Here is a 72,089-nt window from a genome sequence, read left to right as displayed (position 1 = left end):
ACTTTGGCAAAGCCACCACCTTGACCATCCAGATACAATGGACACAAAAACTTTTCAATATTAGTCATTGGTTGCAATTGCAGAAACTTCTAATCGTCACGTGGCAACAGTGCTCTCGTGGCCTAATCAGATTGTGCCTTTTCCCTGTTTGCACTTTTTTTTTTCAACCACATATATATATATATATATATATATATACTGCAACCTTGTCCTACCTTACCATGCATGCAAAAACACAAAAATTAAAACCATACCAATTAGTACCTTACAAAGTGTGCCAACCATGGATGAAGAAGGGTCAAGGGGGAGGGCCAAGGAGGACGCCGGAGATGTCCGGTACCGGGGGGTCCGGCGGCGGCCCTGGGGGAAGTTCGCGGCGGAGATTCGAGACTCGACGAGGCAGGGTCAGAGGGTGTGGCTGGGGACTTTCAACACGGCGGAGGAAGCGGCCAGAGCCTATGATAGAGCTGCTTATACCATGAGAGGTCCATTTGCAATCCTTAACTTTCCTGATGAGTACCCTGTGACTGCTGCTGGTGCCACTAATGCTGCCACTTATTCTTCTGCTTCATCATCATCATCCTTGGCCTCTTCTTCTCGGCATGCCGATGTGGAAGCTAGAGGAAGAAGTGAGCAAGGAAGAGAAGTGTTTGAGTTTGAGTACTTGGATGATAAGTTGTTGGAGGAGCTTCTTGATTGTGAGAACAAAAAGAAAAGAGGACCCTGAAAAGGAGAAATTATTGTATGGTCAATATTTTAGGTTATATAGTTTTACTGCATCTCCACGTGACACATCATTAACTTTTTTTCATAAATTAAAAAGCACAATTACGTGTCAAAGAGAGATGAATCGAAACTACATGATCTCGGACCATACAATAGTTTCTACCTTACAAGCTACTACTCCTGCAAGACAGTGTTACTAGTCCTAATAAGTAGCTATTATGCATGTATGTCTTATATTTACTAAGTGGCATCATATGGTGATGAAGTATGTCGCCATCAAGTTTCTGAATGGGCAAAATGCTTAATTTCACAAATCTAACTGCACAAAAAGAGGTGAATCCTTGTTTATTATTATACATGTAAAAATTGGACACGAATCTTTTTTTTTTTTTGTGTATTTCGTGCAATACAAACGTTCATATGACAATGTTGTTCTAGATTTTGGTCTAAAATTTCATGTCGTTCCGTGACTGAGAAGCAGTTAAGGGTTTGTTGTACGTATATGCAGTGTCCCTGTCTTCGTAAGAAACTAAAATTTGTGTTTACTGGTCAAGAATTGTCTCTGTCCCCCCTGCATTAGCATTATGTTATCTTTTGTGTTGGCTCAATTTCAATATAGGATGTAAAAAGACTCTGTTTCCCCTGCACTTCCGATAATATATATCATTTGTTTCCGTAAGGTGTGTGTAGTTTACGGTTATATACGAGGCTACACTACTTTTTTCATGTTTTGATGCAACAAGATGCTCATGTTATTCTTATCCTTTGAACTTAACGTCCACTTTCACAAAGAAAACAAATATATTTGATAAGCCTATTTTGAATGGGTGTCAATAATAAGTATATTTCATTTATATTTGGAGAAGCATAAAGATAAGCAACAAAAAAAAAATCAAAACAAGATGAGTACAATTATCATCTTAGTTATGTAAGCTTTGCCGGATGAAAGTATTATAGTTCCTGGTAACTTTTTTGTAAAGTTGGTGAATGTGATTTGGGTGGAATAATATAATTTGGAATCAATTATAATAAAGATCAGTTTCCACGTAGAATTAGAATTGTAAATTCACTTCTAGTCATGACAATTAAAATTGATTTAATATTATAATTTCTATATTTAGATTGTGAAAAAAAGTACAAGATTATAATTGTAAGTTATATTTCAACTTTACTTTTGTAGTTTTTTTTTAAGGATAAATATGAATGATTATAACGAGACTCATGATCATAACAATAATGTGTTTGAATATTGATTTAATTTTATTAAAGGTGAATGACTATATAGACATGAATTTACATTGAAAGTGTAGTAAAGAATGAGACAAGAGACTCCAACATGTAAATAAACACATACTTAAAATTTAAACATGCTATATTTTTAAGTTTCAACTACAAAAGGCTAAAGGCAAAGACTTGAAGCAGAAAAAATAATTATTTGGAGTCATTCTTTTCTTTTATTTTTTTTTCCTTTACTAAATATAAGTTTTAAGGATAATGTTGAGAAACGTTACTTTCTAATCGAACGAAAAAAAAAATAAAAAAAAATTATTAACATTACATCAAATAGTAAATCTGATAAACTAAATTTTTAACATTCTCATCTTTTAAATTTAACTTCTATAATAATTGGTTTTTCTTTTCCTTTATGTTTTTAATTAATTAATTTAAATTCTTGTTTAATTTTTTCTTTTGTTTGATTTAATTTTCTGCCAATTTAAATAATTATTTTTTTCATAATCTTTTTCAAATAATTTTCTTTAACTTTTTTTATTAATAAAATATTTATCTAAGTACAAATAAAATATCTCTGGATTGAGATTTTCTTTTTAACTTTACTAATAAACACGAATTGATACACTTCTTAATCCTCATGAATAAATCATTCAACTTTGATGACAATGCTCTCTGTTTTAGACTCTTCCACATATTATCAATAACTGAACGCGTTACCTACTACTTGTGCGAAAAATAGATTGTGAGCCTCAAATTGTTCAAATTAGCAATGCATGGATGGATTGATTTTTTTATACACCCTTGGGATATACAATGTACAAACACGCATTTAAATTTATTATGAGATTGATGATTAATTATTTGAAAGAAATGAATACTTTTTAATATATTTTTATAAAAAATTTATACTTTGGTTTTATTAAACAACATGCACATTTTTTAGAGTGTAGATCCACTGGAATGAAATAGAGCAGTATTTGAAACAATAACTTATTTATTTGTCAATATGAGATTTAAATTGGGGATCTTACCACACCTGTATCTTTGCTGTAAAAGAACACATCCACTCTTTCCCTTGTGTCCCAAAGAGAAACCATTTTACGTCAATTTACTATACCCCGCAACCATTTCCAATTTACACACAATGAAAACATTATATAGCAGTAGGAACAGAAGGATCAGCGTGTATGATAGGTAATAAGAAATTTAAAAGTAAAAAAAAAAAACTGGAAATATGTCAAATAGGATATGCGTGTAGAATGGGTAACAAGAAATCAGAAATTAGCCAAACACAAAATAAAGATTTGACAGAGATAGACTCGGTGCAACACATATAAATTTGACCTCAAAATTTAACCTTGAAATATTACAGTACAAATTTACAGTGAAACAAATAAATATGACAATATAACATGATAATATAATAAAATTAAAACCATAATAAAAAGTGACGAAACAAATTGCATTTCACTCTTTCAAGTATATTATAGAGAATAAAATCTGTTGTGATAAGATCTTCAATTTAAATCTTATATTGATTAATAGATAAGATATTACTTTAAATATTGTTCTATTTTACTTCAATGGATCTGAACTCTATATGATTTTTAAGATAATTATTATAAAAATTAATAAATTTATCATGATAATTTGTGTGTAAAATTATTTTGTGTACTTGAGCTTTATCTATTTTTTTTATAAAAATCTATAAAACAAGTTGAGCTACATGTTTTGGAGAGACATACACTGGAACAAGATTTATTGCACAATGCACACAATATGAATGGGACCGAACAGACTAGCCATTGGCATTGGAAGGAGACACTCTTAATGCGTGTTTGTTTCAACGTACGTCTCCAAGGTACTTTATATGGAAGGAAATTTGAAAGAACTTAGAAGCTAAACCAAACATGATCCAGTGATGATTTCAAGTGAAGGAATTTGTATCCTGTATTTCCATTATTACATCCCATACCTTCCTTCTATGCATTCTAAAAAAAGTCTATTATTCTAGAATATAATAGCCTCAAGCCGATGGGCCTTGAAATCACTGTCTCGTGTATCCAATGGGCCGCTATTAAATAAAACCCAGCAGTTGGTCACTGGCTATAGGAGGTACACCTACTAATACTATGGGCTGATTGTCATATTTTGCTGGGTGTTGCTAGGTGCACCCAATATTGCATCTCTAGATGGAGCGGGCCTGAGATAATTCAGGCATTCGAGACACCTCACAAATTGTTTTTGGGAACTGCTATTGGTACTTTCTACTTTTGCTAATGGCACTATTCATGTGGATGCTTTTTACCCATATTTCAAAAACTGTCCTCTTAAAAATTGTACAACGGAAATATGTTTCTAGTTACAAAATGGAAACGTGTTTCCATTGTATTTTTTTTTTGCCACTCTCATTTTCTCAATGGAAATATATTTTTGTTGTGTAACTACTAATATACAATAAAAATTTGTTTTCGTTGTTATTTTTTTATGCACTTTACAAAACAGAAACATATTTATGTTGTATACCTGCACAATGGAAACACATATCCATTTTGTAAATTATTTTGCAAAATAAAATAATAATGAAAACATGTTTCTGTTGTGTAAAAAAAATAATTTACCATCTTGGGTGATCTGAAGGAGACCAGAGAGAAGAGGTGGAGAAGTGATAGAGAAATGAGAGAGGAAGGGAGAAGGGATGTAGGTGTAAGAAAAGGAAGAAAGGTAGAATGATCAAATTGTTATGACCGGTAGTGCAAATAGCAATTTAGGTAGTGAAAATAAATATTTTCATAGTTGTTGTTAAGTGTTAACAAAGAACTTGAATCCAGGTGTATCCCTCCCTTTCTCCTAATTTACATGCTTTGTAATTCTTTTTGTTTTGATCTGACAATATACTTTGAGGAGTAGGAAGTGGCTTCATGTTTTTGCTGTGGCTTTTCGGAAAGTATTTGGCACTGCCGAAAAACATGGATTTTTGAAAACGCCAAGTGGGTGCTATTTCTTATAAGCATAAAGCAATAAGCACCACGAGTTGTTAACGGAAAGGCAATCTCCTGTCATGGGGTCTCCAAGTGGCAAATTTATACTCAATTAATTATGATGGGTCAGTTCAAACCCTCAAGAAAAGAGCAGCTTCTGGTGGGGCCTCTAAAGACCATTGCGGCAATGTGATTTTCTCATTTGCTATTAATCTTGGGTTTTGCTCTCTTGTCTTTGCTGAACTTTGGCCAATTTTCTTTGCTATTGAGCTATCTTAATTGGAATCAATCGCACTCTCAGATTGCTACAAATCTTATCTCAACAATGGATGTTCTGCCTATAATCTATGTTTTAGTCTTATTCAGAATATTTATTATGGTATTTATTTGGAGGGACACTATACAGTGGTCACATATTTTTGTGGGAAGCTAACCAAGTAATAGACATGCATGCTTGCTAGTTATGGCTAAAAATCAGAAGAATAACAAGTGTATCTTTTTTACCCAATATATCAGAATTAAAACTTAATTATATAATTAACTATCAAATGTGTAAGATTGTTCTAGTTTAACCGGTAGTTTTGAGTTTAAATCTTAGATATAAATATTTATAGAAAAAGAATTTTGATATTTATATATGCATGGTTTGAAAAAAAATGATTATATATAGTTGACGATTCAAACTAAAACTCTTCCAATAAAATAATATATGCATGTGTAACGTACATGCCTACATCACATAAAAGCAATATAGCCTGTAAAGGGATTGTTTTGGTGTAAAAGTGCTTAACCCTTTGGTAAAATGTCTCCTGCGAAATAATATTTCATATGATGTGGTCAATTGTTAATGTAGCCAGCCAATTGCAGCACCTTTCAAAGTTTGAATTGGGTATCCATCCGTTTGTCTTCTTAATTTAAATGACCACAAAAAATTAGTTTCTATTTTATCCATTACTTCCTAACCCATTTTGGGGTAGGTTGAGTTAATATATGTTTATTAATCATATATAATATCAATTGCTAATGGAATAAAATGGTATTTATATATACATAAAGAATATCTCTATATCTCTACTTATCATTTATATATTTAATTTTTTTCTATATTTTTCTTCTCTAATCATTTCTCACCACTCGCAATTTTTTTTTTACTTCTCTCATTTTTTTTATATATATCTTTTTTTCCTCTACAACATCAATTTAAAATGGAGTATTCACTTATTTTCCTAATTAATTAAGGATATCATTGTTCCGTACCATAAATCCATTTAACTGATGGCTAACTAATTACCAAAATTTGCCCCTTTCGGTCTCTGATAAAATATACGTTACCAAGTCCCGACAAAAATTAATTAGTTTTTTTTACAGAGACAAAATTAAAGTTGAATTTGGGATCTGCTTGAAATAAAATATTCATTTGCTAAATTATTAGAATATGTTCAGAATTCTTTGTTGAGCTGAGTAGCTAAGCTTGTGAGCGAAGGTCATGGAAAATTCGGATTTTTTTTTTTTTTTTGCAAATAATGTTTATGAATACCATGGAAAGTACACATATAATACAAAGAATTCAAAAGTAATTAAGGGATGCATGTCAAAACTATTATTAGATTGTAATTTAAGTCAAATTTTTTTATAGCTTGGCTTTCTCATCACTTCAAGACATTTCTTATGTAAAACAACGGAAATTATTTTAGTAGTACGTAGTATTATAGCTCTGAGAAGAATGGTGTGGCACAAGAAACGATGGTAAAGATAGCGTCTATAATTATATTAAAAAAATGAGTAGATCGAAAAATTATGTAATGCAAGGGTGAGAGTGAATGGGATTTTTTTTTAATCTAATTCTTCCTCTTCATAACTTAGCTTCCCTCTATTAAGATAATTAAGTTTTTAACTAATGAATAAGTTAACAAAATAAGTTTATCCTACCTTAATAGTTGACCATGTTATGAATTTAAAAAGGATAAAACAACTTATCCTATCTTCTCTTTCTCATCTTAACGACCACCACATATATATAGGTGATTAACGATTCTAGGCATATAAAATATGTTAGAAGTACCTTCATCAAAGAATATGAATACCAAACAGGGCCTTGTTTAAAGAGTATGAGGCCCAAGATAAAAAAAAATTGAGCTGAAATAATTCACCAATTAATTTAAGTATTTCACTCTTAATAGGTAAGTTGCTACTTTATTTAATCTATTTTATAATGTTGTTGACTTTAGATAGATTTTTAGCAATTCTAATTTTAAAGATTTTTTTCAGCAGCAGTTGTAAGTGTTATATGTAATGTTCAATAAGATCACTAAATCTTTAAAAAATTAAGATTAATACAATATTGTTTCATTTATCTTCACCTAAAATTTTAGATTTTTTGGATGCAAAATAATAAAAAAGAACAGTTTCATATTGTAAAAATTTTCAAATTAAATCCCAATAATAAAAATATTATTAGATTTAATTAAATTATCTTAAAAATGGTAAACTTATCTTTAAAAGACTATATTTAAATATTAGTTTTAGTTACTATATGTAGTCAAATAATCAATAGACATTTTCATAAAAAAAAAATCAATAGATCAATACAAATTACACAATTTTTTTAGTTATATATTAATTAATGAGTGATATTTGTGATATTCTCAACATGTTATTAATGTAGTAAAAAAGTTTGAAACACAGGTCTTTATATGTTTAAATGAAATTATTAAAAAAAATATACAACTACAGTTTATTCATTAAAGAAAAACAAAATTAGAAGTCTAAGACACTTTGTCTTAACTGCCCTTGTGGGTTACACGGCCCTGATACCAAAATAGGCAAGAGTTTGACACATGACGATATACTTGACTGAGCCTTTGACTTGTTTCTATAAATAAGGATAATATGGATATGAATTTGAATGCAAGTTGGGGATCACAGAATTTAAGATATAATATTGATGTCAATTTTTAATTTAATTTTATTTATTTAAATCATAGAAGCCACTATTTAATCGTATATATACTACTTTTAGTATAGTTTGTGGAGTCTCGTCAATCTGTGGAAGCATAAAGTTGTCTCCACCCCAATCAGATACACCTTCACAAAAAAGTGTTGTGAATAAAAACATATATAATTCTGGAGTTGCTAATGGATCGAACTATACATGCACAGTGTCCGAAAATCTATGATTCTCGGTGACAGTGGGAAAATGTATGAAATAAGACATTGCCTAGTTGCACCATTGACGAGAAAGATTTGTACCCTCTCCACAAATAGTATGGTCGTGGCAAAACATAGACATAGTCGAAGAATCGAATTTATACACACTTTCTATTTGAATAGAGAGAACCTTCTTGGAAACAAATCTTGGTCAATGTAACGTTCCTAGATTGAGATAAAGAACAAATCATTATTTTCCTTAGAGATGTGACACATTTCCCCTCACACGGACTACTTAGTATTTATATATAAGCATCATCAAGGCCATCACAAACCTCACGGTGGTAATTAACACTAACAAAAATCAAGCTAGGTCAAAAGCTTCAAAGAAAGAAACAATTAGGTCCAAGCAGAAGAAGGGCATGGAGGAGCACCAGAAGGGGAAGCTGCAGGGCAAGGAGGAGGTGCGGTTCCGCGGCGTGAGGCGGCGGCCGTGGGGGAAGTACGCGGCGGAGATAAGGGATCCATCGAAGCAAGGGTCGAGGCTGTGGTTGGGGACATTTGACACTGCTGAAGAAGCTGCTAGAGCTTATGATCGTGCAGCTTTTAACCTAAGAGGTCATCTTGCGATTCTGAATTTTCCTAGTGAGTACTATTCTCAGATAAGGGGTTCACCACCATATCCACCACATTTAGCAACACCCTCTTCCTCTTCTCATGCCAGTGAAAGCACTTCTTCTGCTGCACAACAAAGGCATGTTTTTGAGATTCCGTGTTTGGATGATAAGGTGTTGGAGGATCTTCTTGGTCTATCAGAGGAACACAAGAAGAAAAAGAAGGGAGATTGAATAGTACTATACTCGATCATAATTTCTCTGCTCTTTCTTCTTCCCTTGCTTTCTTCTTAACTACTATATATATACTATACTAATAACTGAACTGAATCTCTGTCTCTTCAGATCTAGAAACAAGAAAATATAATTAATTAACCTTCATTATCTGTGTTGGTACAAGTTACTGTCTGTGGATGAAAAGAATTGTTATAATAAATTACTCTAGTCTAACTAATTACGTAGTGACTTTTTGTTCAGCTTAATTGATCTTGGGGCCATATGTATGTGCCAGTATTGTACGGGATAATTATATGGTTTTTATCTATAAAAGAACATATTGCACTACGGTAATTGATTGCTTCAGTGATGGATTCAGATGATGATGAAAAGGGAGTGATGGAAAATTAAAAAATGTTAATCAACAAATAGAAAAGCTATGGGAATTGTTATGCTTTATAGAAAGAAAAAGAAAAAAAAAATTGTTATACAAGGAAAACGGAAAATGCTTCCTTTCAGAAACATTAACTATTAAACTGAAAATATATACACATTGATTAAAAAAAAAGGTTGATCTAAAAGAGTATAACGAATTGTTCATCAACAATTTGTTCTTTTTTTGCACGCAGGTTTCCAATTAAATTCTAAAACCAAATTGTATCCCGTGTTAATTTTTGAAGCTATTGTGTTGTACAATCAAGGAGCGCAAACATATGTAAGGAATCTTTCTGTCGGGAGGAAGTCATTTTGAATCAACAGGTATTCAATAATTATTCTTAGAGCCGTCATAACACTTATAGGATCTGTTATCAAGAAGACTTTTTATATAAAAAAAATCTTTATGTTCATGGATTTACACCATACTTCAACTCAATGTCTTAAAATTTAAGTTTATAGATCTTATCTTCATTTATTTGATTATTAAGTTTTTCATTCTGATATTTTAACTTATTGTTGATTTTGTGGTTTTGTAAGATTACATGATCCTGTGTGTGTTTTAATGTCATTTCGTCTATTAAGTATTTGTTACAAATATTTATGGCCTAATTATCGTACCCTAATTTTTTTTTTGTGAATATTATCGTACCCTAATGATGCAACCATGTACTCGATTAAAACAAATATTGAATTAACAATGAGTTCATTTTGGAGGTCAGGTGATGTGTTATATTGCTATTTGTTGTTTTCCTCGATCTTATGAGATTTTCACTTGACTTGATGAAGATTTTCCAATGTTTTCAGCTCCCCTCGCAACCCAACAATTCAAGTACATAAAAACTTAATTTGTCTTTGTCTTTAACTATATCTCTCTCTTTTTTTTTTCTCTCTAAGTGACCTCACATTTTTTATCCAAATACACATTATAATTGACTCAGCTGCTAATTAATTTATTTACATTAATAATTAACATATCCTTACCAGTTTAACACTTAACCTTTCTTTTCGCGAGGTCAAACAAGGTTTTATAATTGTAATGAATTACTATATATTTGGATGTAGACGATTAATTTGGGTGCAAATTTTAATTATTTTTTAAAGGAGTCAAGAATTTAAATCCCTACGGATGTAAGGTAGGATCAAGTTAGAAAAAAATTCGCTCCAATGCACAGCCTATGAACATTTCTTATAAGATTTTTTACTTCAAGAGTTGAGATATGATGCTCTATAATATGGGACTTTAAATCTTCTTTCATTTTACTTTTAGTTTTCTTTCGTAATTTTATTCAAATTTTACAAAAATTATGACAAATATTGGATTTTATTCCCAGCTGTCGGAGTCAACTTAAGGATTTTAGCAATGATACTTATATAAACATCTCATTATTTTAAATATTCCTCCAATATTTTTTATTTTTCTCTATCTTTCTTTTTTATATCATATTATAAAGAAAAATGTTTGATACCCAATATTCTATCCAACCCCTAGAAAAATTATATATATATATATATATATATATATATATATATATATATATATATATATATATATATATTAAGTATGATAGAATTTATAATGTAATAAGAAAAAAGATTAAAAAATAAGAAATATTAATAAGATATTTAATTTAAAATAAAAGGTGATTTATGTATCATTATTTTATCATAAATTTTATCTTATTTATATTTTTTCTCTTTAAGTGTTAAATAGTATAATGGGTGTTCGTATCATCGTTAAATATAAAATATGTGTGGTGATTCACACAATAAAGTTATTTTTGTTTCCAGTTAAAAAATATATATTTTCTTTTAACAATTGAACCAACATTCGGCCAGATACTAGATTAATATTTAATATTGTTTAACTCAATCAAACCCAAACAGCCAAACTAATCCAATTGTTATAAGTTTACTTTAAAATGTTTAGAATAAAATATTATTTATTTTTTAGATAAAGAAATTAATATTGGGTTTAATATTTCTTACATAACACCTTAAATAACTATTTACAAAATGTATTTTTTTTATCAAAGCAATCATTAGATTTAAAGTTTTGGAAAATAAATTTAATAAGCTTACAAAATTTCATGTAATCTAAAAATTAACTGTTATTTCGTCGTATTCCTTTATCTTAGTGAGCAACATTATACTTGAATATATATATATATATCATAATTATGAATGTCTAAATTAAAATAAATTATTGTTGATGTTAATGTGTAGATTCTGTTTTGGTGTTGGTGGAGCTTCGGTGCCAACATAGTTAGAATATAAGCTTTATTTTACCTCTCTTTTCTGTGCTAAAAAAAGTGTAGGAAGGTGGAGTGTGGTAGCAGGAAAAGGAAATGTAGTGATATGGACCGAGAGTTGTAAGGTCAGAATATTAGTGGGGTGTTTAGTTGATAGAGTAGAGAGTTCCTAATTTATGGAACATAAATGCTAGTAATACTTTTTCTATATTTTCTCTTTTAAAATTGATTGTAAATTATTAATTTTAATGGGTCTCACATTTAATTTAATATAATTTTTTAAAATTTAAAAATAAGACTCATCAAAATTAATAATTTTTAATAAATTTTAGCCAATCACATAAAAAATATTAAAAATAATTAATGTTTAAGAAAGGGTCACTATTAACATTTTTTTTTCAATTCATTTATCTTTGTTCCGAGCGCTTTACTAATTTGTATTATGGGGATAGATATGGTTTATCTGCTTAATTGATTGTATATAGGCACATCTTGTGCTTTAATGTACAATTCTTGATAAAATTCTTTTTTGCTGTAAAAAAAATGAATGTCTAAATTATTTAAAGTTTAATATGTATAATCATCAAGATAATATCATATAATTCAATTGCTTTTTTTAATATATGATTCAAAGTTGAATCATATATATATATATATATATATTAAAATATTGACACTTGAGTGAGATATTATTAAAAATCAATCAATTTAATTCGTTTTTTTTGTTCAAAACTGACCTAACTGGTAACTACTACTTGTGCAAAGAATACAGAATATTTCATGATCTTAGTTTTTTTATAGATGAATTTTTTATGTTTTTATATAGTCAGTTTTTATTCCAACTTTAGTCATGGCCTGGGAAGTGTTGGACTCTCTTTATTCTTGTTGTCAACATTTTTCCATTAAATGGGTTATTTAATAAAACTTTCCATTTTCACTAAAAAAGAGCAAAGATAAAGAGATTGCCTGATTCCTTACTCAAATCCATTGAAAGAAACGAAGGCAAAAATAGCTGATATGTTTTTTCATAAAGAAAATCTTAATGCGGCTATTTTCTTAGACTAGAATTAAAACTTGCAAATTCGTTTTTGTAAGACGATATGGTACGTAAATCTAACCCTTAACTTTTTCTTAGTGAAAACAATATTTAAAACTTAAAGAGGCTTTAAAGTCAAAGTACTTGGTTAATTGTTTGGAAAAGCAAGTTAAAGAATACTCATGTTTGTGAGCCTGATGGAAAAACATTTTGGTAAAGAAACTAGATGTAATCTTGGGTTAGAGCAAATCAGTATAAAATATATATAATATTTCAAAATTTTAATATCATTATTATTATTATTCTAACAAATATAAATGCAACAAAAAGTATACAAGTTCTAAAAATATTTAAATAGTATTTATCTAATGAAATTTTTAAAAAATAACAATAATATTTAATTTTTTTTATAAATATACGTACGATAATATATTGAATGATCTTATATATAATATATTATTGAATATACATATATTATCATTACATATATAATATTCAATTTATCTAATTTTTTTACATAAATGATCATCAAGATGAACTTATGTGATTCAACAAGTGGATTCACAAATTTTACATTTTGTAAAAAAGTTATTATTTAAGGATTGTTTTGATTATCTTTTTTAGTTATTCATTTTTACAAAATATAAATGTGTCTTTTAAAAATGTCATTTTCAAAAGTATTTTTATATCATTTAATTAGATATATGTAACATTTTTATAATTTTGTATATCATTTATAAGTTGAGATTGATATTTGTATTTTTACATAATTAAGTTAGATGTATCGTTTGTATTCAATAAAAACAAATATTATTTTTTTTATTTCTTCTGTATTGGATGATAAGATATCATTGAATCAACATTTCTGTAAATGTGTTTTTTTATCCTTCTAAATAATTTTATTTGGTTTTGGTGTACTTTTTATAAAAAACTAATAACAAGTTTTTCCTGTAATACATGATTATTATTAAATTTGATTAAAATTTATAAATATTAATAAACTAAGTGAATAATATATATATATATATATATATATATATATATATATATATATATATATAATTGATGACAAAAAAATTTAATAGAGAGATTGCATAGCTTAATGAGAAAGAAAATAGTATCTAAAATTTAAACTGATAAAAAACAGTATCTAAAAATACGTACTCTTGTTACAATGAAAACACAAATTTATAATATAAAACTAAATGTTACATTTTTAATCTTTATCATAAATGATTCTATTGAGTAATTGAGTAATGATGTGAGATCAACCTCAAGAATGAGAATAACCATATATCGCCTAAAAAAAACCATAACCCATATAAAAAATTAGAAAATATAAGTGAAAAGTGAAGCCGTTAGTGGAAATGGTCATAATAATTAGTTGCTTCCTTAACAGGAAAGGGTATCAGATTTTCTTTTTATAGAAAAGAAAATGGTATCAGTTAATAAAAAACGAAACCCTTCTTCTTCTTCATGTGATTATGTACATTAAATTAATCCAAAACTGATATTTTAATCTTTGTTAAATCTGTTCTTTAAAAAAAAAACTTTGTTAAATCTGGTATCAATTAATAAGCCGCAGTTAAGATCATATATATAGTTACTGCGAATGTATTAGCAATAAGATAATTTATATGTAAAGTGGGTGATTTTGATTCATAAACTATTTAAGATCATGTGTTCACGAGGACTTGCTTTTCTGTTTGTTCTTTTGATTGGAGATTATAAACGTCAAAGAAACTCACTGTTTGAGAAAGCTGAAAAGCAGAGAACAGAGAATATCAGTTGCTGGGATTTGAATCTTTTAGAGTGAACTTTAAATATGATACCCAGTAAATAATAACTGTTCATTTAAAAAAACAATTAATTAAAATTGATAAAAAAAAAGATTTTCTAAATTTATTTAGGAAAAACATATGAAATATATATAGCAATTCTTCAAATATACTCTCACGCAGTTGTACCAATCATATATATTTGATTAAGATCCGAACGAAAAAGGAACATTTTCATATCTGCAGATATTCTGGATCTTCTCTATCGTTATAAATTTCGACCACAAAAGATAGAAAGAAAATTCGTACGTAACATACATCTATATATACTCATTTCAAATACAAGATATATGAGATTTTGTATTTTCTGTGGGTAGTGGGTTCAGAACAATATGTTCGATCAAGTCATGAATTGGAAAGACAAATTTTCAAAACATGTTGAAATATTCTTACAGGATCTATCAACTTTTAGTCATTGAAGAAGATGAGATGCCAATAATACTTATAGTATCTCGCACTTTAAAAATTATTAATTCCTAATCCAGATCAAAAAAGAAATTAAAACTATTAAATGTTAAAAATTACGCGTGTTTAGACGGTTACCACACATTATCATAAATGATGACAGAGATCATTTAAAAAAACTATGAAATTCCAAAACAACTAAATATTTACATGAACTAAAACAATATATACAATTAACTGTCATATATATTTTAAAGAAACTAAATATTTACAAAACCGTCATATATATTTTAAAGAAACTAAAACCTATTTAAACCAATTTAAATGTACGAATAACTTATTTTATAAAAAAATGTTATATTAATTAACTGAAATTTAGGAACAAGTTGTCTTATTTTAAACTACTTTATATTTAATCAATAATTTCATATTAAAAACCAAATTAAGTTTAAATCTAAAAATGAGATTTGTTAGCAGTATTTCATGATAACATAGCCTTCACAATACACCTGCTTTGTTCCTTCGAACAGTGCTGCTTGGTTGGAGAAACAAAGTGATGTTTGATTCAGACACATCATTAGTTCAATATAGGATGTCGAGTAATTGGTTCTGAAAATTTTTGTTCATCTTCTTGTGATCAACACGGACTAAACGACTAAAATGATGTAATTTTTTTTTTCAGAATAAAATTTAAATTAATATTCAAAGAAAAATAAGTTATAAAATATTTTACCATTTTTAAGTATCAAATTGTAAACTTTTTACTACATTTATTTTTTTTCTTTTCTAGTCGTAAAAATGTTATCGAGTTCTATTTTTTTAATACGATTTTAAAGTTATAATTATTTTAATTTTTATTTTATTTTAGAAGTAATAAATATTTTTTTAAATTAATTATTAACAAATTTAGTTTTTTTCATTGCTAAATTTATTTAATATTTTTTATATTTTTATTTAATATATTTTCTATATTTTTTATATTATTTTATTTAATATTTTTTTCCTAATTTTAAGGATTATTATTTATTTTTTAAATTAAAAAAATAATAAAGAAAATTTAAATTTAAATAAAAATATTAAAATGTTTTTTACTAATATTAAAATATATTAAATAAAAACAATATAAAAAATATTAAATAAAAATAATATACAAAATATGGAAAATATTAAATAAAATAATATAAAAAATATTAAATAAAATTAAAAATAAAAACAAACTATATTCGTTAATAATTAATTTAAAAGAATTATTTACAACTTTGAAGTAAAAAATAATTTATGACTTCTAAAACAAAAGTAAAAAAAATTAAAATACTTACAACTTTAAAGTCATATTAAAAAATAGAAGTTGTAATTTTTTTAAAAGATTTTAATAGAAAAAAAAAATTATGTACAATTTATTCATTTTTTGATATTGGTTTAAACTTTATCCCCATTTGATAATTTAGGAAAAACGATTACACTCTTTTGGTCGTTTAACCATAGAACACATTCTTCAAAACTTTTCGGGTGTAGCCGTGTAAGAGTCGATGGAAAATAAAATGTATAAAATACGTTTTGAGTAACCTTTTTTTACGTTTTAAGTTGTGTTATTTGGATTTCTAAAAATAATATATCAAATAAAAAATCAATTTTCTTTACAAAGTTTTAAACACATTTTCAATAGAATTTTATCCGTTAAAATATGTTTTTGATTATTGTGAAATTGACAATGTTTAATTTTTGCCCATGTAATTATTTTTTGTCCATTTTTTGTTATGATGAAATAATACTATGTTACTTTTTTACTTAAACAATGCTTGGCTGTATACGAAACTCTGATGACGAATTTTTATATTGATTATGCATAAAAGTGATGTAAATATAATATTTTTTATATTAATTTTACATATAACTAAGGTAAAAAAAGTAATTTTTGATATCCGAATTTTATTTTAAATTAAAAAATAACACATTATAATTTATAAAAATAAAAATTAAAAAAATTACAAAAAATAAATCCAAAATTTACAAATTTTATAAAAATGAAAAATATATTTTAGTTAATTTTATTTACCCATGTTATTAGACGTAAATGTTTGGAAGACATATAGGCATATGGGATGGTCCAATTCAAACTCAAAGTTAGGAGGGACGTGTTTACAAAAAAGAACAAACTGGGCCATAAATAAACTCATATTCATAGAGACTACAATTTAATACAAAAATGAAAATAGAAAGAAAGCAAAAACTATAGCCCATTTATGATTGGGCCATGATAAACTCTAATGGGGCTTAATTGAAATGGTTGTGCTATTTATTTACACCTCCCAATTTACAAAGTACATCCCTTCTCAATTTTTATTACCAAAATTTCCTGTTGTATAAAAATAATAAAAATCCTATTTTTGTATTCAGCTTCATCATTCTTTAGATCTTATTTTTTTCACCCTCCATCTCCATTATTCTTTGAACCCTAATTTTGTATTCCATCTTCATTATTATTTAAATCCTAATTTTGCACATGATGTTTTTTATTCCTTAATCCATTTGCATGTATTTTTTCCTCTCTTTTCTTTTCTATAAAAATTAATAAAATCATTAATATACGTAAGTTCATAAGTTATATTTTAAAAAATACAGGGTGTTACAAACATCATAGATATAATGTGTAAATTTTTATCCATAAAGGATAGCGGTATAAAAACAAACTTAATAAAATCCTCAAAAAAGGGTAAAGGCACTAAGGCAATAGTTTCAAAAATTTCATCCATTATTTTATAGTAATCTCTCAATTTTTTCAATTAGTTATTCAATTTTTTAGTGAAAGACATGTTTTCTTATTTACAATGATCAATTTTGTAGCACTTCATCAAAGCTAAAACATCAATCTTGTTTGGCTTTCCTGAACCAGCTGAAGCGGAAGCATGAAGCCTCTTACATGTGTTATCATGGCTAAAGGAGCAGAATTTGCAAGATCTGGACATTGAAATGGATGCCAAAGTGGTCTTGGATGCAATAAACAGCAACTACAATGTAGTTTCAGACCTACAAGTTCTCATTAATATTAAATTGTAGGAATTTACACTTTTCTTTTTTTTCCAACTCAGTTGTGAATTTTGTACGACAACAAACAAATGATGTCAAGTATTCAATCAAGTTCCACCTTATATTTCCTCTATCATTATAAATGAAATACCTTCCTTAAAAAAATGATCATTTTCAGTCTTATATGTTCAAGTTATGATGTCCATCTACCTAACAAATTGTCATTTCTTTGCCAAGATAGACTATTGCGGATGAGAACAAATTTTAAAAAAATACATATAAATGAGCCCCAATCAATGCCTAAACGTAGGTTCATTGAGCCAAGACATGGTAATCAAATACTGCGCACGGGATATATGATTGATGAAGTAACATTTTTACCCATTATAAAAATCTGGTTCTAGGCACAATTTTAATATGGATGCAAATTAAAGCCTAGTAGCATCACACACAAAATTCATGGAGTATTTATATCATGAGTTTAATATCCTGATGGTGTAAAATAATTTTTCATTATCATTTAATTATAAATTATTATTAATATTATTTTTAAGTAATTATTATATATATGATGAGTTATAATTTGATATAAAACTGTTTACATGTATAATATTTTCTTCTCTTATAAAGTAATTATTGTTTGACTTCACTAAATTAATAATTTTAGCTTTTGTCCCTTTGCATTTTATTACAATCTATATTTAATATATACTGAACAGTCTTAATTTGACAGATAGATAGCACGGATTCATGCACCAATTACATCTTCAATAGAAACAGGGTTAATTGAATTTTTTAATGGCAGTGGTGCGAAGATTATCTTATCATCCACTTTAGAAAGAAAAAAAAAATATTATCTTACCATTCCCTGCAATTAAAACATTTCATTTTCTGTTAATCCGTTTGAGATTTGCTTTAATGTGTGTGGCGCTGCAAATGCGACAGATTTAATTCTTTGCTTATTGTGCCGAACGAATTTAATAGCATTTTCCCAAAAAAAAAAAAAAAATCTACATCGCATTTTAGCTCCGATAAGTCACCCGATTTTATTTGCTGTCAAAACGTATTTTATCAAACATGTAAATTTATTTTTGGCTAAATTGTAATTTTAGTATCATGTTATTTTAAATTGAAAATTTTGATTTTCTTATTTTTAAATCAAGATATTTAGTCTCTTTATTTTAAAAAATAAATAATTTTAAAATTACATCACAACTTAATTATTCATTAAAAAAATTATTAATCTACAATAGAATTCATGTGGTCAAAGATATTTATTTATTGTGAATTTTAACTACAATATAATTAATATGTTAAAAATATTTATTTATTATAAATTTTAATTATATAAAACCATTTATCTTGAGTTTTTTTCATATTGTAGAAATGTCTACTTTCATACGTATCATACGTACGTGCTGAATGCTTTCATTTTAAAAATTACTTTTCTGATACTTCAGGTGTTTTTCGAAAACAATTTTTTTCTCTCTAGATATTGGCGTCTACATTATTTTTTTTTTCATTTCTCTTGACTATCGTATAAATCGATGTTTTTAACTAATTTTGTTTTTAAGCCAATGTGAGTTGATGTAAGTGGTTAAGGATCTACAATTAATTATCATTCTTCCTATGAATGTAAGTTCAATTCCCCTTGATATCACTGAAGTGTTGTTTAGTGGGCAATTCTTTTTAGAGAGATTCGTAAACATCTAGAAATAAATTGAGTATTTATGAAGAGATAGCATTGGTTATGGTTAAGGAGGTGTTTGGTATCCATTTGGTGTTGAACGTTTATTTGAAAGTTTTAACGGTTTGTCAAGTGTACTAAATGTTCAAGTAGTAAAGATTTGAAAGTTCAAATTTTTCTAGAGACTTTGTTTTGTATTTGTGTTGAATAATTTCTAATTTATAAGAAGAAAAAATAAGATGAATTAAAAGAACACTAACTAAATAATAGATATTAATAGAAAACAAAAAAAATAATAGAAAATTTATTGAGATGGAAATGTTAGGACCTAATATGTCTTATTTGTATAAAATATATTATTTTATATTTTTCTCTATCAATTAGGTGAATTTTTCCTACCCACATCTATTAGAATACTTGTCCTTGATGTAACAAGTTTATCTTACCTATTTATCTCTCAAATGTCTTTACAAATAGTCAATAGATAAAATGCATGAAGTTCTAATTCTAAATGTTTGCTTTGATGCATAAGCATATTGTAATCACTCTATGTCTATCAATGATTTTATTAAGATACCCTTTTATTTTAGTTCTATTAGAAATTATCCTCTGTCGAACGACTAATTCCTAAAACAGATGCATGCAAAATCTTTTTAGTATTTCTATTAAGAATTACCCTCTCTCGAATATCTAACCCTCAAAGATAATGCAATGATGAATATTGCATGAAATTAAAAGTAAGAAAGGATAATACAAAAGAAAATACCTGTTTGCATTGATAAATATAAAATGTACAATACATCTTTTGACTTTTTAGGTCTGCTAGACCCTAACTAAGAATTTAGCCTCTCATATATATAAGGGACCTTACACTTGAAAATGAGTTTAGAAACTGATAGAAGAGAAGGAATGAAAAAAGAGAATGGAAAATGATGAAAGAGAAGAAAAAAAATCCTTAAGAATTTCGAGGCTTTAGGTATGTATTAGAGTGCTCTAAGATTCGATATCGTATTTCTCCTTGACTTGAGTCTTTTTTATAGTTAATGGGGTGAACTTAGGTCTGATATCAAACAATTTTTCTTATTTATATTTTTGATATCTTTTGAATATTTTTTTTCTTTTAATTCCTTCTTTTCATATCTGTAAGTCATAAATAAGAAAAGTATCAATACTTAACATTTAAACTAGAAATAACTACTAAATAAATAATTTTAAAGTTATTTTTAATATATTTTTATTATAAAAATAACTCATATATTTGACCGTTATGAGAAAGTTTTTTAACATAAAATAAACACGAACTTAATTATTTGAGTAGATATTTACTTGCAGCCTCCGTCAACATGCCATTGGCGCCTAGTTTATAGTATTGGGAGTATTTTTCTGGTACATACTTCGTAGTATTGAGGAGTTTAAACAGACTTATAAATACTTTTGACTTCAATATCAAAAGTACATATATTCATTTCTATTTTTACCTCTTAATTATGTTTTTTTTCTCTAACTTCGATACTGGTATTGGTATACGAGATATGGGTTTTTTTTTTCTTTCAAAAAATTCAAAGTACGAGTATGTTAATATAAACTTAAAAGATACACACATAACTCACATATATAGAAAAATAGAATCACATATAAATATAACTACATTGTATAAAAGATAAAAAAAAAGCATAATTTATAACATAAAAGAAAATTAAATTCTATGCGAGGAAAAAGTTATAATAAAAAATCATATAAAGGCTCAAACAATAAAATTAAAATAAATAAATAAATATATATATATATATATATATATATATATATATATATATATATATATATATATATATATATATAAACTTAAGTATAACTATGATATCACATTTTCAACCTCATCATTTCCTTGTCCATTTAAGGAAAAAATTTCACATTATGTTATGTAAAACTATATATTTTCCTTTGATTTTATTTTCACCAATCAAAATTCGATTTTCCAAAATAAAAAAGTAATGCTTTCATTCTTAATTGATTTAAATTAAATTATATATAAATTTGATTCAGTTAAAATTGAAAGTAAGTATATATTCAACTAATTAAAAAAATACAAAATTTTACTGAATTAATGTCATAAATATACTTATCGATAGTTTCAATCATATCAAACTTTAAAAAATTTAATTAGAGGCACCAAAAATATATTTTATTTTAATAATAAGTAGTTTTTTGTTATGCTCCAAAACTTCTTAATTTAAGGGATTCAAATCCATGCACTCCGCTTTTGTCCATAAAGTATTTCATGCTCTACTCGCACTAATCTCGTATGGAATGCAGGACAAGGAAACAAATTAGTATTGTAAAATATTACATAAAAATCGTTGTTTTCAATATTATTTTTTCGGCGCGGCGTTTATGATGTACTTTATGATGACAAAAGAAAACATCCTCCCCATAAAACATTAGGTTAGAAAACAGAAAATTTTGGTTGAAAAAAATAAAACATTATTCTTTCATTCAGTTATCTCCTGGGCATATTGTGAAACACATTTAGAATAGAGGAACAGTGCTGGAAACACTTATAGATAAGCGACACGTGATGAAGGAGGGAAATTAGGTTGGTGGGAAGGGCACGGGAGAGAGACTTGAAAAGTTGGGTGGCTGAAGGGACTCCTGGGGAAGAGGGGATCGACTATGTTCCATGAATCTGTAACATCCTCCTTGCCTAATGACCTATTCAAATGGTAATTATTATTATTATTCTGTAGGTTATGACCCACTGTGATTTTGGACTTTTCTCTCACAGTTTGGTTGCTGTCCCATTGATGGAGAGAACCAGAGTGAGACTCTGAGGGAGCGTGACCAACAAGTAGTGTCTTTATATTGTTTAATAGGATTCATCCATGTTTCACTAATTTGATTTTCTATTAATTGTATAATTACAATAAGGATATAACTTAAATTTTTGTGTATAGTTTGCTAAAAAAAATTAGTCTTTGGTTAAAGATTATGCCTGTTTTTTTATTCACTGACACTAATCTTATTTGTCATATATGATTACTACTAGCATGCAAAAATTTTATGTATAGAGAAAAATTAATACAATTTTTTTATTAAATAAATCATTCTTCTATATGTAAATACAATAAAATATTATATCATTGTATTAATCTGTGTGGGTTAATAGGTTTTAGAGATGATAAAATAAATTTAGTTAAATCGACTAACAATTTAATCTATCATTAATTTGATAGGATAAGGTGGAGACTTCAATTATCATCTCGTCATGACCTATCTCGCCTTACTCGATAATCCATCGGATAAGAGATAAAGTGGGTTGACCAGCTTGTTATATTTATTTTATTTTTAAATAATAGTCATATTGTTATAATATCTCCACTAAAAATTTAAAAAGTTAGGGGCCGTACATGTCGTTGATATTCACAAAGTATTAGTATTTTTATCATTGAGAAAGTATTAGTATTTAGTAACACATTGATTAATGCATGTAACCAAATTGATAAAGAGAATGAAAGAATTCAAATTAATCAAATCGCATGCTTTTCATACACGTATTTATCTTGCACCTATTGTTATCCATTAAAAACATAGGAATCCCAAAAATAAGATAAAGGGTCCAATTCACTTTTCCCTATTTCTCCGTTTTTAGCTTATCACATGTTTTTCAAGTGATTTTATTTTATTTTTGTAATATATGACAGGCCAGTCAGTCCACCTTTTAGCAAAACAGGTAAGGATGTTCACCCCATCCAATAAGTATAAAACTACGGAGACTAAACATAAAATTTGATAAAAATATAAGAACTAAACATATATTTTTTCTTTTAATCATCTGTCATATCTTTTTCATCTATTTGCATAATTTCCCCCTTAATTGTTTTTTTATCATCACCTTTTCTTTCCATTTGCATTGTTTTCTTTTACCCATTTTCTCACTCGTTCACGTAATCTTTTTTTTTTTATATCATTATTAGAGTTTTTTTTTTTTTTTTTTTACCAAAATTGTAAACATCGTGCCTAGAATTTCATATGTTGCCTGTTTCTAACACCTTAAATTAGGGTATTACCACGATTACACCAAGATTTATAGAAATGAGAGAACTCATTATCAAAGATCATCCAACAGAGACTAATCATAATTATATAAAAAAAAATCTTTATACAAGAATAAAATGTAAAATATTAAACTTATGCAATACATAAGATTTGGCACTCGAGGAGTCGTACAAGACTTAAAAAGTTAAGAAACATAAAACATCATTAAAACTCCCATACATTGGGAGATACACAAATTAAAAACATCTCCTAGAACAACTACTGCACCCTTCGCTCCTTTGAGCTTTCACCTCCTCAACTTGAAAACATAAACAATGAGACAACTGAACATCTTATAACCAATCTCTTCCTAGTTCTTTAGGTTTTAACCGTCACTGAACCTCTAGGAATTCTTGTTACTTATATGTGAATATATATTCGTATAATGTATAAGTCACTTATTATTATTATTATTATTATTATTATTATTATTATTATTATTATTATTATTATTATTATTATTATATATACTCACACTAATAAATTAATAAACTGACGCTAAAAAAAATATTATACACGTATCGATGTTAAGCATTGGGTTTGTTTGTGCTGGTATTATGTTTATCTAATAAAATTTAAATTATTAGTATAAATATTATAAGTCTATTCTAACAATGTGTTAAATCTTACTAAAGCACAATCGTTAATATAAAAATTAATAGTACTACACTACTAGCTAATGGTATATAATGAATTGTTAATATAATGCATATATATTTTTTTTTAGATATGAACATATATAATGCCTATATTAATAGTTTAATTTTTTATAGATAAAATTTATATTAGCAAAAATAATTCTATATATGCTTAATAATTTTTTAATTAGTATATTACATTTTTTAACGAGATTTTTTTTGTTGAAGGAGAAATAAAGAACAAGATCCATGGTGCCTACCATAATAAGGAACCAAAAATGGTAAAACTTCAACAGCTATTATCCATACAGGCATGTCACTCGGGAAGAGAGAAAAGTCAAAACCTTAATATTTGTCATTTTGAATTGCATGTATTCGCAAGGGGATCTGCATCCATGTCCCCATGCAAAAGGGAAGCCGTCCTCCTTCAACTTTCCTTCACATAAATAAAAAAGTGTGTTCTAATGACCGATAGAACCTTTACCTGTGCATGATATTGCTACCATATTATTCATTAATTAAAGTTGAAAATGGTCATTAAGAAGACAAAATTGAATAAATTAAAAAATATTAGTAGATGATATTTGAGGCTTGGAAATAATTATATCCGGAAGCAAATTAATTAAAAGGCTAAGTACGTACTCTATTATCAACTTTGAAAGAAATTATCTAGCTACCCAAAAAAATGTAAGAAATTGGTTTGTCCTATTTGGTGAAAACGACATTAAATAATAATTAACCCAAATATGGTCTTTCGTAGAAGCTGTATGTAATGGAAGTCTTTAAAAGATGCGTATTGGTTTGCTAATGCCGAAGGGAAAAGTCTCAATCTAAATAATAGTATCCATTCTTTTTGGAGGATTTTCAACACCTTTAGCCAAAAATCTTAGTTTTGGTGACTTGGAAGTTGGAAAAAAGTTCAAAGGGGCATGCATCTAGTCTATAGACCATTCAATGCACCAATTTCTAACCGTGATTGAAAGCTTTCGTATGCAAAAGGATGGTGACTTCTCATGACAACACTAAAACGATTCTGTCGAAGAAAATTCATTCGCGAGTAGGAGGTTCACATCCATTTGCAGCAATATACGATCTTAATTTACACTACACCTTTCACATGAACGACGAACCTCTTGTATATAACCAAAATATAATGGCCTGAAAATTCCCATAGGAAAAATAACAGCTGCTTGTTTAGGTAGCACATTATTTGGCATTTCGCTATTGGGTTGAATTAAGCATGAATGTTTAACAAATTTTATATTATCAGACTATAATATCGTCAAATTAAATTAAATAAATGGAATTCAGTCAAATTTACGGATTTGTAGATGAAACATTATTCCATTCTTCTTCGAAAAGTCAATCAATTTTTCATCAAAGGTATAAACCATAAATTGTACTTGATTATCAAAGTAGATAGGAAAACCCCGTGTTTTTTTTTCCTTCTTCCGATTTTCGTTTCAAGCTCAAATATATTTTTAATTTCTCTAAAATTGATTTTCATCATCCATTTTTTTCCTTGATCCCGATCTTTATAAAAATTAAACCTTTTTAAATTGTTCACCATACCACTTAGTAGTAATATATCATGTATCTTTTTTAAGGAAATATAACATATATCTAATCATACATAAAATATTTTCACTATTATTTAATAATTTATTATTAAATAATATAAATTTATTAACTTTGATAATAATTAGACAAGATGTTCAGTGAATGCACAACAACCTAAGTCTAAACGGAATATGATGCCAACAACAAGGAATAAAAGATGACCAGCTGCTTATTCAGTATGCAGAACACATTGGGGAGGAATTAAGCAGCAATCATATTGTATGATAGGAAATAATTTTTTTATCGATAAAAATTAATTATTAATTGTTTAATTTTTTTAGTAAAGAGATTCAAATTTATTTATTTTTCCTTATATTCGTTCTATTTTCACTATTATACTAATCTTATAACCTCGTGTATGTTAGGAAACAGTTTGTACGTACATATTTTGTGATTCCTGGTTTGGCTCTCTATATTTTATGTTTTAGGAATATCATGTGGCATTATGTTGGATGTGGTTAGGAACGTTATATATATGACTTAGGCTTTATGTGTATGAATAACCGACAGCTGATGCAGAGGTCTAGAGAAGGGAATTGTAAACAAGCCTTGGCTGGGAAACCACGACTATTACACTTGTACTGTTTTAGCATGGTTTGGTCATATCTTGTGGCCTAACCATTGTTTCTTTGTTATTATGTTTTTTTTAGGTCAGAGATTATGAATATTTTTTAATTTACTTCATCAAAGACTAATTTTATTAATTGTATGTGATTATTGTTGATTTAAAGAAATTTTACACATTCAAATACGAATTTTATGTTAAATAAATTATTTTCACCCTCTTAATACAATGACACCTATATTATTGTGTTAATCTTTCGATTCTTTTCTTATTATGATTTGTTTGTCTTTCAATAAACTATCCACCTATTATAAACATTAAGGTGAGTTTCAGCTCAAATCAATATGGGTTGCTTTTTGAAAGTTTAATTTTTAGTTGAGAAAAATTAATAAAAAATATTACTAATTAATATCACAAAAATAATGCACGGTCATGCATCCTTACGAATATAAAGTCTTGTTTTTCAAAATAATGATTTCGTTAAACTCAAATAGTAACAAATATGCATAAGAAATATTATAAATATCCGGAGTGAGAATTTTTTTCATCTACAATAATTATACCTTCACTTAAAAAAAATCATATCTAACTTATGTTATTCTTTTTATTGTTCTGAAATACTTGAGTAAAGTTACTATTGGTAAAAAAAATACTTGCAATCCTTACAAACATTAGGGTAAATGTATTCTTAAAATTAATTACTAAAATTGTGTAAGTTCTTAAAAGACATAAGCTAGAAATACTAACAAATACATCTTTTGCTGTGAAGGCAATTACTGCGCAGACATACTAAGAAGGACTCTTCTTCTTCAACTCCGTCTGTGAAGTGGAATGCTTGCCCGACAGATCTGGTTATCCTCTTGTTAGACTCATGCTTTAGGTGTCATTTATTCTAGATTGTAGTTTGTCTTTACTTTCTTTTAAAAAAAAAAGAAGTAAAAGGTTAAAGAATCACATTATAATTTATACAAAGACTGAAAAAGACAATTTTCAAAGAAACAAAAATTAAAATGTTCAATAAAACTTATGACAACAGATAATTAATATACATTATAATAAGTTCTAGAAATTATTTACTCCCTTCCAACTTAATTATAAAAATATAATGAACTTAAATACGAGTAAATTTTAACTTTTTTTAAATCATATTTAATGATATTATATTAAAAATATTTTTAATTAATTAATTAAGATTTTTTTAACTTTTTTGTAACATAATTATTAACATAAATTTATGTTTTCGAAAATAATCTAGTATGAATAGACGTAAAAAGTAAATAAGTAGGTTCTACATATATGTGTATTTAATTATTTTTTTCTTAACCATTTGTACGATTTTATTGTCTACTTGTTTTTTTTTTGCAATTATTTATTCCACCTACCTTTTTCTCTATTTAATTAATTTTTTTTATTCATTTTCATCTCATTCTCATAGTTTTCTTTGGCTCATTTAAATAATTTGTATCTTCTAATTTTCATATATTTAATGATTTTTCTCACACTCGGTTAAATAATTTTTCTTTTTTACATTAAATTTTAATTCATTATATATTTTCCCTGAATGCGAGCCCTGGTGCAGCGGTAAAGTTATGCCTTGATGACTTGTTGGTCATGGGTTCGAATCTGGAAACAGCCTCTTCTTTGTATATGCAACAGCCTCTTCTTTGTATATGCAAGGGTAAGGTTGCGTACAACATCCCTCTAAGGCTACGTGGTTTTATATATTTTCCCTGATTTATTTGAATATTTTTTCTTATCCATTTACATTATTTTTTATTATTCATTTTAACGATTCTTTGTTATATTTTCTATTTATTTTATTGTTTTTTGTTATTTATTTGTCACTTATTTATGTTGTTTTTTTTAAACTTTTTTGTAACATAATTATTAACATAAATTTATGTTTTCTAAAATAATCTGGTATGAATAGACGTAAAAAGTAAATAAGTAGGTTCTACATATATGTGTATTTAATTATTTATAATATTTTTACCAATATTATCTATATTAAATATTAAAAATTATTTGTGGGAAATTATTATACATCATTATTGATTAGCATAAAAATAGTAAATGAATCAGAAATAACTCTTAAAAAGATTTCCAGCATATTTATTGTAAGTTTCTTAAAAAAATATATAATAAGATAATAATATAAAATCTTTATATCATTTCAATATTTTAATAAATATTAATAATAATATAATATTATGCTTAAAATGTTTTATTAATTTTTTATATTTAAATTGGCGTCATAAAATGAGGTCAGCCACGACCCGGGGATGCATTTCTGACCTGGCCGCCATCCACATCCACTGGATTGACCCACGTGTGCTTATCATTCCCCTAATGTGGGCCCCACTTCTCACACTATGATCTCCACTACGTCATTTTTTTTATTTCCATAAAGACAAATATTGCGTAAAAGTTGATGTCGCACCGTTAAATATTAATAAAATAATTTTAAACTTAATATACTTTCGTTCGCTAAGAAATAAGAAATTAAATAGTATAAAAATATTTATTTAAGGTTTGATTCTAAAAATAACTGAGAGATAATAAAAATAAAAAATGATGGATTAGATAAATATCAACAGATTTATAATTCTTATTAAATTATATAAGTCTTATTTTTATGTAACAAAATGTATGCAATTTTGAATGACAATAAGTTATTTACAAAAATATAAAAATATGGTGTTAACATTTTTATTTTCATGCTATTTGAGAATGAATTGCGACATTTTTTTAATTGATGGAATAATTAAATAAGATTTCCGTTTATATAAAAATACTACCCCTAATAAAAATTAAATAGTTTTACAGGAATTTTTATTTTTTAATTCAAAAGCTTCATATTTTTATTCCAAATAAAGTAATAAAAAATTTTGACATGTTAATGCCACTTTTGATAATGAATTGAAAGATATATATTAAACCAGTTCCTAAACCAAAACTTAAAATGCACACGAACTACTCTACACAGCACATACAAACCAAAACCGGTGACCTTTATTATTATTATTATTACGTCATTTGTAAGTGGCATACGTATGAATGCTGATGAACCCATTATGCAGATTAACCAGGTGTCCAGGTCCCGTGATGAGTTTGGTTGAATTAAAAAATTTGGATAAGAAAACAATATTATATAAAAATATATTTTATTTTGAATAGAACGAAGCTTAGCTATAATATTTAAATTCTACAAACTTATAACCCGACAAATATAACATGTATAGATTAGCATAACTGCAAAAGGAATTTCTTAACGAATTATATTAAACAATGGAATTCAAATAGTTTATGAACCAAAATAAAATAAACAATTAAAATCTTGTGGTAAATTGTGATTTCCTTAGTAGAAACGTATCAACACATCCAATTTATACAAATGTGCAATTAAATTAAAAAATAATGACAGTTTAACATTTTTTTTATCAGATAACATTGCTGCCAAATTTTTACCTATTTTATTTATGACTAATGTTAGTTGAGGAACTGAAAGGTCATGTTTAATGAAATTTTTACTTCTAATTATATTTTTTTTCATACACAAGACTTACAATTTCAACTTAAGATGGACTTGCGTTGAGCACGAAATGTCAGCGTTTATGCTGAATAAGAATTATCGCTTTAAGCGCAAATCCCAGTCCCACCAGAAACATTTGGAGCTGCTTTTTTACATGCCTCTCTTTTTACTTGACCAACTTGAGCTTGTGATTTTTCTTTCTCATTCAGAGCTGCAGCTGGCTTTCTCAATCAATGATTTTCTTGCGTCAACTGGATCATAATATTTGAGTGAAGCGTCCTGATCTTGTTAGTAATTTGCCACACGTCCCAATTATTTTCCTGAGAGATATCAATAACATATTAGTGCAGTTTCATAATTTGATTATAACTTTCTATTACATAAAAATCTATAAAATTATTATGTTGCTTCGTCAATCTTATTTATTAATATGATAGGACAATATAACGAAGTTATTAAATATTTGTGTAAGACCCTAAGAAAAACAAATTTGTCTTGTTGAAGGGACTATTATATAAGATTGTCGTAGCATGGCATGACATGCTGATGCTTTCCCGTCTTTTCCCCTTTTGGCTTTCTTTCAACTTTCAAGTTTCACCCAATGGTTACTTTATATTATCCCATTCGCTTTAGCGGCGTCTTTTACCATTTCACCGAGGCCAGAACCGGGTATATAAGGGGCTGGTGGGTGCAAAAGTGCCGAGAAAAAACAGAGCATCTCAATTCTCCACTCTTAAAAAACAGAGCAACTACTCAATTCTTCACTCTGTTTCCCCTTACCTTACACACTCTAACACATGGATTCACCTTCCTCCTTCTTCAACTCACCCTCTTCCGGTTTCTGCTCCGAATCTTCCTCTCCGGAAGCCTTCTCGTGGGAAGGGTACCTACCCTTCAACGAGAACGACCCGGAGGAGATGCTTCTATACGGCATGATCGCCGGCGCGACAACCGAGGAGCACTCCGGCGAGAGGGCGAGCTCGGAGGAGAGTGCTGCAGCACGGAAGGAGAAGTCGTACCGCGGCGTACGGCGGCGGCCGTGGGGGAAGTTCGCGGCGGAGATAAGGGACTCCACGCGCCACGGGATGAGGGTGTGGCTGGGGACATTCGACAGCGCCGAAGCCGCGGCTCTGGCTTACGACCAAGCCGCGTTCTCCATGCGCGGCTCGGCGGCGATTCTCAACTTCCCCGCGGAGATCGTTAGAGAGTCGCTTAAAGAGATGAACTACGCTCATGATGATTCCAACAACGAAGAAGGGTGCTCCCCTGTTGTCGCTCTCAAGAGGAAACACTCTTTGAGAAGGAAAATTAACGTCAGGAAGAAGAAGAACAACAATAACAATAGCAAACTACAAAGTAGTACCGTAGACAATGCTGTCGTGTTTGAAGACCTTGGTCCTGATTACTTGGAACAGCTGTTGATGTCCTCTGATCATCATATTCCCACCACCTTCTGATTCATTTATTCCTCAATTGCAATTCAGATCTCAAAAACCTTATAAATATCCATTGCATAGTTTCTACCTAGGGTTTTTGTGTTAGTAGTGTTAATTCCTTCTTCTTCTTTGTTCTTTTGTTTTTGTAAGGCTAAAATGCTTAGGTCATGTTTGGATGACAGATTTGAACTTCTTTTCAGTTCTTATCTTTTTTTCTTTGTTTTTGTTTTTGTTTTCCTACTCTGGGAGAATTTTCTTCTTTTTTTTTTTTTTTTTTTTGTAAAGATTAGAAGATAAGGAATGCAGTAATCTTTGTGGGGCTGAATATATGTCAAATTGTCGATATTAATTGAGGTGACTGGGACTGTTGTTTTAGCTTTATATATCAGACTATATAAGTCAACATGCATGGTCGAGTTTTGAGCGGGGAGGCCGGCATGTGTGGGCGCACACAAACAAATTACAAAATGGTTTCTTACCCATTTTGCCAACCTCTTTCACTTTTTTGTCTTCCAGATTGTCACATAACTGCATGTTCATAAAAAGAGGTTTAATTTAATTTTATGAAGATTGCAATTAAGTTTTAAGAAATCGTTTTTATTGTGGGTGAGAATTATTGACCAGGGCAGGACCCCCTTTAATGGTTTGATTGATGAAGCGAGATATGGTCCCATTACGGTGACATTTCCGGTTATTAACGTGATGCATGACATGAGACAAACATCTTTTTTGTAAATGAGAAAATGATACTTTAGTTTTCAAACTGATGGTGTTCAAAACAAGTGGCATGGCTACTTTGACATCAGATTAGGGTAAGTTTGTCTTGTAACCACAACCGTATCTACGAAACATAGACTTTGACGTGCTTTACAGCACATTTGATAAGCAGAGGATGAAATACCAAATTTTACTTGTTCTATAGGGAATTATAAATAACAAGATAAAATGTGACAAAGGAAAACGCAAGGAAATAGCTAGCCTGTGTGAGTTGGTGGGATTTCTAGAATTTTATCAAATCTGTTGGCCGCAAAACCGTTTTCTCTTCATCTGTAGATTGAGTCCAACTTTGAAGCAAAAGAAGCTTCTTCCAATTTTGGTCTAACAGAATTAGTTGGACACAGACCAACATCTTCAATCTTATGACTTATCGGAATATTATTATCATCACGTGGCCCTTCCTTGCTTTATTTATTCATCTTTTTGTTTGTACTACGTACTAGATAGTTCTTCATATATAAACTAATATCTTGCATGCTTAAAAGTCACTCTTATTTATTTACATCGAGATGAATGTGCGAGTTGAATACTTTAGATGCTAAAAAAGTTACTCTTATTTCCCATATTCAAAAGGAAAATGTTTGGTCAGTATTAAAGTTGAACAACAAAAATTGTTGTGTACGCATATACAACAAATAAGTTGAAAAATGAAAATAATTATATACTATGTTATATATAATACATCAATGGATGAAGTTAAGATTGAATCATTTGAATGTTATTTAAGTTTAATTTTTAATGAAAATAATTATTAATCAAATTATACTTATCTCTCAATTGAATTTTGGATTAGTTAAAATCTCTTCTTCTTAATAAAATCAAGAATTAAGACAAAAAAATATACAATACTATTTTTTTGTTCAAATAATAAAACTTATATTCAAATTAATTAATTACACTTTTTGAATGAATTAATTAATTAATTGCACTTAAAAAAATAAATATTTCTTCTTTACAATATTAAAATTATTAATTTTTATTTTGATTCCTAATTTAAATTTAAAAATATTAATACAAATGGAGGTGAAAAATTTGTCAGAAATTAATTAATGTAAGTTTAATCATTAAAATTTTATCTATCTTATCTGGAGTAGTATTAATTATATGGTCAATAGGAATGACTTTTAATGAGAAAGCCAATCCAGCGTGACATATTTTTCCTCTAATTCGTAGTAAGCCAAACATAATGTAGGAAAGTTGCTGGATTGTGATTAATCTAAAACCATATAAAGGGCCTTCGTGCTATTTTTACTCAAAGGCACTGTATTTGTCGTCTCATCCCTTGTAATAAAACGACAATGTCAATGGTTAATTAACTTATAGCCGTCAGCTTTCACGGATTAACAAGTAACAACCCTAGCCTCAATGCTCTGCACCCACCCCCAACCTCAGAAAAATCCACCCAACATGCATAAACATGAAAGAACACTGAGAGACTGGGTGGTCCCATAATCAGATTTCCTTACTGTTAACTATTATTGGATTATTTTCTCAAAAAAATGGGGATGGGGATAAGTTATTATGTTAGGTTGACTTTTAAATGCAATTTTTCACTTTTATGCCAATATACTACGATAAAATCAGGACTTCTACTCAATAACTTGTATGCCTCTAAATCCATTGGAAAATGACATAGTTATTCTAATGTCATCAAATCCATTGGTTTACAATAGTTTTTCTAATTTCCAAATCTTGCAAAAAAAAAAGCGTGGATGAGCTAGATAATTCATAAGGTTGTATGTGAATTAATTATGAGATACTTAAACTACTTTTAGGATTGGAAATAGTAATCAATTTTCAAAACTATATCGTTTAACACGTTTGATGGATAATTCTTTTGTTTTTATTTTATTTAACCCATTATCTCGCAACTACTAAATGGGGCAAGTTGAGAATTTTAACCCGCCTTCCTGGTGTGAATCATTTCATCTTTCGTCACTTTAGGTGGGTCAATAACAAGACAAAACTATATATATTCTAGGGATATAATATAAGTAGTCGATTGTGTTAGATTTAACTAATTTCATTATCTAATCCGATTAAATATATCTCAATTTGAGTTTGATCAGGTTTTTGTATTTTTTTTTAGAATCTAAATCAAATCCACCAGATTAATAACAGTCCACATCAATCAAATTTTAAAAAATAACGTAAATATCATTTTAAATTTCACATCAATGACTTGGGCCAATGGATTTAGGTTTGTGAATATATATAAAAAAATTAATTATTATTTTTTATTTTTTTATGTAAGTTATTTTATTCATTTAGTTCTATAAGTTTTTGCTTATTTTTATTTCTTGTAAGTTTATATTTTTTTCAATTTTAATCATTTTAAGATTATATTTTTTTTCATTTTTAGTTTCGATTAGTTTATGTTGACTGGAATTAAAATTTAAAAAATAAAAAAGAACTAAAAATAAGTTATATATCTTATCGGGACTAAAAAATTTAAAATATAAATTTATAAAAACTAAAAGTAAATAATTTTTTTTATGGAAATCAAAATTAAAAAAAACACATAAACTTACGTATACCAAGATATATCTAAAATTATAAAAAATATATAATAGGTCAAATCAGATTTAACTCGATGTTATATATTTCCTTCTCTCTTCCTAATTTCTGTAGTTCTCGTTTACACGAAAGGGGCTTGTATCACCCGAACACCATCAAAATTCAATCTTGTGTTTGGACTGAATCGGGTCGGTTTATTGACTCAATTTGAAATTCTTATTATTAAACTAATATTTTTTATTATCAAGACGTAAGTAAAAACAACTTTATATGGAATAAATTATACTAATAAGTCGAAAGAAATTATCAAAAGTTTTCATATGTAATAGCTGTATTTTTTTTTTCTTTTTCATTTGGATAATTCTTGAGGTTACAGTAGTTGCGTTAACAGAACAATCAGTGATATATAATTGTCACGTGATGAATAACAAAGCCCAATAAATTTCAAGGTCAAGACTTATACGTCAAGTTCCAGAAAGATATATAAGTCCAAATAAGAACGGAATGTGCTCAGGAAAGCAATTTTGGTAATAATTTAGAGGAAAATCAATTATTTTACTTTGATATGGGTTCCACTCGTATATATGGTTAAGTGAACTTGGCCACCAATTTAAAGGAGAAAGGCAAAGAGACTTATTATTCTCATTAAAAAAATAAGTGTTAAACGACTAATCAAACTTTTTAAGAAGAGAGAAACAGGCATTAGGTGAAGTTTTAGAATCTATTGGACAATAATTAAATAATTAATTCAAATACACCAAAAAAGGAAAGACTTTTTACGCTAACATCTAATTATAATAATCCACGATTTTAAAAAAATAATAATAATTCTGTTCACATTTATGGTAACTATTTTAAAAACTATGTTTAATATAATTTTTAATTAACTTTTTATATTAACCGTGTATAGATAAACTCATAATCAAATGTTAATTGTTTAAAAAGTAAGATACCATTCGCATTTGACTTGTTTCATAAATCATAATTGCATGGCCTACTTAGTCCTAAATCTCAACCAAACTTTTTGAGTTGATATCTAAAGACCAATTAAATTGCGTCAAACGACGAATTTTGTCATTAGAATATTTTCAAGAAAATAAAACACGATGATATCACGTATTAGTTGAGCAAAATGGGCTCACGCATTTTGTTGTCATTTTTATAGAAAATTATTTTCAAACTTTTTTGAGGTACAAATTACAAAAAGTTGTACAAAGAAAAAATTTAACAGCGTTGTCTTTATGTAGATTTATCTGTTCTTGGTCAACACTCAACATATATAACGATTGAGCTTGTCCACCATTGCATGCCGTGACCCTTGACCATGGACCCAAGTTAAAACCCGACTTCGCACTGGACTGGAATAAAAAGGTTGAAACTTATTTTTGTGTGTCATTTATCTCATTTTTTTATATTTCAGTTTGATTATTTAAATCTAAGAAATTTTAATTTAGTCTCTTAAAGTACTTCCATTAAACCAACTTACTCGTTTTATAATTTTTTTGACATAATAAATGTCCATTTATCATGACATCTACCACAATTTGCCATGTGTTACTAAATTCATTAAGTTTATGTGATAAATTAACATAAAGATCAACTTGATCAAAGACACTTCAATGAATCAATATAAAATATTTTAAACTTCACATCAAACTAAAAAGAAGAAAAAATAAGACGAAAGACCAAATTATATTTTAGCAAAAAATTATATCAAATGACCCGTACTTTGTTCGGCAAAAAAAGCAACACAACATTATATTTTACAATGCAAATAAAAGAAAAAAAAATGAGAATGCAGAACACAACACATAGAGTTTTGATTTGGAGGTTAGGCAGATTTATGATATCTATTGACTAGGCTTTGCACAGGAACCGCACACAGAAAATTAAATTATTTTAATTAGGTTGGCTGGACCAATCAAAGTTGTATGATTATGTAAGGAAAAAAAAAACACTTAGTTTCATTCCTACTCATCATCACTTGGGCAAAACTAAATATTTTCATAAAAAATATGTAAAGTAAAATGTTAATAGAAAAAGAGAAAGAAAAAGGAAGCACATTTTCTCATTTATTTTTGACAAATTAACTTTACATGCATTTGAAATGGGCCTTCGTTCGCACCCTAATTGATAATTGTTGAGCCACAAAATTTCAAAGCTTTTCACTGTCATTAAGGTTATGATTGCAACAATCAGGATTACACCTATAATAATAAGAAAATACTCTTGCACTTTCCATCAATGTAACCAAAATAACGAAGCAACCACCAAACTAACTTCATGATCATCTTCAACAAAATTCTAGTTGTGCCTCAACTTTGTTTGCCAGGAAAAATCTCAAGGTTTACTTTATTTTTTTAATCTCAACTTTGTTATCACTCATCAAAATACATAGTACTGAAACTTCTTGCACATCTATATTTTGCTTCCTGTGCCTCTATGGGTAATTTACATTACGATTGGACTTTTCATAATGCAAGGAAGTGCAAGAAGCAAAATATAGAGACACATGAAGCAACAATCCAAAATACAAAGGCTTATTCCTTCCTGAGAGGTCCAACTGAAACCATGGTTTTCATTCACGGATCTAGGCCCAACTGAAGCATTCTACACCTCTTTTTTTTTTTTTCCATTCATGTGCTTATAGTTCGAATCTACTAAATCAGACGAAGCCTAATTCCTTAGGCTAAAACTACTTTACTCAAATTGATATTCTAAATTCGTTAAGTAACATTTAACTTAACTAAGTAATGAAAAAAAAAAAGATTTCAAGAAATTCATAGACCCGATGCTCTATCCCTAGACGCACTCCCAAATTATATATGGCAAACTACTCTAATTCTAACCGACATCTAATTTTATAATTTTCGTGCAAATCGGAGATCAAATTTTGAGGGCTATAGAAATTAAGGAATTACAATGCGTATAAAGATAAACACACAAATAATTAAAAAAAAAACTTGAACACTCACAGTAATTGAAAAATAAAAAAAATTACAAAATACAAAGAGAAAGAAAATACAAAATGAAAAAATTGACATAGTGACAAGTACCCAAATTCTTGGACAGTTTTTATGAAGAAGGTTTGAAAGTTATTATTCAGTGTAAGTATAAAAGTTTGACGCCAAACACCAATTGATCCTAACCCATATATGGGACATAGTTAATTAATGTTGACATCTTTTATCCTTATACCAATGAATAATTTTTGTAGACGAAAAATTAAACAATCTAACCATTGAAGCTTATGAAATTTGATACAAGTAAAAAACTAATCAATGCTTTTATCGTAATACCTTATTTTGGACCCATCGAATAATAATTATTTAAAATATAAATAAATATCCAGTACTACATATATAACAAACCAACAAATTAATGTCATTATATCAGGAACAACAAGAAGACACCTCTTTCCACTTGGCTTGTAATTAAAGGTTCAAACCACATAAACTGGGCATGCATTTATAGTAGTACCTTTGTCGGTGGAATCATGAAAAGTTATTAGACAAATTAATATCATATATCAAATACAAATAAATATACTAGAAAAATCTGGAAGAAGCCCGAGCAGAGCAGGTAGTAGGTGTGATTTGGCCAATCTGTTAATAAGGCCAACGAAAATGGTGCCTAGTTTGTTTTTTCAGGCTACAGGAAGGAAGGCACATAGTTTTCGTACAGCTTGAAGAGTCGCTATTTTATTTTTTATTTTTTTTAACTTTGGTAACGCACATAGTACTTGATATGTGTTTAATAAAGGGTTTGGTAAGAACATGCAAGTTGTAAAATAGATGAACATGGTCGTAGTTAATATGTATTTTATCTTTTGTTTCTCAATCATATTTATACTCTTTTTTTTCAATGTCAAGAAACAGGGTTGGAGCTGTAAAAAAAAAAAAACAAAGAAAAGAAGAAACAGGGTTGGAAATACCACAATTAGATCAAATTATCAAATATTGTGCAAGTTCTTTGAAAAAAAATGATATTTGAATATTTTTTTTATTACGATTTGATATGCTCGTAAAAAATGTAACTCTCGCATGCACAAGGTAATGGATACCAAAACAACTCCCTTAAATTAGATCAAATTAATGACATTCTTGAGCATGATCTGCTTCTACCATTAACAGTACGGTACTTTTTTATTTGCATGAATTCTCTTAATTACAGCAAGATGCTTCCAAAGGCCATGCACGTTTGAAAATTCAGTTTCTCATCATAATTAAACAAGGTATTCATGGATGAAAACTTTTATGCTTGCAAACCAATCTTGATTTCATTGTGTAAAGTTGCACGTGTCAGGTCAAGAATAGACATATCTATGTTAGTATCCTACACTGATGTCAAATATAGATAATTATATAAAAATAGTTTGTCTGTTGCCCAATTTGAGTAAACAAGATACACAAAAGAACATTATATCGTGGTTGGTTTGAGTAAATTATAAATGAAAAAAAAACATAATTTTAGAAGAGACATGCATTTCATTAAAAGTGACAAGTGAGATTTCCAAATAAAAAATAATTATCCGTAATACTTAATACAAATAATACAAGAAGAAAAAAAAAGTTACACAAGAGTAGTATTTCTCATTAACAAGTATAGAGATATATATGTATACTTGAAGACGTAGGGCCGGGAACTTTACACATTGCATTGTTATATTGACCGCAATGATTAAGAATTCACATAGAAATAACAAGCACGAACAGATTATATGTTTAATTTCTATTTTTTTTAACGAGTAAAGACTGGAGATTTAAGCACAAAGAAAATTAAACTGATTGTAGTCATAGATTTTGCCACTAATAATTGACACTACAATATCATTGCTGAAAAGGGAAATTGAAGTTATTAAGTACACAGAGGAATATAGCCTTTATTTTGAAGAACTACTACACGCAGAAGTGGCGGATTGTACTTCAATTGGCATCTTAAAAGTGCTTCCTAATAAACGCAAACAAAAAACTTTATATGACAAACGACTGCTCTAACGTTGAGTAGACGAAAACATGCATGTCACACTCGCCACTGGTTATTATTAGTTTTTCTTGGATGGTGGATAGTGGCCATAAGGTGGGGGATTGTAGATCGGTGGCTTCACCAAAGGAGGTGGCTCGTAAAGCGGTGGTTTCTCGAAAGGAGGTTTGTAAAAGGGTGGCTTTTCAAATGGTGGTGGCTTCACCAAAGGAGGTGGCTCGTATACTGGTGGTTTCTCGAAAGGAGGTTTGTAAATGGGTGGTTTCTCGAATGGAGGTTTGTAAATGGGTGGTTTCTCGAATGGAGGTTTGTAAATGGGTGGTTTCTCGAATGGAGGTTTGTAAATGGGTGGTTTCTCGAATGGGGGTTTGTGAATGGGTGGTTTTTCATAAGGAGGCTTGTAGATGGGTGGCTTCTCATGAGGAGGCTGGTACACTGGTGGTGGCTTCTCATAAGGGGGTTCATATACTGGTGGCGGCTTTCCATGTGGTGGTTTCTCATGTGGAGGTTCATATACTGGTGGTGGCTTTCCATGAGGTGGTTTCTCATGTGGAGGTTCATACACTGGTGGTGGTTTCTCATGTGGAGGTTCATATACTGGTGGCGGCTTTCCATGTGGTGGTTTCTCATGTGGAGGTTCATATACTGGTGGTGGCTTTCCATGAGGTGGTTTCTCATGTGGAGGTTCATACACTGGTGGTGGTTTCTCATGTGGTGGCTTCTCATGAGGTGGTTCATACACTGGTGGTGGCTTCTCATGAGGTGGTTCATACACTGGTGGTGGCTTCTCATGAGGTGGTTCGTACACTGGTGGTGGCTTCTCATGAGGTGGCTCATATACTGGTGGTGGCTTCTCGTGAGGAGGTTCATACACTGGTGGTGGCTTCTCGTGAGGAGGTTCATACACTGGTGGCTTTTCATGAGGTGGTTGGTACTCTGGTGGAGGCTTCTCATGAGGCGGTTTGTACTCTGGCGGTGGCTTCTCATGTGGCGGTTTTTGATGAGGTGGTTGGTATTCTGGTGGTGGCTTCTCATGAGGTGGCTGATACTCTGGTGGTGGTTTTTCATGAGGAGGTTGATACTCTGGTGGTGGCTTCTCATATGGAGGCTGGTACAGTGGTGGAGGGTAGAATGGAGGCTTATATAATGGTGGTGGCTTTTCAGTTGGGGGAGGCTCATAGGTGGGTGGAGGTTCAAATATGGGTGGTTTCTCAATTGGGGGAGGCTCATAAATGGGTGGAAAGAAATTAGCTAACACTGGAGTAGTAGTGAGAACCACTACTCCAAGCAGGAGCAACATGAGTGAGTGTACATAAGTCATGTCTCAGTTTGAGGTGAAGAAAACTGGTAACAACGGGAAAGTATTTATAGGGAGAGACACGTGAAATTTTTCTATTAAGATAATCAATCTGTTTGTTATTTTATTATTATATACGTAATACTAAAATCCCCAAGTCAAAGTGTGGCAGGTATATATAACTTGTGTTCCGATACCGATTAATTAAGTACCCCGGGAATGGATTTCCCACTTATTCAGGTTCAATTGACTCTGCTAGCTAGTAGGAATTATGTTCAGTAATGGGATTAATTATTGTGCAAAACTCACACTTCTGAGTTTTCTGTGCAGAAATTCAAACAATGACTGTGTAAATATAAATAGCTTATCTAAAATTATATGCATCGTATAGATAATGGAAATTAAGGTGAATGCTGCCCAATGTTTATATATCTTCATTACTGACAGCAAATTAAAGAAGTTGTTTTAATGAAGTGAGTGTTTTCTTTCTTTCCTTTTATTCTCATTTTTGTGTGTGTGTGACAGATTGAATTGTAAAAACTAGAATGATGATGATGATGATGAATTAATGTAGCTAAACAGAAACGTTTACATAAATGGATCTTGTAAAATAGGTTGCACAAGTTGTCCTTGTATCTATATAACCACTAGACATGAATCAAATTAAAGCAATCGAGATATGCGGGAGAAATCGAGCACTTGCACCTGAGAACAAGTTTCTGGTTTCAAATGCATGAAAAGAATTAATGCTACAGCCAAGAGATAGTGTTTAATTAGTGATTTTGAAGTGGGATTCTTTTCTACCGAGACTTTATATAGATTGTGTAAATTTTAGATGTGAGGATTAGTTGATCATCATTAAGATGTCATATCTTTTGACCGTTAAGTGTTAGTTGGAAAAGCCTTGTTCAGTTAAGTTTGTTATTTCTGTTATAACTAACTATAGACTTTTATGTTTCTTCTATATAAAATCTTAGCTAAGTGGTTCATGAGAGAGTGAATCACAAACAATTTGGTGGGATACCTTTGCGAGTGTGAGAGATCAAAGTGTATGTCAATAACTCTTGTAAAGTTTTTGTAATCTCCCAATAAAAGTCCATGAAATATCTTGAAAAGTGAATGTAGGATTCAATTCCGAACCACTGTAATTCTTGCATGTGTTCTTCTTTCTATTTTTTTTTTCTTTTCTTTCTGCATTCTTCTGTTAACACTGAGCATAACTCTTTTTAGTTTTGTTAATGCAAATCTTATTTTAGCAATTTATTCTTATATTATAAAATTTAATCAACATCATTGAACAAAAGCGTTTTTAAGAATTATTTTTGAATAAAAGTGTTTTTATGAAATATATATTTTCGTTATAATTAGATTACATGAGTTATTTCAATCCTATACATTGAATATTTAAATATATTTCTTAATTTTAATTTGATTTAACATTTAGCATAAAAAGCTTTTTTTCTTAACTTATTTCATACCACTCTTTATTTTTTGTCTTTATTCATGTACTTTATTTGAACCGCTTATTTCTTTCAATACCATGTGTGGATGCAAGAATTTTAGCCAACTTTATGTTTAAAGTTTCAACCTATTCCATCTGCTAAATTCAAGAATGCAGAGCTTCACTCACGTATATCATCAACGGATATAAAGTAAAAGCTATCACGAGAAGCTGATGAAATCGGGCAGAACTTGGATCTTCCTCAGCTGTATTCAGTCCAATAAGCGGTTGATCCTCTTTTAATAGAGAGGTGATCTTAAGGTGTGTTTGGATTACTCTTTTTCTTCCTCTTGATCTGCTTCTTCATTTTTTTTTTGACAAGATGTTTGTATTACCATAAGAAGAAGAATACCCAAAATATTTATACCCAAAAAAGTGAGATGTACAAAAAAATCAATAAAAAATAAATTTGTGGCATTAAAAATCAAATAAATAAAATAATTATTTTTTATAAATATTTATTAATAATAAAACTAAATAAATATAATTTCATTGTAGTATCTTTCCCTTTTTTGAAATAGAAAATATATTATTTTATTATTCTTATATTTAAAATTAAATTTTACTTTAATAAAATGAGAATCAATTATATATATATATATATATATATATATATATATATATATATATATATATATATATATTTAATCAATGTAATTCAGCCCAAAGTTATAAGACTAATTTTTTTATATGAAAATTAATCACATAGGAGTGTAAATGACAAAAGGATTAATTCGAGATAATAATATAATATTTACATAAAAATAGTAACAATTATTGACTTTAAAAAAATGTAGAAAAAATAAAATCAATCTGTTAATAATTTGTTAATGATTTCTGTAAATAGTCGATGCAAAAAGTTTTAACAATTCTGATAAAAGCTTAACTCAAATAATTTATTTGAGGATTAATATTAAAAATATCTTATTAATTAGTATAAAATATGATAAATTTAGCATATATATAGTTCAATTGTAAATTAATCAGCATGTATAATAATTTGTTCGCTTTTATAGTATACTATAAAAGTTATATCAATATGCAATAGTAATTTTTAATTGATTGACATTGTAATTTATTTTTTAATTTAACATTACATAACCATTATACTGATTGATCAAACCAAAAAATCGATTTATATATGACTAATTTAAATAATTAAACTACTGAATCAGTTTGGAAGAAAACCGGTCAGAGAACAAAAGAACCGGTAAAAACTGGTAACAAGCCAATTTACGGTGGATCTATAAAAAATGCTTACTACAACATAATTTTGATGCTTTTTTTTTAAACAAATGAAAAGCTAAAGTATTTGTCATTTTTATTCTAAATGTAAGCTTGTTTTTATTAGAAAATGTTGATGTTGATATTTATTTGTTGAAATTTCGACTTAATTATTGTGATATATTTCATTTGAAATTTTGTATACTTCAATTTTTAAGAACCTATAACTATGTTTTTTAATTTATAATATTATAAAGTTATGGTATTAGGCTTCTTTACTTGCACGTAACTGACAAGTATATAAGTTCATATATCATATTCTTCTGGAGCTTCTGTCCTTGCTGAAAAATCTCCACAAGAAAATATGGAAAATTTATATTTAATGTTCCGATCCACAAGCTACCTCTTGCTGCGTTGGCCTAATTAGGATTTGACAAGGTTTCAGTGTCCACAATTTGCTGCCAAATTTGAGCACAGTATTTCCAACACATCAAAGTTTATGCATACCTAGATCAATTCTTAGGAAAAAAAGATTTTATATTATATCCTCTTTGATAATCATTTCATTTCCAAAGGAATTAGTTGTTTTTTTTTATTGCGGGTTGGTAGCAAATTTTAATATACATCAAAATTTAGATGTATTCTTTACTTCATACTTTACTCCATATATCCTCATCAAAACTTTAACTTATAACCATATTAATTTAGATGGATTTATGTAATTAATTTTGTCGGAGAAAGTGATATGTTAACTAATCTTTGAAAATAATTGAACGCATGTATAGGCAGGTCTTGCTTGTTAGCGAAAGGTCAAGAAACTGTTAAGTTTTTTCAATTTCTTGTTAGCCATACTGGAATCTAACAGAACGCAGCTTAACAATGAATCATATATTATTATGTGAATCTTCTCATAGCAATCATGCAGACAGAGTTGGATACAAATTGAAATTTTCTTTTGCTGGTGATACAGATTGAATTTGATTTTTTTAAATGAAAAATAGATTTAAAGGGGAAATAAGTTATAATTATTAAATAAACCCTCAATTTCGTCTCTGAAATTGTGGAACGCAGTCATAGATAGGACTACACAACACATGGCTGCCGAGTTAAAGATATATTAGCAGAGATCAAAATAAAGATTTTAGGGATGTTTCCATCCATAGGAAAACTTCATTTTCAGGAATAAAAATGGTTAATTTAATGATTAAAATAACATTAAATTATTTGGTGACGATATATTTGTCTATCAAGCAATCAAAAAATAAAAAGAATAATATAAGATTCTTTTTTTTATTGATCGTGAGATTGATTTTCATGTGATTTTATTATATTTATTGTTCTTTTTGTTCAAATATTAATTATTAATTATGTTCCACAATTTTCATATAATTAAATTTAATAGAAAAATTTTACATATTAAATTAATAAAAAATAATTTAAAATTATATCTTAAAATTAAAAATTGTTATTATTTTGAAATCATTCTTTTGACTCACTTAAAAAATATAAATAATTAAATTAATTTTTTTTTAAAATAGACCAAACTAAATATGATCAAAACAGAAAATTTAAAAATGTATTTTAACATTAAGTATACTATTTTTCAAGTTTGCTTAATCAAAGTTTAGTTACTATACGCCACCTTACTTTCCAACTTGCGTGATGTTAGGCGTTTTGCGACTTAAATAAAGAAGCACAATTTGATGTTTTAATGTGTTTCCATCTGCAAAACCTAAAAGGGTTTATTTCATCTGTCTTTTTCGCTTACTTGTTTATATAAAAATAATTAGAGAGAAACAGCTGTATCCTTTGTTGATTTTGTGTATAGATTTGGTGAATATGATTTAGACCCGTAGAGATAATTATAGTTCTTATCATGTGATTGTCTTCAACCAAAGATAGTGAATTGAAGTAGGCGAGTCGGCACTGTAAAATAATATAAAAGTTTGTCCCTTCTAGCATTAGTTTTTTTTAAGTGCAAAAAATTTATTTTACATCCAATAATGTATTTTGTTTAAAAGTATCCAATAATGTATTAAAACATGATAAAAACTACTTTTTAAATAAGAATTGCAAAAGTCTAGCTACTTAATTATTTATGATATACAATTTTACTACTAATTATAGATCAAAATCAAATCCCTTAATAATTTCAATCATAAACCTAGTTGCACTGCCACCAATAAACATATTAGCAAAGGGAGTTACTATTCTCACCACCCACGAGGGTGGCTTTTTGCCAAATTTCAAAAAATATACTTCCCATGAAAATATTATATAATAGAAACATATTTTCGTTGTAATGTATAGAATGAGAAACAAATATATGCAACAAAAGTGTGATTTGATGCACACATGTATAATAGAATAATACTTTCGTTGCATTTGTTTTTACTTCTTATGTGGGGGTGTGAAGAAAAGTGGAGGAGAGAGAGAAAGAGAAGGCAACAGAAAGATAGGTTCTTTCATAGAGTTTTTAAAAACATAGGGTGACAATAGAAATAAGGAGGTGAGAATAACAATTCCCATTAGCAAAGTAGTTCTAAGTTCTAACCAAGTTGTTTAGCGGGGAAGCCTGTCAGTCAACTCCTATTGGGCCAATTCTAATCCACTTAAACGAAGAAACCACTTAAACCAAACCAACCAAACAAATAAGGGCTTTTCTAGGTGCACCAGACATATTGTTTGTGCACCCAGCATTAAAACAAAATTCCAAAAATGCTCTTAAAGGTTTTTTGTTTTTACGGATTACATGATCTGTAAGTGTTTTTTTTTAAAAAATAAAATTAAAAAATGTTTTTTAATTTATTAATAAATTATTTTTTAATAGTAAATATTTTTTTTATTTATAAAAAGTATATGAATTAAATAATTCGTATGAGTTATATCAAAATTAATTGTCATAAAATTTATTATTTAAATTTACATGTGCATTAAATATACATTAAAAATTTTAGTTATATATAGCAACATTATTTATTTTATAATATAATTGGTCTATTAGCTTAGTTGGTTAGAGTATCATGCTAATAACCTAAAAGTCATAGGTTTGACTCTGCTTAGGCCATTAATTTTAAATTAATTCATAAAACATATTTTTGAATTTACTTTTTTTAAAAAAAACATTTACGGATTAGCTTTGTTGATCCGTAAGACTTACGGATTGAGCTCATATGAATCGATCCACAACCCTTTTATGAAAGGACAAAATGAGAAGATCGTGAAATTGCTGCTACGTGGCAATGCCCAACAAATAATTCTTGGTCCAACAAGTGCTATATCCACAATGGCCCCAGGAAACTTTTCCATGAAACTAAAATATATTGAAATAGTATTTTTATTTTATTTGTAATAATCGAAAACATATACCAAAAAATTATAACTTACACATTTTGTTCCGCTGTTACCGTTATATTACCTTGGTAAAAATATCATCTTTGATAAAAAAAATAATGGTTTATAGAACTAAATATAAAATTTGTTTCTAAAATATTATATTTGTTTAAGAATCAATGCTATCAGTGAACTGAAACATAGCCTATTCAAAATCAGGATTTCGAATCTGAGTGTCTAAGAATGTTGTTGCTTTAAAAATTTTGAAGTTTGTCATCCATAATGATAATATTGGACTCATCTCAAATTAGTCAAGCATCTAATGTAGTAATTCAAATATCAGTGATATTAGGGTGGACAAAATACATATAGTATGGATACAAATAAGTCAGTGGTGCCAGTAAAACTGAATTTGATCTTGTTAAGCAACATAAAAATATGATTAAAAGAAATAATCTTACTAAAAGTGACAACTAGATTTTCCAACAAAGATTAGTCATTAACCCAATGATAATTTTAAAAGAAAAATACAGATTGTATCAATATACTGCTCTACAAAATAATTCATCAGAAGAGTTTTGGTTAGTATATTCACAAACTGAGTTTCTTTCATTTCGAAGGAACTACCATAATGCCACAACTTATCATGGCAAGTTGACTTGTGAGCCAAATGATCAATGCAATCTGTCAATCCCACTAGCATCACATAAGTAAAGAATAAATACACCAAAAACTTCTCCCAGATCACCTCTTTAGTTGAGCAATCATACTCCAATTTTAAAATATTTTCTTATAAATATATAGATAAATATAAATTATCTTGATTTATACATAATTTTTTAAACTTATTTAACCGTCAATGATATAAAATATCATTAATAATTATATTTTTAATTTTTATTTATCAATCAAATTATTTATTTAAATATTTTTAAAATATTTATAAACGCGTGCATTGCGCAGGTATATGTCTAGTTTACCTAATGTCCCGAGCTTGACCTTATATATCCAAAACCCATTTGATGTTGCATTCGTTATTCCAATTCAGAAGAATAGAATATAGACATCAGCAAAAATTAATTAATAGGTGCAAGGTGCATTCCGGTTAACTGATGATATGCCTCGATCTTATTCTTTCATAGCAAAAGCATGAGTTATCAAAGCAGTAAATTGATCTAAAACTTACGAAATTGTGCAGAAGTATTAATTATATGGGATGAAGTAACACATGCATTATGCACATATTGAGACGCAGAGAATGAATTCTAGCAAGTTTTAACCTTTTAGTTTTAGGCAACATATTTGTAATTAAGTGGATAATCACATTATTAAGAGTAATGCATCAAAATTTTGAATTTTTTTTAGGAATATTCATTTTGAAAGTCATTAAAACAAGTGTGGCATTCAGCCACGGAAAAACGGTCATTCAGAAGAGAAAATGTATATTAGTATCGTATAATTTTTTTTATATGACCAAGAGAAAGGAAGGAAGAGAAAAGAGATATAAGAATAGATGACAAGAGGTAAAAAGATAGAAAAAGTAAGTTTAGTCTTTACACATTATTTGCGTAAGCAAAAATAAGCATATCAACCCCCTCTCGTCTAGTATATGGCAGGTCAACAGCGGAGTAAATCGAGTTGATCTATTTTTTCACCCTTACTAAAAATCTCATAGTACGATAGAAAATACTTTTTTTTTTTTTTTTTTTTTTACCAAAGTTACTAAACAAATAGCCTAAAAAAAATACTCGTTATCATGTTTACCACTTTATCAAATATTCCTTCAAGTTTACTTTATGTCATTATTCTTTAGGTTCGTTTAACCTAATTTAACCCTACTAAAAAGTTCGTTTCAAATGACAATCACAATACAAACTCCAAACTTGGTTCAATATTCCAAAAACGATGCCCACAGCCCAGCCCACGATTCCTGGCAACCAAGATGTTCTTCTTTTGATAAAGTAATCTTTCAATTTGATTGCAAAATTTGAGAATAGCTAAATCAAATATAAAAAAAATATGTAAATAAACACCTAGTTTACAAAACTTACATACGCCAAACAAAAATTATTTATATTAGTATTAGTATATATAAATTAGTCAATATCTATTGCTGTCTCTATCCTCAATGTCAGTATAAATATAATCCATTTACAGAGGAATCTCGGTAAAAGAACAAAAATTATGTATATACGTACTTGATTTTGTAATTACTTAATTTTATCAGTTGATTAAAAATAACATTATTTTAGTATATAAAGACGGTAAACAAAATTGAATCTATTACCTTTAGGTCATATCATATGTGACTAATTAACATCAGGGGGATCGAGAGTACATACCAAATAAGTATTTTGACATAATTTAGTTTATATCTAAAGAAAAAATTTAAACTTAAACCACTTAAATAAAAAATACAAATTATTATCAATTATGTAATGATATTATTTGGACCTAAATTCCTCACTACCTGACCCTAGTGGCTGATTATAAGTAACTTCCAGTCTCATATAATATACCTTATTAAATTGATTATGACACCATCAATGATGCGCGGTGGCTTGTTACTTATTTAACTTGTTGACAAATACGGCCAATAGATTGGTGCTTGCAGACTAGTGGCGGGTAGTGTTTCCATCACACTGTGATGATTAAGCAATTGGCTTGTTTAGTTTAGTGAGGAGGAACAACCTATTGGCAAATCTATGTATGCAGATTCAAACCGCGTCATCTTCCCATGTATATATTTATTACTATGTCTCTAAGTTTAATTTCATAGTTCCTGCTGGGACCTCAACGCACTCACTCACCACACCCCCACTTTATTCTTCTCTCTACGCGTTCGAATATGTTCTTCTTCACTTTCCACTTTTCAACTCCCTCCACTCCTTTCCTTCCTAGACACAAAACTCAAAACAAATAAACAAAAGGGTCTTCTCTTCTTGTTTGAATTTGACTTAAAGCCACTTACTTGTCTTCTTTATTCTCTATTTTTGTTTTCAACATGATCATTGCCGATATATAGACAACATCAGACTGCTGTTATTATCTTGGCTACCTACTACTACTGCCTCTTTTCCTTTCACTTTGTTGTTTGTTTGTTATCTTGACTTTTGAAACCTCAGACTGAGAATGGAACGTGGGGTTATTGATAATATCATCAATAGGCTTCTCCAAGTGAGAGGCAGACCAGGGAAGCAGGTGCAACTTTCTGAGGCTGAGATCAAGCAGCTTTGTCTTGTCTCCAGGGATATATTTATGAGGCAGCCCAACCTCTTGGAACTCGAGGCACCAATTAAGATATGTGGTATTGTTTTTGCCCTCCCTCAATCAATCACGTGTTTCTATTTCTTAGTCAATTTAATTATTGCATAATCATGTGAGTTTTGTGATGACTTTTACCGAGTGGCTTTTTGCATGTGTGAATTATTGTGTGTCTGACTAAAACACAAGTTAAGGCTATAGGATAATTCTTTTTGTACAAAACGTTATGGTCTAAAGTTGTTTTAGATTATAGGATAAGGGGAAGTTATTATAATTGAATTGGAGATCAAATTTGCAACAACTTGGGAAGCTGTCTTTTTCTTTTCTTATGTTGGTAAGGTTGCGCAAAGTGTGATCCATAGCTTACCTCACTTGGAAGGATAAAGCTTTGTTGTTCCATAGCCTTCCTCACTTAGTAGGATATAGTTTTGTGTTGCATATGTCTTGCCCTTCCTAGAACCCAAAATTTGTGTTTATTTGAATTAGAATATTTATAACTTGCTATGAGCTCTAGAATTACGAGTTTTTTTTATTAGATTCAATAAATTGCATTTTATATTATCATATTGAAGTAAAAGAGGTCATTCCTCTTTGAAAGAGAAGAGCTCATGTTAAATTCTGTTTTTTGGAATGTTAAAGTTTCTCTTCTTATTCTGTTCTCATGATTGTTTCATAGAAGTACGCTCAATTCAGCTTTATCTTAGTAAATTTCCCTTTTCTTTCTCATTATCTTAGTAACCTTGAAAATTTTGAATGACTTAGAAGTCTAATTGCACCTGGTCCCTTGAAATAGTTATTGCTTTCTCTCGAGGTTTGATGCCTAAGAAAAATAAAAACATGAATTTTCTTTTGCCAAGGGTTATTGTTTCTTTATGAAGAAAAATTTAAGTAGTCTACCCAGTAGTTAAATTACTGAAACAAGTTCCAGAAGTAGTCTAAATTGTTAAACGCAGATAGGACCTTTAAATTTGCTTTTAAGCACTAATAAGTTTTGTCAGTTTGAGTGAAATTACTATTATCATTTTTTTGGACATTGTTTGCATGATTTTCTCCATATTTCATTCTTCATTCTCAGCTTCTCGTTTCAACTTTCTAGTTTCCAGTAATATATTTCTGGTTTCATAAAAATTTTGTTGATGGGGTCTCAATTAATGATTTTATTCCAATTCATTCCAATCGATTATTGATTTTCAACAGTGTCTTAAGTTTAAATCTCTTGAGGTGCATTATATGTAACAACAAATTGTCTATCTCATGTGCCAATAACTTCACAGCCCCGTGTGCATAAGCTTAAGTTTTATGCTTTCCAAATTCTCAAGTATTAAGCTTAATGGCAGAAGCTTTTCCCAGTTTATGGCCTCCTGATGTCTTCATCAAACTGTTAAAACAGATAGTGACAGGATTTGCATTATAAATAAACTGTATTTCTGCTAAGAAATTGAAACTAAAACACTGTTTTATTGAATCGACTAACTGAAAACACTCCTCTGCCTCCTACCTCTTTCCTCTCAATTCCACCTTATATCCACTCCCTAACCAACTTAAATTTTAGAACCAGTTGACACTGTCAAGTGAGTGAAAGTTACTCCAAAGACAATTCTATCTGTTTTGCAGAATTATATAACTGAATATCTAAATTTGGAGTTTGGTCTAAACTTCTAGGCAACTATTTTCTTGTCCAGACTGAAATTTATATTATGTTATTTAAGATTGGAAGTTGGAATTAACATTTTGTTTCATTTTTCTATGTTACCAGGAGATATCCACGGTCAATATTCCGACCTTCTGCGACTTTTTGAGTATGGTGGATTGCCTCCTCGTTATAACTACTTATTTTTAGGGGACTATGTTGATCGTGGGAAGCAAAGTTTGGAGACAATATGTCTCCTTCTGTCTTATAAAATAAAATATCCCAACAACTTTTTCCTTCTGAGGGGAAACCATGAATGTGCTTCTATAAACCGCATTTACGGATTTTATGATGAGTGTAAACGAAGGTACAATGTGAGGCTTTGGAAAGTGTTCACAGAGTGTTTCAACTGCTTGCCAGTGGCAGCTCTAATTGATGAAAAGATACTTTGTATGCATGGTGGACTCTCTCCTGAGTTACACAATTTAAATCAGATAAAGGGTTTGCCACGTCCTATTGAAGTACCTGAAACTGGTCTACTATGTGATCTCCTTTGGTCTGATCCTAGTAGTGACATTCGGGGTTGGGGAGAAAATGAACGCGGAGTTTCCTATACTTTTGGTGCTGACAGGGTGACAGAATTCCTTCAGAAGCATGATCTTGATTTGATTTGCAGGGCGCATCAGGTTTCATAGTCCTTTTAAATATGTGATTGTAATGGCTAGGAATCAAAATGTACAATGTTCTGATTATATTGGGTGTTACAGGTTGTAGAAGACGGATATGAATTCTTTGCTAACAGACAACTTGTAACTATCTTCTCGGCACCTAATTACTGTGGAGAGTTTGACAATGCTGGTGCTATGATGACTGTTGATGAGACACTTGTGTGCTCTTTTCAAATATTGAAGCCAGTAGAAAATAAAAAGCCTAGTAAGTTTGGCTTTGGGAGCACAACTACAGTTAAGCAGAGTACAACAAAAGCCAAGGTATTTTGATTCCTTGAATCCATTCCAGAGCTTGCAACTATTCAACAAAAATGCTAAAATTAATAATGTAACATAAGTTGATTTGAGCTTGAACTATTGATACATGTTGAAAACCTTAAGGAAATAGTTAAAACATGAACTTGAGTATATCAAGTACAGGTATAAAACAAGATTCTTAAGAGGGTGGCATAACAATGAAGTTTTCTTGTGAGTTGTAGCGGGTAATCATAAGTTCCAGCAGTTATATACCTTTAAGGTTATGGTGGGAGCTTCATGCACCAATGCACCTTTTTATAAGTTTTTTCAAAGGACTAGTTTGAATATTTTAAGTCAATAGTTGATGAGGTGTTAGTGTTGGTCACAGACTCAGTTTCTGTAGCTCATTGTGTGTTGCACTCAGATTATATAGTATGCTATTCTAGAATCTATTAACTGCTAAACTTATTTGAAACTTATCAAGATTTTTCTATTTTATTCTTTGTCTAGCTGAATCCAAGAACATGTCCTTCTCCATTAACATTGCACTATATGTTCTGAAATGTTTAAAATCTTTCTTTTGTTCCCCACCAGTTCCAGCAATCATTTTTTGGTGCTAAAGCATGACCTGATGAGCGCGAGTACAATTAGTAAATGTTTGGTGCATAGCCAAAGTTGACTTGGAAGAAGTGTTATCAGTGTTCGCTTCAATGTGAAGGAACAATACAATTATCGATACAACCCAAGAGCTATGAGGAATACTGGATATTATCTCCGCTTTACCTTTTAGGGATAGCTGAATGCTTCTGTCTTCTGCTGGCATAGTTGTCCCTTATACAATATTGCCAAATACAAATGGAGGACTGAGGGGTTAGTTTTCTTCTCCTTCAGTCCTCCTATATTCTCTTTGTCGATCTTCCTTTGTATTATAGTGAATTAACGCATCACACCTTTGAATGTCATTTGGAAGTTATTTCACTATTGTGAATGTTGTCACTTGGTTGGTTAGAATATATATGTTCTACATACCTTACATATATAGGCCAATTTTTTATCTTGGATTTTTTCCTTTGGTGACCTGAAGTACTATATATCCGATGAAAATAATGAGATGACGTGATAAGATTGGCTAAATGACATGCTAAAAATTAGGAAATGATATTTTCCAAGTATTATAGCAGCATAAATCATTCTATTCTTATTTAGCTATATATGTGGATCAGCTAGATGATGAATTTGTAGATAACATTAGGTTATACTTGTGATAAGTTGTTTTCTCAGTTTGTTGTAAACTGATGCAAAACCATCATATTAGAGGCTTCTTGTAGGTCGCATAATACACATAGAGACACTGATAGCATAGTTATGAGTGTTTAGTAATCCTGGGACAATTATATGATGTGTTCTATATATAACAGATGTGTGTATTTCTATATATAGTATGCGTGACAGATTTCTGATTTGTTGTGTTAAATTGTTGAAGTTTGTTTGAACTTTGAAGGAGAGTAGTCTTGATAGTGTCTTTTACTATATGTATTAAGTCCGAAATTCTTTCAATTAAATCTTTTAGTTTGTGTGTTCAAACTCGAGTCTATTGTTAACTCGTTAGCAAGTATATCAATTTATCACAAGTAGTAAAGTAAAACGGAAGTCCGAGTATGAGTCCACATAGACTACTTGGATTTGTTGCAAACCCAATTTTTAAACCATTAGAAGGGGTAAAAGAGATAAAAAGTTGTAAGTGGGAAATTAGAGGACAAAACTAAAAGATAAGAAAACAAGAAAAATAAACAATAACTTGAAAGTGAAGGATGAATCCAGAATGCAAATGTGTTGGGACCTAGCATGTCAGTTTGCATCCGCATCTACTATGATACCCTATCTTTGGTTCCCGCAGAGCTTAATTTATCTATTTCCTCTCCCAAATTATTCCTTTGCAAAAATAAAATAATAAATCGCATTAAGATTAAAGATGCATGAAATAGGCTAAACAAGCATCACTCTATTCCTAGCAATGATTTCATTTAGATGTCATTTTCCTATTTCCTTAGAACATAACTATTTTTTAATGCATTACTTATTAAACAATGCATGAGTATGGATGATCAGACCATAATCAGCAACAATAGAAGCACAGAAAAAAAAAAAAATTGGAATTGCATTAAATAGATGATAAGGAGAAAGATTACATTACAAGAGTATTGGCTATTAGGCTCCCAACAAGGGGGTTTAACCTCGCATTGCCAGATCCTTTACACTTTAGGGGTTGACGTGGATGAAAGAAGAAAAAAGATGGATAAAGGAAGAGTAGGGGATAATGATATATAAAGAGGGTTTCTGCTATTTGAGATACTCAAGCAAGATGTATTCATTATAAAGAGCTCTCAGTTTCGTGTGCCTCCCTCCTTTGCTCTACTCCTTCTATAACATAAGATAACTTAAAATTCATACAACCTTGTGCTAAGCTGGCCTTCTTGGCTTAATGAGTATGGCACTGAGCATGCGCTTAACGCATGAGATTCGCGCAAAGCGCCTTTGGGTTTCTTAGTGAGTCTTCTTCGCGCTAAGTTTGTGCTTGACCCAATCTTAAACTTTTTTTCCTCAAAATAATTTTCTTCTTTTAAATCCTACTAGTCAAAAATTAAAATATATTAAAATTCTCATTATTTTATTAAAAACAACAATAAAATAAAAAAATTTTAATTATTCTTAGTTAAAATTGACTATCAATTAAATTCAATTTTTCCAGTTATCATTTATCATTATCAACGAGGATGGACTCAAGAGTTGGGGGATTGAAGAAACAAGGGCAGCATGTTTGCAAGATTAATGATGAGACAAGCAAATCCAATTCTAACCTCAAATGCAGTCTTTATTGAAGGTCCAAAGATTAGAATTGTTTATCTCGTGATCCACATCTCGTGGATGTTCACTCAATCAATTATGAAGATGAATCTTCAGAAATGTTTAAGATTCTGAAACTGCCTAATTATGATGAGAATGATCCCATTTGATGGTTGGCCAGGACTGAGAAATTATTTTGAAATCCAAAGTACTAAACTAGAACTGAAAGTGTCGTTGGTTTATGTGGTTCATATATTTGAGGAAGAGGATGCCCAAGAAGGTATGCTTGTCTATCAAAATAGTTATCGTTTCCATGAAAAAAATAGTTATTATTTATTGTCATAGTCAAATTAAAAAACAAATGTTATACTTATACAGTGAAGGTAACATAACTTTGGTTATGACAAAAGATAAATATATTAAGAGAAAATCAATTTAACAATAAGTGAGATATAAGATAAATATATTTTAAATAAAAAAAAACTATATGTTAGGCCATTTTTACTGGCATATTTTTTTTTTTGTCAATATGTGAGAATATTTTGCTTTATATAAACTAATAACATTTTTTTGTTGATAGGTCTAAAATTTGAGTTTTAATTACTCTTAGAGCAAGCCTTGTGTTAAAATAAATAAATAAAATTTATCTATTGTAACTTAATAATAAAAAATACAGTTTTGTAAGAGAGATACATTATCCATGATAAACAATCCGTATGGTGCTTTAATTGAATGGCGAGTTCACGTGGTGTGCTACGTTACGTTGGACCCATTAATTAGACTAGCTGGTATAGTTGTGCTATGATCAATGAGTCTACATCACATGAACTTGTAATCCGTTGTTTAACAAAAAATTAAAAATAAAATACTTGTATGAAGGTGATCCTGCTTGTCAGACTAGCTAGTTGACTCAGAGTCAACTATCAAAACAACCTTCTATCGATCAGTAAGTTGTTTCAAAATATAGCCAAATTGTTTCAAATTCCTTTTAAATATGCGATTGTAATAGCTAGGAATTAAAATTTACAATTTGTTTATTATACTCCATGTTACAAGTTGTGGAAGACGGATATGAATTCTTTGATAAGAGACAACTTATAACTATCTTTATGGCTTCTAACAATTACAAACGAGAGTTTGACAATGCTGCTTCTATGATGATTGATACCCTTGTGTGCTATTTTCAAATATTAAAGCCTCTAGATAAAATGCCTCATAAGTTTGACTTTGGGTGCACAACTACAGTCTAGCATATAGCACTCCAACAAAAGGCAAGATATTTTGATTCCTTGAATCCATTCCCAGAGCTTGCAACTATTAAACCCAAATGCTAACATTAATGTAGCAAAAAATGATAAAATTATCAAAAAGAAAATCCTAATGTTGGGACTTAAACTATTGATACATGCTGAAAATCAAAGACTTAAAACAGGACTCTAAGTAATATCAAGTGCGAGTATAGAACGAGATTCTTAAAGGGGTGGCATAACAATAAAGTTTTCTTGTGAGTTTTAGCGTGTAATCATAGTGAACAGCCTTCCTGCTTGCTTGGATTAGGTTTTCTCCATCGAACCCTCCCTAGAACCCCACAATGGTGGGAGCTTCATGCACCAATGCACCTTTTTATAAGTTTTGTCAAAGAAGGACTAGTCTGAACATTTTAGGACATTTAATCGGTGAGGTGTTAGTCCTAGCAAGTCACAAACTCATAGTGTCTGCAGCTCATTCAATTTTTCACCGAGATTCTTTTTGAACATTCTATATTTCATAAGCAACTCAATAACAAATATCCAACCTATCCATATTGTTTTTATCAGATCCAACCTATCCGTATACATGAGGAGATATATCGTGAAAAAGACATTTTTATAAAAGACTAAAACAAATAAATTTTACTTTTTTTACAATCACACATAAGAGATCAAGACTAAAAGCTTTTTTTTTAAAAAAAAATCATGTGATCAATTAAAAAAATTACATAAGTTTTTAAAAAACAAACCTAACTTATATGTTTAATCTTGACATTTATTTTAAGATTTAAAAGATTAAATATCTTAAATAAAATTTTAAGTTCAAGTTTTATATAAAAAAATACAAGTAAGAAGTAAAATTCTATTAAAATTAATCAATATAAAAATTATTCATTAACAAAACTAGTAAATATTTACCGGTTTACATCAATAACATAATAAAAAATGTAAATATCCCAAGAGGCAATTGAAAGGATTAAGCAAGCATAATTCTTAAATGAATATACATCATAATAAAATAATTATAAGCAATAACGCGTTAACAACCCTAATAGGAGACAAAATAATACTCATGGAGTCATATTCCTATCCAACATAAGGGTGACGACAAACAGAAAAGCATCCTCCTAACCTTGACAAATGACAATGTTATGTAGTTGCACTTCATTGTATAAGGTGGGCCTAACATGATGGGTATACACATTACCCAAAGGGAAACAGCGTGGAACGATGCTAATTGAAGGCCAATTGGGAAGGAAATCTGGTCCTTAACAACATGACAATATTAATAAGACTCGCACGTAAGAGTGAGGACATTGGCCAAATCCAAATTACATGAATTGGTTGGTATCGATATGTTTGGATTTTGGTTAATTTGGTCAGTTGACTTTGACAATTGCCATTCCACCCTTGTCCCGTAATCTCTTCGATCCCTTCGCCTTTGGGGCTTCCTTTTATTTATTTTGTTTTCAGGCTTCACTTACAGCGACGGGTTGAATTATACGACCTATTTCGGTTGCATAGCAACTTCCTATTGATGTGACTAATGACACATCGTTTGAGGCATTGGACATTTCTAATTCCATATTTTTATACCAAAAATATCTCCTCTTTCGGATTATCTATGTTCAAAATTAAAAAAATAAACAATAAAGCTTTGAAAGGGAAGGCTTATACACGTATCAGACATGGTAAAGATACTTTTTTTTTCTTGTTACAAGTTATGAATTATTTTAAATTAGACACTGTTGTTTTATGATCAATTTTCTTATTATCTTTATTATAGAAAAAATGTTAAGTTATAAAATAATTCGTCAAGCCTACATCAATTTTCGTATATTTTTATTATCAAATTCTAAAGTCAAACAATGAAATATGATATTTTCTAACATTAAATAATCTTCGATAAAATGCATTACCAATTCTTTATATACATGGTATTTAAATTTTTTATATTTTAATAATAATTATATACAGAACTTTATTTAATTTTTTTATTAAAATAAATCTAAAAATATAAAAGATTATTTAAAGTAGGAATATTTGCGGTACGATTTTAATTTAAAATTAATTCAAACCAAACAAAAAAAGCAAGTGTGGTGAGGTTTGATTCAATTTAAATTATTTACAAAAATCAAATCAATCTTTTAGGATTTGGTTCTACTGGATTTTTCCGATTTAAAGATTCTGCTTTTAAAAAATTTGTTATTAATTAAATAAAACTTAAATAATAACTAGTTTAACAATCAACATTAAGAAAGGACAACAATTAAACTTAAAATAAAATAATAATTATTTTTGAGTTAAATAATACTTGAATAAAAATCATTTAACTAAAAAGTAACCATTAAACTTAAAAATAAAAAATAAAACATAATACTTACTTTCAAGTTACAACAGGTGAACTAAAAAAATAAATAATATAACAACATTCATAATACTTATCTTTCAACCATGAAAACTTAAAAAATAAATATCTAATAACAAAATACTAATTACAACAATAATTTCTAGTGATGCTTGTGATTTGGTTTTATTTTCAAGTGTCACTGAATTGAACCAAACCGCACAATTTTTAAAATACAAAAACCAAATCAATGAACATCAATTTTTATACGGTTTGCAGTTTGCTGGATCATTTTTTTATTTTATTTTATGTTCGATTTGATTCAATTTTAAATACTTCTAATTTAAACTAGAAAAAACTACTGAAAAAAAACTAGAATATACTACTGTGAACAAAAGGTAACTCAGAACAAAAAAAATTTAACACTCTTAACCTAAAACGGCCGGAAAAACAGCCTCAAAAAGAATTATGAAAAAAAAAACCTACCCCGCCTCAAAGTTTAAGGTGATATATAAAGGTTTTTTATTAAATAGCCAAAAGTCTGAATCAAAGTGATTAAAAAAATAATTAAATTGGTGATATTTAAAAAAAAAAAATCTTAACTAGTATTTTTAAGACACTTGATCATAATTCTCATATTATGATCAAACTGATTATTGTAAACATAGTAGCTCTTTAATTTAAAATTAAAATTTATGATAGTGAAAGTGAAATTGTGGAAGCTGGCCATTGATGTTACAAAGGGATGAATGATAGATGGAATGATCAATAGTGTGAATGGGAACGAAGAAGGGATAAGATGGAACGGAGGAGTTGACTTGGTGTAAGAATGCCAAGTGGCCAAACCAATGATCTTTGATATTCGCTCGCAGCGCCGTTACGTCTGTTTTGCCCACACAATCATGAATATGCATCCTTCAGAATATATTACTATTAATTGTAACTAGATTCCACAATGAACAATTGCTCAATAATTGCAAGTTTACAAAACCCTAGTACCAAGTCTTCTAAATACATTTGTTGCCTTAATTAAGTCGAGAAACTTGGATAATCTGTGAATATCCTTATAAGCTCTTTTTAGCCACCCATAAAAAAAAATATAATGATTAAGTTGATCATCGCTCTTAGAGAATACATATGTAATTTGCCAATAAATCATATATGTTTTGGTTGTTAATTAAACAAAATAAGCATCTTATTTTATGTTTTTGTTTTTAGATTGAACAATAGGACTTTTTAGCAACGTCTTATCCAGATAACAAACACAAATCGGTTAGACTTGCACAAGTGGGTGCTAAAGGTCGATGGGTTAACAAAGCTATATGGCAAGATGTTAAAGCTGAGGAGAGGGTTGTGACAGCTGAGGCAACTTATCTTCAAGTATGTTCAGTCTATCAAGAAGTGCATGACATTTCTAGAGCATCGATCATTCATGCTTTTGTACATATGCATCATGACACTAATTATTAAGGACGATCATTACTTGGACGAGGATGGGACTTGACCAAGGACATTTTTTCTGTATCCAAATATAGATATTTAATTTAAATAATCTGTATGAAAACATAATAACTAGTACTAGTTTTTATTTTATATAACCTTATAATTTCTTTTTTCAATAATGCATATAGGCATGACTTTTATTGTTGTAATTGTAATTTATACAACATCACATGTCAACTAAGGTTTAGGAAATGCGACTGAGATCGGAAGGAATTTGGATAGAATGACCTACTAACATATAAATGAAGGACATGTTTACGTCAGATTGATAAATTATTATGAGTCAGTCTACAATAATACGTTTCAACGATGAAGATGGATTATAAAAAAAAAAAAAAGTAAGGTCGTAGAATTTGGTTGTAATTTTATTTTATTTTTAAAATTATGTACGATTTTGACTTTATTTATTTTTAACAAAATAGGGTTTTTAATTTTAAAATTAAATAAATGCGATCTATAATTATTTAGCTTTTACATTAGAAATTATCAAATTATTATTTTTATCTAAATACTTAAAAATTTGTGATAGTTTGAGCAGAAATACTTTTAAAAGTTGAAAAGTGAGAAATCAGATGAAATTTAGTAAAATTTAAAATACTTTATATAGGATGTAAGATTAGATTTGAAGGAAAAAAAGATATTTTTTTATTTATTTTGAGTAAAAATTGATGTTTTGAATAATGAACTTTGAGTAGATAAAATTTAAAATGAGTTAATGTATAAACATTTGAAGTAAAAAACAAATAGAACACTCTATCCGGAAGGTTTAGGTTCTATTTATGCCGCTAGAAATCCTGCTTGTAAAATTTTAGCACATGTTTGAATTAATTTATTTTAAAATTAAAAAATTATAAACAGGTTTATGAAAAATTAAAAATGTTATCCTTTCAAAAAAAGTCTAAGCAGGTTTATGAAAACTTTCAATGAAATGATAAATAATTTAAAATTCTTATTGTCTACTTATTAATGCATGATAAGAAATTATTTTTTTTAAGAAAAAATTATATAAAATATAAAATCATTTAAAAATTATTTCAAATAAAATTAAATATTTGACTAGATATTATTATTTTATATCATAATAAACACTTAACTATATAGCTCTTAGAGCATCTACAATACATACATAATTGTTTAAATAAATTTATTTATCTTAAATTTATAAATCCTATAATATCATATAAATTTAACAACTTTTAAAAAAATTATTTTAATATTAAAAATGACTAGAGTAAGTATTTATTGAATCACACTAAATTTTAGATTAATTTTTTTTTTATAATAATCAATTAAATAATAATTATTTATATAAACAATAATAATTCAGTTATCATTTTCAATAAAAAAATTTAAATAATATTATTTAATTTTAAACAACTCATTAAATGACTTGATTCCCCTATTTCCTCGTTGGTACGGCAATTAAGATGTACATCTAATCCGGTCGGAACATTAAATAGTATGACCTACGTGTGTGATTGATTGCCTGCAGTACAATTAACAGTCATAGAAAATCTGTGAAGCCTATAAGCTTGATGCTTACTCCGTCTAATTTGACTGGAAATATATATAGAAAGAAAAAAAAAAGGAAATAGAGAGGATAGGGATTGAATAAAAAAATTACTTTCTTAATATTTATTTAAGAGAAAAAATATTTTATATTTTCTAAGTTATGATAAAATTGGAGATAAATGTTTATTGTTATATTCTACCACCATTCTATTTATTTAAATAAGTAGAGAAAAAAATATCCACTTATTTATTTCTTATTTTTATATATTCCAAAAATACATTTTTGTAATACATTTTTATTTTATTTCTATCACTCCTATTTTCTTCTTCTTATTTTTTTATTTCACTTCTAATTCAAAAAAATATTATTGTTTATAATTCCTTTATGTTATTTTTTATCACTTTTTTAAGTTGTAATTTAAAGTTATAGAATATAACTTAAGAGATATAATTGGTATTTTTATTCATATTAAAACTAATCAAATTTTTAATATATTTTTATATCTTTTATTCATTATTCAAACATTTCATATATTTTTTTTACTGCAGTTTCATATAATATTATTATTATTACTATTATTTCTTTTAATAAGTATAAATACAAGAGTATAATTAATAAAATAATAATTATTACTATCTTGAACTTTTTTTAGAGCATACTATTGGATTTTTTTACCTAAAAAATACAAAAAAAAATCCACAAATAATTCTCACGTTTTTTTTTCCTTAGTTAAGAAATCAGTTCATGGTACATTGAGAAACTTGATTCTCAAGGAATCAATTCTCAACATGCTTTTTTTTAATCTAAGAATCGATGTGTTTGATTTTTAAAAAAAATCTTTTGTTATTTATTTTTAATATTTTGTTTGTATATATTTAAATTTATATATATATATATATATATATATATATATATATATATATATATATATATATTAGAACTAACAAATGTTTTTTGGCATATGTTGTTGTTAGTTTTATATTGATTTTTTTGTTTAAAATTATTTATCATGTTTTCCTTTCTATGACACAACATGCACCTTGTATCTCCACTATTGTTATGGAAATAAATTTCCAAGACTAAGATGATTTTCAATTAATTTATTTAAAAGAAAACACTCATAATTCATTTTTTATCAAAGAATATTTTTTTAAGAAACAATTATTCATCAAATGAAATATTAAGAATAGGTGACATAAATTGAAAGTAAACATACCTAAAAAAAGAAAAAGAAAAAGATGAAACTAAGTTTATCTAGATTGAAGAAGAAAAAAAAAATAAAAAGATAAATAACTCAAAGACTAGATTAAAGTACATAAAAAAGTTAGAACAACTAATTTATGCAATGACTATACAGATTTATTACGCATCAGAGTAATGATCTCAACAACAGTTATTGGTTTTCTTGGTTTTTGCATCAAAACAAGGATTTCATTTGGAAAACGCCTAAAAGTTGTATTCAACTCAATTGAACCTTTGGTACTAAATTCCGAATAAATGAAAAAAAAAATTCTCACATCATTGTCGCATTTGAGCTCCATATAATTGTATTCAACACAATCATCTATGTAAATTGGTTGACGATAAAAAAGATCAAGTAAAATTCTACAACCTCTGTTGACGTCAACAATTATTTTTCTTACGGCATCAAACGACATGTTCTCACTATTAGCTTAGTGGTAGAGTGTGTCCCTTTGTATGATGGAATCATGTCACCATTACAATACATAACAATGGATGCACTCTCCATGTTTTAAGCAATATGGTGAATATCAAGTAAAGGTGTTGAGGTTCATTTAACCCCTACTACTATTTGTATTAGGTGATAAACTCAAAAGCAGTTTAGATTGTGTCTTGATTTATTATAGTTGGTTTGCGAATTAAAAAAAAATAGTGTTCAATCAAATCATCTCATAAAAAGTATTGTTCACTCAAATTGTCTCGAAAAAAGCATTATGAGGTCAAATCATCTTGATAAAAGCATTGTTCAAAAAATTCGTCTCAGAAAATGCAATGCTTAATGAATTCGTCTAAGAAAAATGCAGTGCTCAATCAATAAATACAATGTTCAATGTTCAATCAATTAATAAGAACAAACTGACATTCATAGTACACCATAAGTTAACAAGGGTAATTAATGTTGTCTGTGTTCACTAGTTCCACATATGTGAGGTTGCATGTTTCTTGTTGGTTGTCCGCAAACTCGCCCATGTTCTTATGATTGAAGTTATTTATTAGGAACAACAGTTTGTTCTTCCAAAGAAATCATTAAAACATCATTGATTTTAATCTATCCGAGTTTTGCAACATCTGAAAACCCAACCTAAACCAACAAAGATTCAATTCTAGGATCTAGAGAAGACATATCTTGAGCATATGACTGGATTACATCATTTGTAGAAATCAAAATAATAACAACATGACTATTTTTAAATCATAAAATAATTAATATTCAATTAAACATAACGTATTACATATTTCTCCAGGTCTATGAAGGTGTTGTTTCCAAAGAAGGTGAATGATTGTAGCTTTCATGGTTTAGGCTTTGGTACTAATGTTAAAAAGAAGTTAAAGAGTGATATACGAGAGAACGAGAGAAAGTGAGTCGGTGTGCATATGATGACATTGCATGCATTGTATCTTGAGTGTTAATTTTGTCAATGGGATCTTGATCATTGAACATGTAGTGCTCAAATCGGTGTTATCTAAGCCGATGATTTTTTCGGTGGGATCTTGGTCATTAAACATGCGTTGCTCTACCCAGTGTTATCTAAATAGTTGATTTTGACAGTGTGATCTTGGTCATTAAACATGCGTTGATTCAATCAATTTTATCTAAGTCGTTGATTTTATCAGTGAGATTTTGACCGTTCTTTTTAATGTGCATGTGATAAGTCATTAAACATTATAAATATAATATGCAATGAGGTAGTCTAATACATCACCTCAATCAAAAACCTTACTGCTACCCTAAACCTAAACCATGACTTCATTATCAATCTCGAAAGTTGTCTTATCGATTTCATTAACATGAAAACTATGGGAAAGAAACATTATTTGAACCAAAATAACTGATACATACAACAACCTAGGTGTCGAAAGTTGTCCTCATGAATTGAAATTTTGGAATTTTAGTGATTTTTCTTGTTTTTGACCACTTTGTTAATGTGTTTCAAGGTCAATTGGAGTCCCAAAAGTTGTCTTATTGACTTCATTAACATGAAAACTATGAAAATGCAACATTATTTGAATCAAAATAACTGATACACATAATAATCTAGATGCAAAAAGTTATCCTCATGGAATGAATTTTTTTAGATAAAAATGATTTTTTCTTGTTATGAAAATTTGCATGCACATTTCTGTTAATTAGTTTAATACATGAATATGATAAACAATGAAACCTAACCTAAACCCTAATTATGTACCATTTTTACTAAGTATGACCATGAACCCTATCCCTAATTCTGGACACCAAACCCTAAATATATTAACTAAACCCTAGGTTTGAAACCTTACCCTAACCATAACCCTAATTATGGATACTAAACCCTAAATGTATCAAAGACACATTTGTTTTACATCAATGCGTTAGGGACACTTTTGATTTAAGCTAGATGAAGGGTGGTGTGACTATGACAAATTCTAAAAATTGCACATGCCTTGTCTCATGTTACTGCTGCTTGTAAGCATGTTCACCATCAGTATAGGAACTACATACATCATGTGTATACATTGAAAAGTGTCTCTAATGTGTACAGAAGATTGTTTGTTGAATTGCGCAACGAAACATATTGACCACTATCTCATGAGCCAAGAATCTGCCCCGACCCGAAGATGAAAAGAAATTCTAAAGGTCGTCCTGTCTCCTCTCGTATACATACCAAAATGGATATCCAAGAATTGGATTAGCCAAAAAGATATTCTATGTGTCGCATCCTAAGCCATTTAAAAAATAAATGTCTTTACCGTGTAGGCTCACGCCAACAACGTTAAGTTTATGTCATATTGTTTACAATTTAAAAATTTTGTTGTGAGAAAGAGAAGAAGACAACAAAAGAAAATAGTTTTTTTCTTGGGTCAAACATCGTGGTTGTCCCTCAACCTATTGTGTTTGATACCAATCTCATTTATTATGTGTGACTAGCTACATCAACAAAATTACAAACTAAAATATATGAATAAAGTTTAGAAAAATTTAAAACTAACATTTCATCTTATAATTAGTTTTTCATCTCAATCATAAATTATCATATCCCAACAAGTTATTAGTCTAAGAAAAAAACATAATTGTGAAGGGAGACCACAATAAATATGGGCAACCAAGCTTTTTTTTTTTTTTTTACACGGATTAATCACAAAGAAAATTGGTGAATACTCCACACTAATATCATAGTAGTTAAAAAAATCATAAATTATCATATATGTTAAATTTGTTGGATTTTATAATATCTATCATTAATAATAATAATAATAATTTTCATTTAAGAATGAGAGGGAAAATATTAATTATTAAATTTTATTAAATGATCAAAATTAAAAAAATATTTTTTTATTAAATTTTCATTCAAATTTCGTTCCAATATTCTATATTTTTTTATTGTCATGTAAAAATATTCTCTGTTTTATATTAATATATACACCAAATTACAAAAATGATTACATACTCTGTCTGTTTTAACTTTTAATATTTTAAAGCAAAGCAAGCAATTGTTAAAAAGAACGTAAAGAAATAGATGAAGCAAGCAATGTTATATATATATATATATATATATATATATATATATATAACAATAGCTTATTCTTTCGGTTTTAACTTTCAATCTTTAATGTCATTAAAAAAAAAAAACTTATAATCTTTAAAAGCAAGCGGCCAAAGCATTAGAAAGAGCGTAAAGAGATAGATGAAGCAAGCAAGCGATTTGTGAAAGCGTTGACCAGAAAGTGTGAACTACAAAGTGTAGGAATGAGCATATACCACCAGATACCTGCGTTGATTCTGGATTCTTGAAGCCATTCCTTCTATTTTCTGGTGACAGCTTCGTCTTGTGCTATACTATATAACAACTCACCCTCTCTCCTTACCTCTTCATTCCCAACACAAAACACTCTCTCCTCCTTCAACCTAGCCCTGGTCACTACCAACCAAGTGTCCCCCCTCCTCTCCCTTGTTAACAGGTGAGACCCTTTTTTCATTTTCCTTAATGGAACTTTTTGGTTATGCATGGCATGGAAGTCAAACTAACTCACTGGTAGTTGTAGCCTCTGGTTGAGTTCCTTGGTGGGAGGCCCACTTTTCTAAGAGCACAAACACAACTTCACTTCCCTTTTCCAATTTTATAATTTACTAATCATTACCATTCCACCGCTAAAAATCTGGAACTTGCTTTTTACCCGTATGATATGATACGAGGAGACCAATTTCGTGATTCTTCTCCTCTCCTCATCATCCACCACTGACCCACTCACCCTTTTTGCAAAATAGTGGTTGTGTTATGTTATCCATATTCCATACCCATGAAGTGAAACACAAAAGAAACAACTTTTAGCCTTACCCATCCTTTTTTTCCTACAGTTTATGCTGATTTTCCATGAAACAACTCCAACCCCGTCCCTCTAAACAAAAACCGAACCTTCTCAACGGAATTAATTGTTCAGGAAATTATTGGCACAAACACAAACCATTCTCCTCTGCCGTTTGTTTTTTAAATTTATTTTATTTTTATAATTTAGGATGATAAATCTTTTCCAGTGTCTATGCTTTATTTTGTCTTTTACCAAATTTTGAGTTTTTTCTGGTTTCCTCGTGCTACCCATGGTCTGCTAGCGACTTGGTTCAACACCTGTAGATTCCCTGTTTGCAGTTGATTTTCCACACCCTTTTTTTCTTCACGTCTCTGTTCTTTTGGTTTGGTGGGGACACCAGAAAAAGAAAAATAGTACCAAATTACCAATGAATTTCCAATTTCTGAACCAAATTTTCTCTATCATTGTATATACTGAAGTTGACTCATTGGTTGAATCCACACCTTAAGCAATTTGGGTGAAGTGGTTGAAAAGTGAGAATAGATCTCACCTTCTTTTACTAAATTCTCACACGACTTTGATATGAGAAAATTGTGTTGATCTTTCTTTTCATACATAAAATCTTGTCTATTTAATAATAAACACAATTTTATATGACATGGCTATGTGAAAATATCTATTACATGACAAGCTTTCCGGAGCTGGAATTATAGAGTCGTTGTTAGTTCAGAGTCAAATTCATATAATATATTAATGTAATAGTTTTATTATAGGAATTTTCAACTTTGGTGGCTGTTCACTATGAATATATTAGAAAAATACCAAAAAGTAAGGGTTTTTCATCAATCCAATGCTTCAGCCTGAGAAAGATGAACATCTGCCGTATTTTTTTTTCCTTTCGAACCTTCATTAAAATTCTTAATTTCTTACAAAAGTCTACTAAAATATACACTTAATTTGTCGATTATTCAATATTTTATTCTTGATAATTAGTACAAAGTGTGGAACTCGTTATATCATTCCTTCACTGTTATTGCAAACACCAGTTCTTTTCCATTCAAATTGTTAGTATTGAAGAGGGCGAGCCCTGGTGCAGCGGTAAAGTTGTGCCTTGGTGACTTGTTGGTCATGGGTTCGAATCCGGAAACAGCCTCTTTGCATATGCAAAGGTAAGGCTGCGTACAACATCCCTCCCCCATACCTTCGCATAGCGAAGAGCCTCTGGGCAATGGGGTACGAAGGGAAGAAAAATATGGAATTGCTTGCTTATAGTCTTAGACTATAGTTGAATTTGACACATACAAAAACTAGTATCTTTTTTTTTATTTTTTTATTTTTGTTTCTTGTGCTGGAAAATTCTAATCATTGATTGTGGCACATCAGGTAGCTGAGTTAGTGAGTGATGGCGGGAGGACAACTAGGAGTGCTTAATGCACTCGATGTGGCAAAGACACAATGGTACCACTTCACAGCTATTGTGATTGCTGGAATGGGATTCTTCACCGATGCCTATGATCTTTTCTGCATTTCCCTTGTGACCAAGTTGTTGGGGAGGTTATATTACACAGACATAAGGAACCCGAAGCCTGGTGTTCTTCCTCCTAATGTTCAAGCTGCTGTGACTGGTGTTGCACTATGTGGCACTTTAGCCGGCCAACTTTTCTTTGGATGGCTTGGTGACAAGTTGGGAAGGAAAAGGGTTTATGGCTTAACTCTTATGCTTATGGTTCTGTGTTCCATTGCCTCGGGACTCTCTTTTGGCGACACCCCTAAGGGTGTCATGGCCACACTTTGTTTCTTCAGATTCTGGCTTGGCTTTGGGATTGGTGGTGACTACCCTCTATCAGCTACAATTATGTCTGAATATGCCAACAAAAAGACTAGAGGGTCATTCATTGCTGCGGTGTTTGCAATGCAGGGTTTTGGAATCATGGCTGGTGGAATAGTTGCCTTGATTGTGTCATCTGCATATGACCACAAGTACGATCTTCCTAGTTACAAGGACAATCCAGCTGGATCGAAAGTGGATTCGCTTGATTACGTTTGGCGTATCATCTTGATGTTTGGTGCAGTCCCGGCTGCTCTTACCTACTATTGGCGAATGAAAATGCCAGAGACGGCTCGCTACACGGCCCTTGTAGCCAAGAATGCAAAACAAGCTGCTTCAGACATGTCTAAGGTGTTGCAAGTTGAGGTTGAAGCTGAAGAGGACAAGTTGCAGCACATGGTTGAGAGTGAAAACCAAAAGTATGGCTTGTTCAGCAAGGAATTCGCCAAACGCCACGGGCTGCACTTGGTTGGAACCACGGTAACTTGGTTCTTGTTGGACATTGCCTTCTACAGCCAGAACCTTTTCCAAAAGGACATTTTCACTGCCATTGGATGGATTCCTCCTGCACAAGACATGAATGCAATCCATGAAGTTTATAGGATTGCAAGAGCACAGACACTGATAGCATTGTGCAGCACCGTGCCAGGGTACTGGTTTACGGTGGCCTTTATCGATATCATTGGACGTTTCGCCATCCAATTGATGGGTTTCTTCTTCATGACAGTCTTCATGTTTGCTCTTGCTATACCTTACAATCACTGGAAGAATCACAACAATATTGGGTTTGTTGTGATGTATTCTTTCACCTTTTTCTTCTCCAATTTTGGTCCAAATGCCACCACATTTGTTGTGCCGGCAGAGATTTTCCCAGCAAGGCTGAGATCTACTTGTCATGGAATCTCAGCTGCGGCAGGAAAGGCAGGAGCAATTGTTGGTGCATTTGGATTCTTGTATGCTGCACAAAGTACGAACCCCAACAAGGTTGATCATGGTTACCCAACTGGTATTGGGGTTAAGAACTCCCTCATTGTGCTTGGTGTGATCAACTTCTTTGGAATGGTATTCACCTTGTTAGTACCAGAATCAAAGGGAAAATCACTGGAAGAGTTGAGTGGGGAGAATGAAGATGATGGTGCTGAGGCTATAGAGATGGCAGGGTCTGCTAGGACGGTTCCAGTTTAACCAAAGTCTCTGATCAACAAAGTACTTAGTTCATAATTCTAGTGATGCTATTATTGTGTGACAATTTTACTTCGGGTTTTCTACAGCTAGATGCTCAATAATGATGTAGATATATGTTTCTCGGTGCTGTCTGTAACTTTAAATCAATTACAAAGTGCGTGTATTTCATTCTTGTTTTTAATTAGAAGTGTTGTCTAAATCATACGTGTATTTATATGTAGCTAAAAGGTATTAGAGAAAAGTTTTGTCTCGAGTTCCTTTGTTTTATAGGTGTCCTCTGTCTATGCATAGTTCTTCACGTTATGGTATGGTATCATATGTATGCATACTTCAACCGAGGGACAAATTCTACAATCTTAATGCAATTATAAAACAATTTTATTTTCATTTTCTTTCCTCCATTTTGTACAGCAGAACGAAGATGGAGACAAATTTGTTTAGATCTTTCTCTCAGTGATATACTGATATAGTGAACAGCAGTACATGCTTATAATAAAAAGAAGGGAAAAATCATAAGATCACCTTAAACTTTGTATCTTTGTAAATAATCACTCCTAACTTTTATCTCCTTTCATACAATCTTTGAACTTTGAGCTCTTACTATATTTACTGTTACGGGAAAGAGTTCAAGGATTAATTAAAAGTTTTAAAACAAAATAGAAATTTTTTTACAAGGTCTATTTGTTAAAGACACGAAGTCATGGATGTGTTTATATTAACCTTGCTTCTTGTTTAACGTAGAAGTAATAATTTTCAATTTTTTCCAGTTACATTTGCTGCCTAGAAAAGTGGGAAATTGCTTTGGAAAGCGTGAAACCAGATTACTAACTGATTTCCAAACACAATCATGTTCTTTTTCTTTTTCCTCAAAAAAAAAAAAAGATTCTATGTGATGCATGTGGGTTTATTGAACTAAAACTTAGTGCAACACCATACCTTATGCAATCACAAACAACACAATCCAGTGATGCAGAAACATAATAACCCATTGTTAAAACAGCAGAAGGGCAACGAATATTCGGCTAAAAAGTGCTGAAAAATTCACTCTAGTCAAGTAAGTAAATGCAGCAATCAATCCCAAGGAATGTGCTGCATAAAGAAATTTTATTGATTAAATCAAGC

At 29.4% G+C, this 72,089-nt stretch overlaps 6 protein-coding genes across 8 annotated transcripts; 5 read left to right on the top strand and 1 right to left on the bottom strand.

Annotated features, from left to right (window-relative positions):
• The first annotated feature begins 234 nt into the window (after nt 1-234).
• Nucleotides 235-1,229, top strand: LOC114369454 (ethylene-responsive transcription factor ERF096-like). Its single transcript, XM_028326685.1, has one exon. It carries the CDS (start codon nt 284-286, stop codon nt 725-727), a length of 444 nt encoding a protein of 147 aa, XP_028182486.1. The 5' UTR covers nt 235-283; the 3' UTR covers nt 728-1,229.
• Nucleotides 1,230-8,406: 7,177 nt separating this feature from the next.
• LOC114369351 (ethylene-responsive transcription factor ERF098-like) lies at nt 8,407-9,271 on the top strand. Its single transcript, XM_028326568.1, has one exon. It carries the CDS (start codon nt 8,510-8,512, stop codon nt 8,933-8,935), a length of 426 nt encoding a protein of 141 aa, XP_028182369.1. The 5' UTR covers nt 8,407-8,509; the 3' UTR covers nt 8,936-9,271.
• A 21,461-nt stretch (nt 9,272-30,732) lies between these two features.
• On the top strand, nt 30,733-31,861 carry LOC114370151 (ethylene-responsive transcription factor 1B-like). The gene has a single exon (XM_028327436.1). It carries the CDS (start codon nt 30,842-30,844, stop codon nt 31,499-31,501), a length of 660 nt encoding a protein of 219 aa, XP_028183237.1. The 5' UTR covers nt 30,733-30,841; the 3' UTR covers nt 31,502-31,861.
• Nucleotides 31,862-39,535: 7,674 nt separating this feature from the next.
• Nucleotides 39,536-41,105, bottom strand: LOC114372404 (early nodulin-75-like). Of its 2 annotated transcripts, XM_028329935.1 has the most exons (2): nt 40,469-41,105; nt 39,536-40,339 (listed from the first exon to the last, which is right to left on the bottom strand). In XM_028329935.1, the coding sequence occupies exons 1-2, from the start codon at nt 41,076-41,078 to the stop codon at nt 39,819-39,821; spliced, it is 1,131 nt and encodes a 376-aa protein (XP_028185736.1). In that variant the 5' UTR covers nt 41,079-41,105; the 3' UTR covers nt 39,536-39,818. The 2 variants fall into 2 exon arrangements, with proteins under 2 accessions (XP_028185736.1, XP_028185735.1); XM_028329934.1 differs by having other exon boundaries at nt 39,536-41,105.
• An 8,643-nt stretch (nt 41,106-49,748) lies between these two features.
• LOC114372155 (serine/threonine-protein phosphatase PP1-like) lies at nt 49,749-54,032 on the top strand. The gene is made up of 4 exons (XM_028329585.1): nt 49,749-50,419; nt 52,133-52,692; nt 52,774-52,995; nt 53,566-54,032. The coding sequence occupies exons 1-4, from the start codon at nt 50,245-50,247 to the stop codon at nt 53,596-53,598; spliced, it is 990 nt and encodes a 329-aa protein (XP_028185386.1). The 5' UTR covers nt 49,749-50,244; the 3' UTR covers nt 53,599-54,032.
• A 13,269-nt stretch (nt 54,033-67,301) lies between these two features.
• Nucleotides 67,302-71,354, top strand: LOC114369333 (inorganic phosphate transporter 1-4-like). 2 transcript variants are annotated; one of them, XM_028326546.1, is made up of 2 exons: nt 67,302-67,606; nt 69,338-71,354. In XM_028326546.1, the coding sequence occupies exon 2, from the start codon at nt 69,357-69,359 to the stop codon at nt 70,965-70,967; it is 1,611 nt and encodes a 536-aa protein (XP_028182347.1). In that variant the 5' UTR covers nt 67,302-67,606; nt 69,338-69,356; the 3' UTR covers nt 70,968-71,354. The 2 variants fall into 2 exon arrangements, with proteins under 2 accessions (XP_028182347.1, XP_028182348.1); XM_028326547.1 differs by lacking the exon at nt 67,302-67,606 and adding an exon at nt 67,619-68,487.
• The last annotated feature ends 735 nt before the right edge of the window (nt 71,355-72,089 follow it).

This window comes from Glycine soja, chromosome 10 (genome assembly GCF_004193775.1).
Source record: "Glycine soja cultivar W05 chromosome 10, ASM419377v2, whole genome shotgun sequence".
Classification (NCBI taxonomy): Eukaryota; Viridiplantae; Streptophyta; class Magnoliopsida; order Fabales; family Fabaceae; genus Glycine; species Glycine soja.
Note: the sequence above shows the minus strand (reverse complement) of the source record. Positions and strands in the feature narration are given on the sequence as shown.

Coding starts and splice junctions, on each gene's coding strand:
- LOC114369454 (XM_028326685.1), top strand. CDS start 284: ATGGATGAAGAAGGGTCAAGGGGGAGGGCCAAGGAGGACGCCGGAGAT.
- LOC114372404 (XM_028329934.1), bottom strand. CDS start 41,078: ATGACTTATGTACACTCACTCATGTTGCTCCTGCTTGGAGTAGTGGTT.
- LOC114372155 (XM_028329585.1), top strand. CDS start 50,245: ATGGAACGTGGGGTTATTGATAATATCATCAATAGGCTTCTCCAAGTG. Junction 50,420..52,132: donor GGCACCAATTAAGATATGTG/GTATTGTTTTTG, acceptor CTATGTTACCAG/GAGATATCCACGGTCAATAT. Junction 52,996..53,565: donor AGAGTACAACAAAAGCCAAG/GTATTTTGATTC, acceptor GTTCCCCACCAG/TTCCAGCAATCATTTTTTGG.
- LOC114370151 (XM_028327436.1), top strand. CDS start 30,842: ATGGATTCACCTTCCTCCTTCTTCAACTCACCCTCTTCCGGTTTCTGC.
- LOC114369333 (XM_028326546.1), top strand. CDS start 69,357: ATGGCGGGAGGACAACTAGGAGTGCTTAATGCACTCGATGTGGCAAAG.
- LOC114369351 (XM_028326568.1), top strand. CDS start 8,510: ATGGAGGAGCACCAGAAGGGGAAGCTGCAGGGCAAGGAGGAGGTGCGG.